This window comes from Lycium barbarum, chromosome 4, assembly GCF_019175385.1.
Source record: "Lycium barbarum isolate Lr01 chromosome 4, ASM1917538v2, whole genome shotgun sequence".
Lineage (NCBI taxonomy): Eukaryota > Viridiplantae > Streptophyta > Magnoliopsida > Solanales > Solanaceae > Lycium > Lycium barbarum.
In genome coordinates, this window is record NC_083340.1 from 128,035,388 (window position 1) to 128,102,749 (window position 67,362).

Sequence of the window (67,362 nt, forward strand, 5' to 3'; positions counted from 1 at the left end):
GAGGGGTCTAATGCTCAAATAACTTCCTCAAATTTATTAGTTTTGAGTCATAGTGGTTCAAACAATCCTTTAATACTTGGGAAGTCCCATATGTAATGCAGAAACAGAAAATGGAACACTTAGGCAAAGTAGGATCATCTTCCAAAATCCAGGGAAAGTCTAATGACTAAAGGGCAAATTATTTACAGAAACTCCAAGTTAAACAAACTAAGAACTAAGCTATTTCATGGTGCTCAAATCATGTACACTTAGATGCAAATACCAGAAGAGTCCTATAGGACACACACCAAGGAACATAGTTACATTAATCTTTTAGAAGGTTGAAACAAGCTTCAGCTACACAATCAATCTTAGCAGGAGCTTAGGGTGTCCTCTAGGAGGGTTGTTTGAGCATGTAGGAGGGGGAAACACAGGGGTGGGGTAGGCATGTAGCACATAGCAGGCAAACAAGATACACTTTAAGAAAAAAGATTTTGGTTCAGGGGTTTAAAAGAATTATCAAGTCACAGTTCCAATCACTATTCCAAAAGCTTATATGCAGATTCAAGTTTAAACAAAAGACTGTCTAGTTATGACTAAGTTCAAGCAGGGCACACGAGTAAAACCATAGACAAGTTCAAGCTAGTACAAGTTTTACAATTTATGAGCAAGAATAAGCAAGGAACATAGGCTTGTTCACTATTTTTTTTTTTTAAAGCAAGTCCCACAATTTTAAATGTAAATACTAGGTGTTGAGATTAGTGGATAGTTTCAACAACAGAGAAACTTCAGTAGCTAGTTTTAGCAGTTGGAGGTCACAAACAGAAAGTGTTAGGCACCCTAGTATTAAGGATCCGTAATATAGTTGACCTTCGAATTCTAATGTATGAGTATTTGCATGAACAGTTTATTTAGTGTTTATTCTCGCAAAAATCTTGTCATTTGCATATCAATTTTTTGGAAAAAAATTGAATATATCCCCTTTATATATAGGGTATTTAAGTTTCGGATTTATACCATCCGGATAAGAATAACCTCCTTTTAAGAAAAATGTATTTTGGTTCATAAAATGCCTTAATTTTGATTAGTATATGTCTATATTTTTTTGTTCATGCTTAATCCTCATACTTAGTTTCGGGTCAAACCGTATATCACGTTAGAACACCTCATTCTAAAACGCAATACAAACATTTTACTATTCACAAATACTTTATTTAAAAATGGACTTGTTTTTATTATCCGGGTTCCATGGATGAATGTATAAAACCTTGTTTTAACGTTGGGTTTTTAAGAGCAATACGATTTATAAAAATAAGGATTTCTAATTTTCTAGGCTCAGCCCAGATTTTGCCTTTTTTGAAATCTAGTTGGGCCTAGCCCGTTCTTGTCTCAATCATTTTTTCTGAAAGAAGGATCTGTGGGCTTTTGGCCCAAAAACTTTTAAATTCTCTTGTTATTTGGGACTTGGTCCAAAACATTTCATTTATTTATTTGGATTCGGAAAAAAGGATTAGTTTTGCTTTCATAAAAGAAAATATCCTTTGATTTTGGCCTTTTTCAAAATAATGTAGTGTTATCAAAATTCCCCTTTTATTATCCTTTTAACTTGTGTCAAGAAAGTTTAATTAGCTTGTCATTTCATTTGAGAAAACTACTACACTAAGTTCGGGTTTTGAAAATCGTTTTTAGGAACCTAAAGTCGAACTAAACGGAATAAAAGGAAAACATAAATAAATAATTAAAAAAGGAAAGGGAAGGCTAGGGGCGTACCAAGCCCCTAGCTGGCCATTTTTACCCATGGCTGGGCCTTCTAAGCGTTTAATACCGATGTTAGTTTCCCTTTTTTCTTCTCGAACTCGATGGCGCGAAAGAATTGCCTGTTGGGCCAAGCCTGTTAGGCCTTGGCCCAACAGGTTGCTTGACTCGACCTAAGTGGCCCATGCAGTGGAAGGAGAAAAGAGAAGAGGGGCCTGGTTAGTTTCAATCTACTGAACTTATCATACACACACACACACAGATATATATATATATATATATATATATATATATATATATATATATATATATATATATATATATATATATATATATATATATGTGTGTGTGTGTGTGTGTGTGTGTGTATATCAAACTCATTCACCAGTCATGCAATTAAAGTGTTTGTATATATGCTATTGGGCTCCACTGGTAGGGATTTAGACAATAAAAATGGAAGGAGGGGGGGGGGGGGGGGGAGGCCATCACCATCCGTATTCCTGATGCTACACAAGATCCGAAAGATTTCATAAACCTCAGGCATGGCAGGACATCAGGGGAAGGCTAAGACTCGACCCCAAAATTACCTCATCCTCCCAACCAATACAGCCATAGGAGACATAATAGAATTCCACAATCATATATAGGTATTGTATAGATTGATATGTGTGGACATTGTACAACCAGAGGAAAACTGGAACAAATAGGCAATGTATGATAGGAGGGAATTGACACACACAAATGTAGTGTAGCCAAGGGCAAAACTGAAACAAATAGGCATAGCATGGGCAGAACCAGATTGCAACATGGATGTAGCATAACTGAAGCAAATAGGCATGATATGAACAGGAGCATATTGCAGCATAGATGTAGTATAACCAAGGTAAAACTGAAAGAAGTAGGCATGGTATGATCCTAAGCAAATTGACTTGCACAGATGTTGCATAATCAAACAGAACTGAAACAAATAGGCATGGTATGAATGAACACACAAAATCAGGCCTACTTGATTCCAACTAATCATTGCAGGACATAACAATCCACAGAAAACAACTAATAGACAGATACACAGACAGATTCATGTACATATAAACAGACAGGATCATTTAAGTTAGGGTCATAACCATTTCTCAGCCCCCTAAAGTCTCATTAAGTTATTCAGAGTCATAGCGTGGGTCAGCTTGTCATTAGTAGGCCACTCAAGTCCTTTAACTTCATAGAATTATCACAAGTAGGTCTAAACTCTCCACAGGTCATGCCATGTCATAAACTCTATTCAACCCAGTCCCAGAGATGCATACAACTAGATGGTCAAGCAATGGTAATTTATCATGTAGGCAAGACATTCTCAGAGGTGCAGGAAGCCAAATAGTCAAAAACTGTGTAAGCAAGTCATTAGATATTAGATCAAAGACAAAGACAATTGAAGAATGGACATAGCAGGTAGGTTCCCACTTGGAACATTGCACTAATTCATTTCAGAGAAGAGTCTTGGAAGGGTCTTGTAGCTTAAAGTATACATTTAGACTAAATGGTTTAACTCATATTTCTTTTACAAATCCATCATATGACAATAGTACCTATTGACTAGAACCAATGTTAATTCCTACATGTATGTACACTCAAAACCTTCAAGAGAGAGGATTACAGAGACATGCCATGTAAGTAATCAGTCAAACAATCTTAGATCAAATCTTAGTTCCTAATAGTGATTCCTCAAAACATTTAATCTAAGCAGATCTTTAAAAGAAAGTTGATGGCATAGTTGTGTCCTCAAATGAAAGACTCAGTCAACATCAGAAGGAAACAAGTTCTAAGACACAAGATGCAGATGCACAGATTGCAGTTTTATGCAAAAGAAGTGGCATCAAAAATAGGATTTCATTAAACTCTAATAGTCAGAAATAGCATAGAGGTGGCAAAGATAGGTCTCATTCAGGTTCAGTAATAAAGATGCTCGAGAAAGGTATGCAGATTTCACAGAGGCTATGACTTGAGTAAGATGACAAAAGAAGAAAAGAACAGTCATGCATTTCCATCTCAGCAGGCTTCGTACAAGAAAGGTGTCACACTAGCAATTCAGGCAGTCCAAATGTCTTTCATGGTTTAGTATTTCATCCAAAATAGATATTAGTATTCAAGTCTCAATGTTTAGTCAAAACTCTTTTCCCTTTGCACAGAATCCCTCAATTACACATTCATAGTTTCACCATTTGCTTTTAGCTAAAGGGAAACAACTTAAACAAAAGATTTGGCCTTAGTCCTTACTCCCCTGTATCAAATGATGGAATTTATGATATTACAATGCACTTATGTAGCAAGCATACACCCCATAGGCTCATAGAAGTGCCATGGTGCCTCTTATTTGGAGGACAAACATTATGAACCAAGTGGTATTTGGTTCCCCTTGATCCTCCCCTAAGGCACCTTTTAAAAGGCCCCTCCACATGTCATGTGATTTTTAGTATGCTTCACAAGTCCACATGATTACACAAGATTCTTATCATTTAATCATTCCCAACTAAGTGCTTATCAAAAACATTAATGCAGATGGACTCTTCAGTTATCTTACTATTATCCTACAATCCCTGAACCATTTCAAGACTTCCTTCACTCAAGAAATTTAGATGATCATGCATACTATTCTTCAAGACCAGTTAAGCTAAGGGTATGTGTCCAGTTTCATTTTGTATTTCATCATAACTAAAATAAATGTCAAATGTCATTTCTAAAAAAAAAAAAAGCAAGTTCTGGACATACTTGACTATCTAGGTCAGGAAAGATGTGCAAGAACAGGACCCTTATGGACATACAGACCTCAAACTCAAGATCCAAATACCTTCTTCTGAAGTTCACCCATTCTTACATGGTAACTGTACATTACCTCTCTACTCATGGACACTCAGCAAATGAAATACCATTTTTAGATTATCCTTAGTCAGCTTAAGATGAGAATCAGTCTATCTTTTTACTTTAAACTCACATCGTTCAAACTGGGACTCTTTACCTGTTTCAGCCTTATCATATACCAACTAGATTGCATCAAGGCCATCCTTGTGCCATTTCAAGAGAATCTATCAGACTTGGGTACAGTCAAGTAGATTTACACACATTTAGAAGCAATCAGACCTCACTCAATCACATTCAAGCACTATGATCACATCTTAAGGCTTGTATAAGCATGTTTAGACATCATTAAATCTTGTTTGGACCAACTATAACTCTTTACTTAATCTAGCTATGACTTATACAATCAGCATGATAAGAAAGCAAGCTTGTTTAGATCAAATTAGGTATAAACTTCTCAAATCAGTGTACTTGAACTAATAAACCAACAAATCTTCTAAGTCAACTCAAATAAGTTACAACAATTTCATCTAATTTAAACCAGTAAAGTCTTGTAATCCAAGCATCAGTGATTAAAGGGTTCAAACAAGATTAATCAGTGCCACTAGAGGTCACTCAAGTCACTTATGTTGAGTCTCATAGTTATGCATCATCGCATTAGGTAATTGAGCCATGATTCAAGCAACATTTAAAAGAGACAGTTAAGTTTAAGATACCCTCATTAGCAGATTACACAACCCAAGTTAGTATTCAAACAATCATGTGGCATTCCATTGGTCATCTACACAACTAAAACAAGTCTCCTATTCAAGTGTACTGTCCAAAATAAATCATATTAATCTTCCATAAACTTGAAACACATGCCAGGATAATAATCATGCTTAAGAAACTTAATTTTTAAACTAAACACCTATTAACTGAACACACTACATCATACTTAAGAAAGATATAAACTAAAAGAGCAAAAACAAGATAAAATGTTACCTTTTTGTGTGCAACCGTGTCAAGAATCGAATTTGGAGCCTTTGATGCTTCCGATCCCAAATTCAGCAGCAGAGATAGAGTAAATAAAATTTAGAAACTAAGAGACTCAACTCTTAAAATAAAGTTTAAGTCTAAAATTATACTATTGAACTTAAATTTCAAGTCCGACTTAAAATTCTAGCTTTTTAGGCGGTCGAAAACTTTCTCCAAATGGTGAGGGATGGGGTTCTATTTATAGAACCGCAAAACTATGGAAAAAAAACTAACAATGTGGTACAAATGGATTTCTAGGACAAAAACGTTCACTTTACGACATTAACGACTGAGATTCAAAGTAAAACAACATATACGGCCAGATTTCTCCCATTTTGGGTCGATCTGAGTCAACATCCAAGGGCCAATAAGAAATCATGAAAATAATAAAACAATAAAACATTCAAAAAACATAAAATCGCAGGTTTGACTCGAAATCTAAAGAAAAGAGTAAAAGGAGCGATTTCGTTTGGGACGAATTTGAGTGAAATCATGTTGAAACATTAATTTTTTCACTCTTTGGGTTATGCAAAGACTGTCAAAAGTCTGAGAGTTCTGCGTCTTTGCCATATCTGGCATGAGAGAGGGAAAACGAAGAAGTGGCGCCTTAGGTTTTTAGGGGAAAGGGGAAAGGGATGAGAGAGAGGGAGTATAAGGTGGCGTTTGTTATGAAGAAATCTGAGGAGTAGGGGTTTTGCCGCTCTTTAAACTTGACTTGGGCCGGGTCTGGTTCGTTAAGCAGACTGGGCCTGGTCTTTGATTTAAAAAGAAAGAGGGGTGCCCCTATGTACGTATATCATATATGTATATTCGCGTATATTAGATGTATATACGTGCATAAGGGGTAAAATGGTTAGACTAAATGAAAAATGGAAATGCTAAGGTATCGATTATTGATCATATTATATTAACTAGGACATGATTAGCATTTTTAATTAATTTAAAAAGACAACCAATGATGTAACTAGACCGAATTTGCAAATACAACCTTAATTGATTAAAATCCACTTTGATTGTTTTCAATTATGGCCCTATTTGGCATAATTAACTCATCAAAGTTAAATTACACGAATGGCCTTAATTAATTTGAGCCAATGGATTTGGTCATCTTAATTAAAACCACTAGATGGCTAATTTTGCAAAAATGACCCCTATTGCCTTAACCATGAATTGGCTAATTCCATTGTGGCCATAATGTAAATAATTAAATGATTAAAAACCAATTTTGCAATAATGCTCCTCTAATTGATTAACTAGCCTAATTAAACATTATAGGCAATTATGATTAATTTTAACAAATTATGCACTTACACAAAATTAAAGATGAAGGGGTAAAATAGTCAACTCTTTTAATTACTCAAATTCCTTGGATTAAAGGGAATAAATCATTTGCTAACTTTGACTCTTTGACAACTTAAACAATTAGATAAATAATTATCCGATTTTTTTTCTTTGGTTAATTCTAACAAATATAAATGCTATAAAATGCATCAATTAATTCCTAAATAACTTGTAATTATTTTATTGATTTAAAAAGAGCAGGGTATTGGCCTAACAAATTTTATAAAAATCATTTTGACCCTTTAAAATGCCCGATTCACTTTATCTATTGTCCAAGGATTATGAGTAATTAAAATAAATTACAAGAGGTCAAAAATTAGGTGTCAACACCCACGTGCCATAACCCATAAACGTAATTGTACAAGACCGATAGAGTCGATCTACCACAACAGAATCTCCGATCGGAGTAGATACATGAATAGGCACGTCAAGTAGATCATAAACCATATCCAAACCCATAGAGAAATATGTAGACACATAAGAGAAAGTAGAACCCGGATCGAATAACACTAAAGTCGCCCGGTGACTGAATGAGATATTACCTGTGATGACAGCATCGGAAGCCTTGGCCTCTGGCCTGTCAGGGAAAGCGTAACCATGAACCCATCCGTCGTCCGCCATCCGCTTGCAAACCTCCACGACCACCCTGAACTGACTGTACTCCGCCTCTACAGGGCTAATGTCCACCTCTGCCGGACTGAGATCCATCTCTACTAGGCTGGGTGCCACCTCTACAAGATATGTGGCCACCCCTCCCAGGCTGTGCATCGTCTCTTCCATAAGATCTATGTCACACCCTAACAATGGTAGGGCATGACGGGCACCCGCCTCTCATCAGAGTCGAGCGAACCCTTAGACATTCGCTCTATCAAAACCTGTCATTTAAAAAACTTTTAAGAACATAAAACTTTTCCAAATAGAAATCATTATCTTTATAATGATTATGAAAACTTTCAATCAAATAAGTACTTTAAACCAATTGAAACCATCTAAAATACATACTCTTTTAAAATCCACAAATGACTCAACTAACATCACTTTTTCAACATCCCGACAAACATACCACAGGACACTGTCTGCAGAAGTCTCTAAGAAGTAAACTGAACATTATGAGTCAGGACAGGGCCCTGACATACTCATAATCATACATATCTATACATGACTCAGCACAGCTCCATAATGAGGTGGAACATGCCAATCCTAGCTGACGTCCCAGCACCCTAGCTATACACTTAACCTGTCAAACAATTTGGGGCTACGGGCATGAACGCAGCGTCCCCAGACAAAAGGACGTCAGTACGGACAATTTACTGAGTATGTAAGGTGGTGACAAATCATAATCATAGTTTGACTTAGGAGAGAAAAAATCACAATCTACCTCAATACTTGCAGCCTTCGCTGGAAGAAATATAAATTAGCACACGAAGTCTCAAAATAATCTTTAAGTAAATAATGCAATCCAACACACATGTCGCTTCCAACATGTTATCAGAATGGTCCCTTCGGACATCCTCTTCCGGCTAGTATCACAATAGTCCCTTCGGACGGCCGCTTCTAGCATAATAATGATGGCCCCTTCGGGCAGCCGCTTCCGGCTTAATACCACCATCATATCAACATAAACTCAATCCACAAATATCAATTTTAATTCATATCATAAGTCACTAATCAATCCATCACAATCCAGTTATTAGCCTTAGTCTTTCATAAGAAGTTATCAAATTTGTATCTCACTAGAATTATGAGGATATACTTCGAGGTTTGAGGTTAGAATTGTTATGAAATTCTTACTACTTATATTGTACTCAATTTCATCTTATTGCCCTACCCAAATAATAAATGATCATATCAATACAAATGATACTATGGAATGTAAACAGAAATCGTAAATGAAATGAAGTAGTAAAATCTCGCACCCCCTTCGGAGTGGTTTTGAAAATCAAACTTTATGTTTCCTTTAGTATAAAACTCATTTCCTCGAAATCATTAGTAAAACCATATACACAACTCAACTTGGCACTTATGGGTGTTCCCTTCGGAACAGAATAAAAGTACAATATCAATAAGCCATCACAAGAAACATTTAGACCTTACTCATCTAAGAATGGAATCATATGGAGTATATATAGAATGAATAACAACAAGAATCATGCCAAAGGAAGAAAGGTTTGCCGTACATACCTTTGTCGCTTTCCAGCTAACCATTATTCGAGCCTCGAACATCATCAATCTGTTATCAATACCAAATATACGGACTATCAATTCATACCATACTTTATAACTTAGTTCTTAACTAATTGATATTTTATCGACATTTAGACAACATTTCCTTTCTATTCTGAACAATCCCAATACCTCAATTCAGCTAACAAACCATCAATATCAACATTAACAACAATACCCAACAATTATCCAGAATAATCTAACTAAATCCACCAAAGAATCCATCCAAATCAACACCTAAGCCCCAACGCCTTAATACAACATATACAACAATTACATCAACATTTCTAAGATTCCAATCCGCCAAATCTATCAATAAACATGTAAATAACATCATAGACAACTTAAACATACCTTATGTAGTCCATAACCACGAAATCAACACCATCCAAAGCCAATTTTTGGTTCAAAATGACGACAAAAACTTGTTCTTCACTTCACTCTTCACGAGCCTCGGGATTTAGGGCCTCAAACTTGATCAAACCCTCACTTTCTCTCTCTAACCTCTCCTCCCTCTCTCTCTCTCTCTCTCTCTCTCTCTCTCTCTCTCTCTAACCTTCCATAAGATTGTTGAACCTTATATCATATTATCATGCTGTTTATGACATGTTTGTAGTCTATTTATAGTGACCAAGGGCGGTGGAGTGGTCCTGCCACGTCCACCACGAATCAGGCTCTCTACTCACGGCCAGCGCCTTTGTTCAGTAAAATAGTCATATCTCTTGATTACGATGTCGAATAAATTCCCACGACCTATGGTTAGAAAGATAATTCAATTATCTACAACCTTTATATTTGTAGTTTTCCAAAATTCCCAAATAATGATGGGGATATGGCCTCCCGAAGTCAGATCACCTGAAAACGTAACTTAAAAACATCTTTTTAGAGGGTTTACACTTGGATTTGGCTCAAGGGTCCTTCTTGAGTTGTGTTTCTTCTTGAGTTGTGTTTAACTTCACATATATTGTCCATATAACTTGTCATATGTCCTTTATAAAAACCCCATCATGTGAGCCCCACCTTAGCTTACGGTTACAAGGGCTATATATCTTTTAACGTATCATTCCAATCATATTGTAGGAATTCCAAATATCATACTCATGCTATCCTCATGCTAATACAGTAGAATTTAATCCTTTATACTTGTAATATTTGCTCCTCCTTGAGCTCACATTAAGCCGTCTGGAGCCTTAGTAACGCGAAATTTTCTGGGGTGTAACAATCCACCCCTCTAGCAGAGGAAGCTGGAGCCCTGGGGGTCTGATACTGAGTACTCTGACCACTCTGTCTAAACTTGGGGCAATGTATCCTGATATCCTTACTCTCTCCGCCTCTGTGGGTAGCAACTGAAGCACATATATGGACAAAGAGTGAAAACAAGCCTCATACTCAGAAATCGATGACCCTCTCTACTCAATGTGACTGAACTCATCACATCTCATATCTCTCAAAGTACGCAGGACATACTTCTCCAAAAAAATCTGATAAAATTGAGTCCTTGTCAATAGAGGCAACCCAGCTGTTCTGCACTCAACATACGCTCTCCACCAAAGTTTGGCATCACCCAATAATTGAAAGGTCACAAACTCAACCCCGTGGCTCTCTACCGCCCCTATTTTGTAGAGCCTCTCATGACAGTCGATGATAAACTCATAGGCATCCTCCTGCTGGGTGCCATAGAAGACGGGAGGCTTCATCTTGGTGAACCTAAAAAATAAGTCATGCTCCTTACCGGTCATCATCGGGCCTGCAATGGGCCTAGGAAAAAGGTCTGGTCTCCAAATTTCATCCATACATGAAGCCACAGCCGCAGCAGGATATGCCCCTGGACCTTGGAACCTCTCGGGAATCTGCTCAGCCAATCTTATTCCCTGACCATTCGGTGTAACCGGTAACTCACCCGCCCGAGTCAACTCCTCAAGCAGGTTCAACACATGGGCCAAAGCATCGGACAACACTGAAGTAGCAATAATATCAGGCTGAGCTGGTGCTGGTCCCAACTCCTCCTCCTCATAATGACCGGTCGGTAGCTCGGGAGAGACATATCTAGCGCGGACCTAACCAGCCACGGGTGCCCTGCCCTTAGCCGGTGATGTCCCTCTGCCACGTGCACAACCTCTATCCTGGCCCCTACTACGTGCCACCGCCCCAGCGGCCGGCACTGGTGCCTTATCAACTGCCGATCTAGCACGAGTCCTTACCATATATGAGAGAATAGAAGGAGAAATCAGATACCAATTTGAACCAACTAGATACCAATTAGAATCAAGTAGCATAAAAGGAAGGAAAGAATAGAGTTTTCCTAGTGTCCCATAGCCTCTCGAAGATAAGTACAGACGTCTCCATACCAATCCGCAAGACTCTAATAGACATGCTATTGTACTGGTGAGATCAATGAACCTAGGGCTCTGATACCAACTTGTGACGACTCAACTACGCTATCATGATAGCACCCACAATAGCCCCCCTGGTAGGTGAACCTTCCCTTTAATCAAATTACTTAATCAATTTAAGAATCAACATAAATTATATGAACAAATATTAATAAGTCTTAATCATATCATAAATGCAGAATATGCAGAATAATAAGTCAAATACAACCCCAAGGACATGAAGTCACTAGTACAAGAACAACTAATCCAAAATCAAGTCGAGGAATAGTACATCAGTCTAAAACATAAAGAAACACTGTCTAGTGGATAGAATAGTAGACAATAAAAGATAAGAATCCAGGGCTACAGGCTGGCAGGTGGCTCACCCTCGGAATCTCAGCAAGATAGCCTCAAGGCTAGAAACGGGGTCGTAATGAAGGTCCTGCCTCAAACTCTACACTAAAAAAAAGTGCAACAAGAGTAGTATCAGTACACATACGTACCGGTAAGCATCATCGGATGACTAAAATTAGTATACACATATAAGGCACAGAATGAACAAGTTAAACAAATAGACACATAATAACCACTCAAAGTTATAGAATATCACACAATAGAATCATAGCCTAAGCTGAAGCTCCTAAAACACAAGTCTGTCAAGTCTCGATAGCTCTCAAGAAAAATCCAAGACAATCAAAACAATAGAGAATGGATGATAATATATGCAATGCAATGAGATGGATGCCATGCAATGCAATGGCCAATACTCACTCTGTACAAACATTCTCCGGATGGAACCTCGACATCGCGGCAGTCATGACCCGCAGAGAACCCATGGTATCCATGTACCGTTATGGCATGCAACCTGATAACAGGTCATTACCAACTTTCCTCAATCTTCGCCCAAAACAATCCTTGTTCGGGCTCGCACCGATAGTTATACGCGTGGGATTTTCTGTTAAGGTTGCCTTTAGTCGAGTTGGAAAGAGATTTAAATCTATCAAGGATGTCTCGATTCAGTTCCTTTGCCACAGCGATAGGTGGGCCGCGCTTGTGACTTCACCCCGACGCTATCTCTTCCGCCTCAGCAGAAAGAGGTTGAGTTAAGTAAGTCCGCCTCCACGGATAGTTCTTCCACCAGAGCATGACCGTCCCAGCGGACCTAGTATCGCCTCATCGGGAATCGCTGGGAAGATCTAGTATTTAATTTCTCATTTCGGGATTGGACTCCATTTTTCACCCAACATTTATTCCAAGCTAGTTTGCCGAGCATTTTCAGCGGAGATTTCTTTATGGACTTGGAAAGGGTGATTCAAACCTTAATAGTTTATCTCTCTTTAGTCTCCTCTTTTACTTATTAAGGATTTCATGCTAGGGTTTAATAATTTGGGAAGTTTCTTGACTTGTAAAATCCTAGATGGGTAAAATGGCTTCTTAAATTAAAATCATGGATCAGCTGGAAGGATATCGTAGCTTCTAGTTTAGGCTTGTTATTACAACACAAAGTTCCTACTTTCTACAATGGTTTTGCAAATGGGTAAGTTCTTGGGTTTTCTTGAAATTAGGGATTTCAAAGATAAAAGAAATTGATGGCTTGTTTGGGTTTAGATGACTAAGGAAATTAGGTTATTAATCAATGGAGACTTAGAAAACTTGTTTAAAAAGAAGTTTTGATTTTACCCTCATGGGCCCGGGGTCATATCTTAGTATTCTAGATTCCTTCTTGGGTTGTACCAATCATATGTTCTTCACTCTTGCTTACTCGAATTACTTGCATTTCCTAGACCCCTCCCGTCTAGGCATTCCTCTCCAGAAATGAAAGGGGAAGTTCATTATGGACGTTCGCGGCACCTGCCCGACCTCGAGGTAGATTACGACTTACTTGAGTTAGACTCCAAATTGGATTTTATGTGAATGGTAGAGATTTATGAAGAAAGCATGCCTAGGTCTTCAAACATGGTGTTGGGATGGATATTTTTAGGTTGGTACTGTTATGTGTGGCTTGTCACCATTTACGATATTGAACTTGATGCATTTGTTTGACCGTGTGAACTAGGGGATTGTTAGCTTCATTGAGCTCACGCCATGCCTTATTGGTTGTGCTTGTTGCCCATTTACCGTTTTGGTTAAACCCCAGTTAGCAAAGTACATGTAGAGTTAGTTATTGACGGAGAAAGCATGTTAAGCTTTCGGGTATGAAATTGGGATGGATATTCTTAGGTTGGTATTGTTGTTGACTTGTGGGCTTGTTGTCTCATTTGTTGTGATTGTGATACGTTCGTTTATCACATATCTTGACATCATCATTGATAAAGGAAAGAACTTGATTCGTTATTGATATTGTGATATGTGCTCATACAGAGACAAGATTGAGATTCTACATGATTACATTTGAGATTGATATTATGCATTGCATTCATACTCATTTTGCATGACACATTGATATGAACTATGATTGGTATTGATGATGATAAGTGAGAAGGGAACATCCGAGATTATGGATAGATTTGATATAGTAGCCATCTCTAGGCTGCGTGCGAAATGGCTAGTGATATGGAAGCCACCTCTTTGCTATGTGTGGAGTGGCTAGTGTTGTGGAAGTCATCTCTGGGCTGCGTGTGGAGTGACTAGTACATGGACTTCGCTGGTGCCCTATGGGTCATGACTATCAAGACGTGGAGGATATCCGTCCACAGCATGTGTATACGACCGGTGATTTGGCTATTGCATTGCATGCATTCCCATGCATGTGGATTGCATTTACATTCGGTGACTTTTTTATTGTCTGCTCCTTGGTTGTGAATTGCTCATCAAAAGATTGTCCAGTTACGTGGTAAAGTTCTTGAAAATAAAGACATGTAGTAAGGGTTAGAGGTATGACTTAGAATGTGAACAGAACACAGTAAGAATATTCCATTTGATGAGTTAAGATAGGTTACGTGTGCATGAGTATGTATTTCGAAAACTAAAGCATAGAGGATTAGAAGGTTATATCTAGGTCCAAGATCTGAGACCGTTGCTAAGTTTATAACTTTTTGTTATGGACTACTATCTGATTATGTCTAGTATCCAAGGTTGATTACCTATCATTCTTATTTGTTGATCTCTATTTGTTTATATGTTTTCCTAATCATTGTCAGCCTATGATACTTACCAGTACGTGTGTTGTACTGATACTACTCTTGATACATCGTATTTGGGGTGTAGAGTTGTTACAAGTTATGTTAGAGATTTCATTAGCTTCCGAAGATCTCTCGGTGTCCACTCCAAAGCTTCTGTTAAATTTCATTCTAGAACAGAGGTTGTATTTCGTTGGTATTGTAATTCTATTTATGTTGTAAATCCTAGAAGCTCTTATACGAGTCTAGACCCGATTTTGGGAAACTGTTATTGATAAAGTAACTCTTATTATCTTATTCTTCAAAAATGATTTTTGGACAATATCTAGCATACATTCTTCTTAATTTGGTATATTTTGAGTTATATTTTTTGGGGAAGGGTTCGCCTACTAGGTGGGATTGGGTAGGGGCCCGCAAGATCCGCGATTTGGGTCGTGACAAGTTGGTAACGGAGCTTCAGGTTACCGATCTCGCGAATACAAGAGTAGTATCTAGTAGGGTCTTATGTAGACGTCTGTACCTGTCTATGAGAGGCTATAGGGCATTTAGTAAACTTCCCTTCTTTCACTCTTATTGTGCTACTTCGGTCAAATTGGTATCTAGATGTATCCAATTGGTATCTCGTTGATTTCAATTGGTATCTAGTGTTAGTGTGATTGTGTTGTTGCGCGTATCTGGTTCTTGTACGAAGAGCCATTAGATGAGTTCCGAGTGTCGTATAAGTTCTTAAGAGTTGCAAAAAAATTTCGCTCTAGTTTCAGTTGTCTCGCTGAAGCGAGTAAGGTCGGCGGTACCGCGCCTGCGAAGGGGGAGCCACCGATACAGAGCCAATTTTTCATGCCAGTACCGCCCCTGCGGAACGTAGTCCGTAGAAGTGGCGTGGCCATTACGGAATATCATCCGCAGAAGCGGATTTTCGATGATTCTTCCTGTCCGCTCCCGCGAAAAGCTACATGTTGAAGCGGTGTCGCCCTAGCATATACCTTATCCGCGCCAGCGAAACCACTGGACATAACCAGTAAGGTTCTGTCCAGAGTTCTAAAAACCTATCCAACATCAAAAATTCGAAAAAACCGTGCATTCAAACCAGAAATTCAGCATATAAGCCAAAGCCTGGCAAGGGCACAATTCCATCATTTAAGTATAGCAATGATCCGAATAGTATACCAACCAAAGATAGAAAAACAAAGGATCCAAATTGTTCAAAACATCCGATAAATAGAACCAAAGCAATGTCTGAATGAAGGCCCAACTAGGGCTAAACCATAAGCTAAAAGGGAACCACTACTGCTGCCTCATGTTGGATGCCTCCTTATCCTCCTCAACCGAGCTGTTGACATCATCACCACCACCCTGGAGCTCAGACAGAAAAGAGTATTGCTCATCGTCGTCCTTGTCCTCGATCTGAAGCTCTGACATCGGGTGCATCATCTTGAACATCCCCTTGAAACCTCTCCACATCTTTATCACCAGCTTACCCCTTGATTTACTCTTCTTCTTCTCCGCGTCAAAGTCCTGGTGCAGCTTCCCGTGAGCCTTCACCATGGAGGTGTAGGCCGTCTCGGGAGTGCTAACCGAAGTCTTCAGCTCCTTATGCGCCTTCAGGTACTCCTTTATCTCCTCCCGAGTAAAGTAGCTAGCAGCACCACCAGCACCTGATGTACCAACCTCTGTGGAAGGCCTAGGAAGCTCGAAAATCAGCCCCTTCATCTCCTCCATTTGAAAGCTCAGCAGCTCAAAAGGCCCCTGTGGCTGCGAGGGTGCAATATCAACCTCATTCTCTCCAATGCTCACCTCAATTTTTTTCTTCTTACTCTGAATAGAGCTACCCCATCGTTTCACTCTCAAAGGGTTAAAGGAAACGTCAGCATCGACCCAATCATCAGAATGTCTCAAAGGAACCTTTGCCTTCTTGCATAAAGTGGTGATAAGAGAGGGAAACATCAGTCTCAAGCCCGACTTTTTCACATACTCCCTCCACTCCCGGACTACATAATAACCCACATTCACTGGAACGTCGTCTAAGATGCAAATAATCAAAAGAGCATGAACATAGGTGACATCAGTGTTGTTACTCAAAGGACATACTCGATGAGTGATGATGTTCTGCCACCTCTTGGCCTCAGCGATAAAGTGGTTATTCTTGATCCCCTTCTTCTTGTTGATCCAGTCGACTTTCCCTCTTTCTTCTTCCGCGACCAAATTTGAGACTATCCAACCCCATTACCACAATAGTTTTTCTCTTGCATAACACTCACAAGATGGCCAGTCAGTTCCTAGAAGGAATTTATCACCTTAGCACCAATCTTTACAATTGTGCCCCCAATCTTAATTTCTAGGTCCGGATCGGTCAACTGCACCTTCTTAAGGTTCGCATAAATTTTCTTACCCATCCCTCATTAGCTTGGCAGGGTTCACTGATAAAACAACTCCAGCCAATCCTATGTAGTCGCTCAAAGAACTCAGGGTCACGCTGCTTTAACTTTTTCATATTGAGTCCCCTTTCTAGCAGGAGCCCTTTCTCTTCTTTATCCTTGAAATAACACCGCTCGCAGCCCATAGACATGAAACGGTGGGTGTTATAATCTTTGCCACTGCCCCCTCTGACTCTCCCTTGACTAGGATCAACACTTCCTCTCTCATTTTGAGACATAATTTTAAATTTGTACCTGCATCAATCAATTAAAGTAAGCTTTGGCAATTACGCCAGGTCCAGCATTTAAATATATGGAAATCAAGCCAAAGGCACCAGCAAAAATTGTCCCAACCCGACCAGTGCGAAGCTACTGGTTTCACCAAAAGTTATGCTGGTCTCGCCTCGGCGGGGGAAGTATCACCGAAACAGGCCTGTTTCACGAAGAGTGTCCGTAGGCTGACTGTCCATTTGTGCAAGCCTTCGCCCCTGCTAATGGTTAAACTCTGAGGTAGGGTTGTGCCTGCAGAACGTGTTCCGCTGGGGCTGACCCGTCTTCAACCTCAAACCAACCCAGAAAGTTTCCAAAATTTTGACCCAAAATCAGTGTTTCAACCTTAGATCGTGTAGTATTAAAACATGTATGGCCTTTATACTTCATAAGACATGGATTTAAGCAACAAACACCCCAAAATTCGAAGTATTCAAACCTTAACCACCATGGGAGATCCACCCCCACTACTCTTTAAGTTTTTATCAAATCTCAAGCAATACTAATATATTACACAGTGGTAAGCATTTTATGATGTCAAACAACGATCAAGCTTTTGAATTATTCAATTACCCACCACCAAATCCCACATCATAAGGATTTCAAAATTGTACCAAAATTCTCAAAATTTTGGCGTGTTAAACACAAACTTGCATCACCAAAAATCATTCTTGTGATGACCAACTGGTCGTTATAGTGCTTTTGACCCATTTACCCCGTTGACCCTTTCCCAAGCCCTATTAGTACAATTTTGACCAGCGGGAATGGGTGACACGGTTCTCGAGGTAATCGGATGAGTTTTATGGTGACTTATGAGAATTAGAACCTTAAAGTGAAAAACGGTTGATCGAAAGTTGACTTTTGGGTAAACGTACCCGTAATTGAAATCCTACAATTCCATTAGGTCCGAAATTTGATTTATGACTTAGTCGAGTCGTTGGTTCGGTCCCGAGACGTTTGCGAGTGATTTAGGTGGTTGGTTGAGAAACTAAATTTTGACATGATTTGGAGTTGACCTCGGTCAACATTAGGTCACGACAGTCCCATTTGGATGTTTTGAAGTTTGATTAGGTTCGTATGATGATTTTGGACTTGTCAACAATTTTTGGTTGGATTCTGATAAGTTTTGGATGGGTTTGGTTTGTATGATGTTTGTTTTTTGTTTCGACATAGTTTTGAGCAAAAAAGGTGCCATATTGAGCAAACGACCTTTGATTTGTGTTTCGACTGAACCGTTAGATCCGTATCGTAATTTCGAAACTACAGCAACAAGAATCATCGCGTTCGCCATCGTATAAAAGAGATATGACCATTTTACTAAAATATTTCACTGCAGGTTTTCTGGTTTAAAAAAACGCGATTGTAAACAAGCAATATGTATAAATCGACAAGTCTGAAATATTTAGTATTTTGAGCATGATTTGAGTTTTAAAGCTTCGTTTGAGGTGAATTTTGCGGCGTTGTTGTCGTCTCAACTAAAGGGTAAGTATATAACCTTTATTTTGGTATTTCCCCTGATTATTTTCATTGTTATCATTTTTATCCGTGTTTGGTTGGGGAAAAGTGAGGTTTTAAATTCAAAAGTTGAAAAGCGGTAAACCATTGATTTAAGGATCAAGATGAAGGCTTTTTGAATGGGTTTTCTACATTTTGACTAACTAAACTATGGGTAAACTAATTTTGAAATAAATTTCTAGTTTTGCCATTATAGGATCGGGGTTACCTTTTTGGGTTCGTTTTGGAATTTCGAATTAAAGTATGGCAATATGGGTATGATTAGATTCGTATTCTAACATAGAAAATTATATTTGACAGATGTTAATCGTTCTGAGTCTCTCCGAAAAGGAAAGACAAGGCTCAACTGGATTAGTTCGTGGCACCTGTTCGGCATCGAGGTATGTTACGGCTTACCTTTCGGTTAGACTTTAGTTAGGTGAAGCATATGTAGAAGTTAGTTATTGATGGAAAAATCATGTTAAGTCTTCGGGTATGAAGTTGGAATGGATATTCATAGGTTGGTATTGTTGATTGATTTGTTAGCTTGTTGCCATTTTGTGATTTATTGGCTTGTGGCCATGTGTGTGATATTAAACTTGCACTTAGTTTGCATATTGTGATTATGATACGGTTGTCGCTCACTTATCTTGACATTATGATGGATAGAGGAAAGGGCTTGACTTGATATTGATATTGTGATATGTGTGGCACGGCTGGATTGATATGATTCACTTGATATTGTTATTTTGCATTGCATTCATCCTCATTTACATGATACATTGATATTACCTATGTTTGGTGCTGATAATGATAAGTGAGAAAGAAACATCCGTGATTCTTTGGACTTAATTGATATAGTAGCCATCTCTGGGCTGTGTGCGGAATGGCTAGTGTTGTGGAGGTGAAATCCAATTAGGTTGGTTCAATAAGGTGTTATGTGGGCTTGTCGTTATATTTGCTATCTTTGTGACTTGTATTTGCATTCATCTCTCTGTTGATATCTCACTTATCATCGAAAAGGGAAGGCTAATGAAAGTGGCTTGAAATTGTGAAGTATACTTTATGACAAGTAAGGATGGGATCCTTGATATGATTTACTATTGCTGTTGATATTATGCATGGCATACATTCTTATTTCATATGATGATTTGTCATGAACTGTGATTGGAAATGATGATTAGTGAGAGAATATAGCCTCTGAGGTCTTTCCCGGAGAGCGTAAAAGAGAGATGAGTGTCTGATGCCCGAGGTCATTGTCGGGATCATGAGAGTGTCCAATGCCCGAGGTCTTTGCCAGGATCGTGAGAGGGGTATATGGACTTCGTAGGTCCCCCTGGGTCATGACTATCCAGACGTGGAGCTATTCGGTCCATAGCATGTGTGTACGATATGAGACAGTTGGCCAGTGCATTGCATTGCATCACACGTGCATTTATATTACATCCAATCACATCTCTGATTCTGGTTGCTATATTTATTGTATTGCATGGTACGTTTCAACATTGATTCCTTGGTTGATATTGACTTGAGTTGTCGTGTGCCTGATTAATACATACTTGGGGATTGATGGACGCGAGGATAAGAGACTTTCTCCTAGGCTATGACGTGAGGTTACAGAGATCTATTGTGGTTTCTATTACCGTGAGATGACTTGTATTTACTTAGTAACCATATTTGAATGTTTACTTGCCTATTTGTTGATTTCTTTATTTTATATATGTTAGCTAATTGTTGTCGGCCTATGATGTCTACCAATATAAGTGTTGTACTGATACTACTCTTGCTACACACTTTTCGGGATATAGAGTTGTTCTAGGTATATGAGCGAGATTTAGTTAGCCTTCAAGGATCTCACAAAGTTCATTTAGACTGTTTGGTTTAATTCTTATTCTAAACAGAAGTTGTATTTAGGTTGTGGCTGTAACTTTTATTCAAGTTGTATTCTTACAAGCTCTTGTACTATTCAGACCAGATTCATTGGGTAGTTGTTGTATTTTTTGCATTTCTATTTATCTATGATTTTGGACTTCTATTGCCCTTATTTATTATTTAAGTTGTTGGATGAACCTTTAAGGGACGGGTTCACCTACCAGGTGGGAAAAGGTTAGGTGCCCGCACGATCAGTAATTTGGATCGTGACAAGTTGGTATTAGAGCCCTAGGTTATCCGGTCTATAAGTACAAGAGCATGTCTAGTAGAGTCTTGCGGATTGGTACGATAAGCTCCGTACTTATCTGCGAGAGGCTATAGGGCATTTAAGAAACTTCCATTTCTTCCATTCCTTCCGTGCTACTTCATTTGAATTGGTATCTAGTCGATTCCAATTGGTATCTGAATTTTCTGTCTTAATCACCCATGGAAGGTGGGCATTCGTCCTTAAATTCTTATGCGAACAGTTTGTTTTTTAAAGTGTTACGATATGGTACGAGATGTGTCATCCTATTCGGATGCGTGACCAAGTTCAGTTTCTAGCTATGGCTTGAGGATTCAGTTGTGTGGGATCGTGGTTAAGACTAGTTTATTGTAGGGGTTTTCTTGAGAAATGGGAGAGATGGTACAGAGGGTCAAATGATCTCCATGTTTTCAGTGTTGGGTTGCTCGGAAGTCGCAAAAGTGCATTTATGGCTTAACAAGAATGATTTGTTCGAGATGTGATTGATTTTGGAAAGGTTTCACCATCGTCAAGGTATTATGGTGGTTCGCGTGGCACGGGTGTACCAATGGCAGGTCAACGATTCAATAGTGGCAGTGTATTAGATGTCGATATGCGAGGACTAGTGTAAGTTTGGTAAGGACCATCAAATTTGGCAAAAGGATAGTGACCGCGTGTAATAAGAAGGGAAGTTGAGAATAAGGACATAAAGGGCAATTTTTGTGGAAAACCTGTAGAAGTAAGATTTCTTAGGGTTTATTGGTAAGAGTATTTTTATGTTATGGGACGGAGGCGTAACGAAGAGTATTTGGATAGATCTCTTTCTGCTATTATGAAGGGAACAATTGGTATCTGACGTGTTTGTTAGGACAAGGTTGTAATTGGTACGAAAGCAGATTTCGTATTCGATCGGGAAAAGTTAAGTTGGGCTTCGACGTGACTATATGCTAGTGGTTTGTAGGATCCTCCAGGGAAATGATTATTGGCTCTAGATTGGATAGCAAGGTTACTTGTGACAAGTGAAAACTTAAGATATTGGGCAGCTGTGGTCCTGGTCCTTCACTAAAGGGTGTGTTCGTCGGGTCTTTGTGTTTAGAGGAATGGTAAGGATATTGTGGAATTAAGAGCTAGTTGATTGGAGAGTTATGTTGCGATCATACATGGTAGAATAGACAAAAGGGTTCAGTGTTGAGTTGGTATGATTGGTTATGCCATGAGCCAATACGAGCCAGCAGGTGACTAGTAAGTATGACTGTAGTGTTGGACAAGTGCAAAGTTTTAGTACTCAAGGAGCTATCGGGTGTTGCATCTAATTTTGGATTAAGGTTGAGAGCTTTATACCTATTATGCAAGTTTCAGATAGCTCCTGCTATTACTGGTGTTGCTACTGGTTGAGTTGATCGAATGAAAGGGATAATCGCGTGAATGGTTAGAGGTGTTCTGGTTCAACAATTGGGATGTTCGAAGTGATAAATCAATAATGAGATTTGAATTAATTCCAGTTGTGAAGAACATTTCGAAATTTGAGCTAGGCACCTTGGTGGAGATACATGGGGACATTAGTAGAACTGTGTATGTGATACGTTGGATTTAGAAAGTAATCAGTTTTAGAGTTGAGTGAGTTAAGGGAACTCTAGGGTGTAGAGTGTGTGGCATGCTACTATATTCAGGGTTGACTCGGCTAGTTTATAAGACTTATGAGTATGCGGCATACTATTGAGTGGGTTCGAGTAATGGTCAGATGATGGCGGTGTATGTGAACTGAAAGAAATTAAGGAATTGAAGAGTCAAGAAAAGGAATAGTTGATTGAGAATCGATAAGAATGAGGTACATCTTCGGGAGTACTTGGGTTAGTATGGATTGTGGTGTTGTTTTCTTGCATTTCAGATTGGGTGTGATTGTTGAGTACGCTTAAAGAAGAAATTCTACAGAAATGGACTAATTGATATGACAGAGTTCCGTGAGGTTTCATCATCAGCGACTAGTGAGAAGCAAATTTCAGTTAACCGACATGTTAAGGCTTATGGAAGTGGCTTGTGTGGTACACAGTTGGATAATTTCGTAACACTCATTAGTGGATGAATAAGTGTGGTTTAAGGGAAACGAATTGTGGAAATCCCTATTATGTGATGGCTAGAGTTATATTTTCTAGATGAGACAGTATTCGTAGTAGTGTTATTATGTTGCTAGTAATATTGACTGGATAGATTGGGTGAGCATTTTTGGATATTAAGGACTTGAGAGTAGTTGCGTGAGGTTTAGAGCAGTAGTTTTAAGATTTGATACTTTCAGAATTGTTATGGGCATATCGAGGTTTCACAATGGAAGATTCGATGCTTAACGGGGTAATATATGAGGCTACAGGTTTTGCGTCAAAAAGTTCAGGGATGTATCAGATTTGCATATAGGGTAAAGGTTGAGAAATATGAAGATTATAATCATAAAGTATAGTTCTTTGGTACTAAGTTGACAACTTGGATAGGACACAACTTTTGGAATCGAGGGTGACAGACATGATTGATTATGCGCGAGAAAAAGATTAGAATTGGATGCCACAGATATGTGATAAGAATGTGATTGTTTTGGAAAAGTTGGAGTCAATTCGAGTTACTATCGGTGGTATTCAGGGGTTGTGCATTCACTCTGGTTTGGATCATTCGATTAGATCTTGATGGACTATGTGTATATTCCCAAAAGGACTTATGGGTTTCCTAGCAAATCACCTTCACATATTTGATGAGTTTTAGCTCAGATTTGAGGTATGACAGGTTTACCGAGCTTTATTAGGGTTTGCGAGTGGACTTGATGATAGAGCAGCTACTCGGACAGATGTAATGGTTCACGTCAGTACTTGGTAATAATTTAAGGAGGTACTATGGTTACAAGAGGTCTTTAAAGTGATCAGATGGTTTTCTACGGACTTGGCTCGGCGAGATATCCAGTCGGATGCTTCTTGTATTGTGATTTGAAGGTTTAAGAAGACTCTGAACTAGCGAAGTCGGATGTGAGTAAGATCAGTTTGATGGAATTGATTAGAGTTGCTCCGATAAAGCAAGTATTATTTTCTGGCGAGAGTAAGTCTTGTTTTCGGGCTTGTGTTTATGTGTTTCTAAGAAATCGTGGTGCGAAGAACGACTTTTGAAGGGTAAAAGAAAGGTTAGCAGAATCAGAATATCTTCCTGATTAAGTGTGGGCTGTGGTTGTGTCTATATCTAAAGGTTTGTGTTGTTTTGGGAAATGCTTGTGGGGCCTATCGATTGCGCTCAGGGGTATGGTTTTATTGAATCAGAGAATTCCAGCAAAAGAAGTTCTTTATTCGGGGATTACTTGTGAGAAAAAATCGAGTATGGAAATATGGAAATTGGGTCTTTTAGCTTAGTTAAAAGAAGTTTTGACAGATAAGCTAAACGGGCAGTGATTTTGGTGTACTTTGCGCCATGGAGGCTTCTGTGTTGTTATATTAAAGATTCATTGGTTACCGTCAGCTTTCGTACTCTCTTTCTTCATTCGAGGACGAATAATTGTTTGATTGGTATCTGATGTAACAACCAAACGTTATAGTGCTTTTGACCTATTTAACCCGTTGACTCTTCCCCGAGCCCTATTAGTACGTTTTTTACTAGCGAGGATGGGTGGCACGGTTCCCGAGTTAATCTGGCGAGTTTTATGATGACTTATGAGCTTTAGAACCTTAAAGTGAAAAACGATTGATCGAAAGTTGATTTTTGGGTAAACGTTCCCGTAATCGAATTCTGACAGTTCCATTAGGTCCGTAATATAATTTATACCTTAGTCGAGTTGTTGGTTCGGTCCCGAGAGGTTCGGGAGTGATTTAGGTGGTTGGTTGAGAAACTACCTTTTGACATTATTTGGAGTTGACCTCGGTTAAGATTGGGTCAAGACTGTCCCGTTTGGATGTTTTGAGAGTTCGATCAGGTTTGTACGATGATTCGGACTTGTCCACAAATTTTGGTTGGATTTCGATGAGTTTTGGATGGGTTTGGGTTGCATGATGTTTATTTTTTATTTCAATGTCGTTTTAAGGAAAAAGGGTACCATATCGAGCAAACAACCTTTAATTTGTGTTTCGATTGAATCGTTAGATCCGTATCGTAATTTGGGAACTATAGCAACAAGAATTGTCGTGTTTCACCATCATATGAGAGAGATATGACCATTTTACTAAAATATTTCACTGTTGTTTTCTGTTTTTTTTTTTTTAAAAAAAAAACTTCGTGATTGTGACACGTGGCGTCGCGATCGTAAACAAGGAAAATGCCTGGACAACGTATAAATCGACCAGTCCGAAATATTTAGTATTTTGAACATAATATGAGTTCTAAAGCTCTGTTTGAGGAGATTTTCGCGGCGTTGTTCTCGTCTCAACTAGGGAATAAGTATCTAACCTTTATTATAGTGTTTCCCCATGATTATTTTTGTTGGTTATCATTTTTATTCATGTTTGGTTGGGGAAGAGTGGGGTTTTAAACCCAAAAGTTGAAAAGCGGTAAACCATTGATTTAAGGATCAAGATGAAGGCTTTTTGAATGGATTTTCTGGATTTAGACTAACTAAACTATGGGTAAACTAATTTTGAAATAAATTTCTAGTTTTGCCCTTGCAGGCTTGGGGTTAGCTTTTTGGGTTCGTTTTGGGGTTTCGAATTAAAGTATGGCAATATGGGTATCCTTAAATTCGTATTCTAACGTAGAATTCATATTTGATAGACGTTAATCGTTCTGAGGTCTCTTACAAGGAAATTCAAGGCTCAACTAGATTAGATCGTGGCACCTGTTCGACAACGAGGTAGGTTACGGCTTACCTTTCAGTTAAACTTCAATTAGCGAAGCATATGTAGAAGTCAGTTATTGACGGACAAAGCATGTGAAGCCTTCGGGTATGAAGTTGGGATGGATACTATTAGGTTGGTATTGTTGACTGATTTGTGGGCTTGTTTCCTCTTTGTGATATATTGACTTGTGGCCATGTGTGTGATATTGGACTTGCACTTAGTTGCCATATTGTGATTATGATACGGCTGTCTCTCACTTATCTTGTATTATCATGGATAGAGGAAAGGGCTCTACTTGATATTGATATTGTGATATGTGTGGCACGACTGGATTGATATGATTCACTTGATATTGTTATTTTGCATTGTGCTTGCTTTGATGTCGTCCTCAGTGTCTGATCCTAAATGAACATCAGCCATAAGGGCAGTGTGATAGGCTTTATCTTCAGAGTCTTTATTAGAACCCCAGGCTGCTATCATAGCCTTTGTGGTTTTCTTGCTCTTGTTTGTCTCCTCTTTCTCCTTTTCTACTCTCTTTCTTTTCCACTTTATTCCCCATTGTGGACAATCCTTAATCATATGATCAGTCTTTTCGCACTTGAAGCATCCACTAGCCTGTGCCCTATCAAAACTCCTTCTCTTCTCAGAGGTACTATTTTTGCCCAATTATTTTCCCTTTTTAGGAATTTCCTGAAATTTCTTATAATCAGCCATGTCATTTTCATCTTCTCTATTCGTGGATTTGAGCGCTAAAGACCTTCCTGAGCTTGCTTCTTCAGCTTTAGCATTCTCCATGTCCATCTCATAGGTCTTTAGATTTCTAACTAGTTCATCTAGAGACATCTCCTCTATATCTTTTTCTTCCCTAATAGCAATGACTTTTATATTGAATGCTTTTGGTAGGGTTTGCAAGATTTTGTCTACTGAATCTTCAGTGGAGACGACCTTTCCAAGTGAGGTTAACTCATTCAACATGGAGGTATATCTAGTGAACATATCAGCAATTGTCTCTCATGGCTTCATCCTGAAATTTTCATAATTGGTGGAGAGCATAGCCTTTCTAAATTTCCTTACTTGGCTGGTTCCTTCATGTGCAGTCTTCAAGGCATCCCGAATCTGTTTGGCTATTGTACATCCTGAGATTCTGTTGTATTCATCAGGTCCAAGACTACATATTAGAGTGTTCTTGGCCTTTGCATTCTTTTCGAGAATCTTGTAGTCGCTTTCAACATATTCAACCTTTTCTTTCTTTACCTCTGTTCTATCTTCTGCCTTCTTTGTGGGATATTTAGGTCCCTCGATGACCTTGTTTCATAACTCATAATCCTCAGCTTGCAAGTGATCCTCCACGCGAGTCTTCCACTATTGATAGTATTGTCAATTGAACAGCGGTGGCCTTCCAGTTGATAGACCCTCAGAGTGTCCTATAGGTGGTGCAGCATTCATCATGATCTTCTCTTAAGGTGTTAGCCTCTTCAAAGAGAACCTACTCTAATACCACTTGTTGGGTTGCACGACCTACTTCTAATCTTATGCCATATCCAATTTTCACCTATCATATGGAACACGCTACTCTACCTGTTCTATGCTAGCGTCTTGCAGAATATAAATTGCAGGTAAGTAAAGAACACAATGATTTTTACGTGGAAACCACCCGACACACAAAGGCGATAAAAATCACGACCTACACCTCTGTATGATTTACCCCAAACTCCACTACAACGGTGAGCCTCTGTAAATTCAAGTTACAAACTCTTGCAGTCAAGGAACTAACCTCTAATTCCTATCTCACTAATCAACCTCTGGCTGGCAAGCAACCTTCAAGTTGACCTCCAACTTGAAATTGAATTTACAATGTTTTTGTACCTAATTGACTGCTTCTAATAAAGCGGATAAAGTGCAACTCGATAGCCCTACCTAATACTCCCTCCGTCCCAAAAAAATTGTCTTAGTTTAACTTGGCACAAAGTTTAAGAAATAAAGGAAGACTTTTGAAATGTGTTGTCCAAAACAAGCCTTACATATTTGTGTGGCTGTAAATCATCTCATAAAGTTAAATTGTTTCTAAATATAGAAAGGTGCCAATATTTTTGGGACAGACTAAAAAGGAAAGGAAGATAATTTTTTTAGAACGGAGGGAGTACAAAATTCTAGACTTAAGAACTGGAAAATATTATACAGTAGAACAGCTCCTTTAGTCTTTCTTCTTGTACTAGGGACGCATGCCTAGATTCTGAATATTCACACATGGCGCTTTATAACAACACTTCTCTCCATAGGTCAATTTTTTTAGTTCACACCCACACGTCAATTGTTTGTTCGGCATGTATTGTTTAAAAATTCCTCTTTCATCTTTTAAACATAAATTCATCAACTTCGACACTTAAAGGTGGAAATAAAAGAAGAACCAAGGACACTACAAGTTTCGCTTCAAACAGTACAGAAATGACACACATGAGTTGAGTAATAGTACATTCAACTAAACCATCACGTGCCACTATACCTGAAAAAGAAAGGGGCGACTTAAAGCAATTTAAAAGAATATTAGAAATTAGATTGAACAATCTTCTCAGTTTAGGATAACTCAAATCCCCTCTCGAGGTTTTCTTTTTGTCTATTTTAATAATAAAAAATCCCCGAGGATCAACGATGCACAGTTCCAAGTAGAGAATGGATCCACTCCTCTACCATTGTCCAAGCCACTTAAACACCAAGCTTTTGTTTGTAGCAAAATGCAAAATTTGTACTTCTACCAGTCAAACAAAATAGCTCATATTTGAAGCACCTTCACAATAGGTAACATTAATGATCTGTCTTTTTTTATAAACCAAAAAAGAAAACCAAGCACATGGTTATAGTAAGTTCTCCGATCCATATTGTTTGGTATAGGCGTATAGTTTGGCTCGCACGATATTTAAGAAAGAAATAAAAATCTATAAAACTTATGATTTTAGTAATAATATTTGTGTGGCTATAAAAAAATTTCATTAAATAAAATTTGAAATTTATAGGAGTATTAAATATTTCTAAATTCTAATTATAGAAAATGTGTCATTCTTTTGGAATAAAATAATAAAGAAACAATGTCAATCAAATTGGAAAGGAGGGAATAGCTTGGGTGACAAGAACAAAAAGATTGCAATAGACTGACCCAAGAAATCATTTTGTTGCACGGATTGTCCTTCAAAGGCGTTGGTCTTTAATTTTTACTCTTTGCTTAAAACAGTGGCAAAAAATATCTTGAGGTTCTGGGTTCGAATCTCCACTCAGTCAAAAAACATTAATTCGCAAGGCAAGACTGCGCGAGAAGTCTATCTTATAAGGTATAATTTGTCTTAAAATTCTGCCTTAAGGCAGAGGTTTGTCTGTGTCTTAAGGAATTTTTTTTCTCTTTCGCCTTAAGTCAAAAAAATATAAAAAAAAATTAAACTCTGCTAGAATTCTACAAAAGGCTTAACTTTTGCTCGAATAGGCCTAATTTTGCAACGAAACTCTGTCTGGCGAATTTTTTTTCTTTTTGACTGAGCCTGGGTTCAAATAGGCGAGGGGCAAAAATTATAGACCGGCAATTTGAGGACCAAAAATTAAAGACCACCCATGAATAAGGACAATCGTGCTAATTTCCCCCAAGAAATAATATAAGCCCAAGAGCTCAATCACCGATTGCATAAAAGGGAAAAGTTTACGGATACCCAATGCTGCCGCTGACATTTAACTTGTGCCCCTTTAAAAAAAAAAAAAAAGAGTTGCACGTGTACCCACTTCGGGACAATTTCTAACATGCTGTCTGAAGTTTTATATAGTTGAAGTTCAGTCATATTTGCTTGAACTTCAGTAATATATAGTTAAAGTTCAGGCATTTTAATTTTGCATAAACTTCAGCCATATGTGCATGAACTTGGAACATAAATGGTTGAAATCACGCAGAAAATGACTGAAGTCCAACCATTATTGTCCGAACTTGAGTCATATTTAACCTTATTTTTCAAGCCTAACTTCAGACACCGCATATCTGAAGTGGATATATATGCAAAAAGTTTAAAATGACAAATACAAATTAGATGATGGTATCAAAAGAGGATGACCCGTAAGAAATTTTACGCCAGAAAAAATGTTCAAGCTCAAATACAAAGCCCAAAAAGTTCAATGGTGTTACCAAGTCCCGAAGTAAGGAGAATTACATAATAAATTTAGAGCATGTATGTAGCTTGGTGATATTTAAAATCCACCACCATTAGCTGTGAATCCACCATCAACCGATATAATCTGGCCCGTAATATATGAACCTGCAGGGAAGCAAAGGAAGGGGCTATGAAGCCTGAAACATCTTTGGGTTGCCCGACCCGACCCATTAGGGTTAGCCCACAAACTTGTTTATCTTTCTTGCAGCTGGGGATTTTTCTGCAACAAAATAGAGAATTTTAAAGAAATAAATAAATAAATAAATAAATAAGAGCTTGACTATTTTATCGACAAGTTCCTCGTTGCATAACAGGGCAGGGAGACGCACGTCCCTAGTTTTAACTAGTGTTTTACATCACGGAGGCGCGAAGCGGGGCATTTTAGGCAGCATAGGGCGAGGCGTAAGCCCCGAGAGACGGGGCGTAATTCCCATGGATCTACAGAGCGTATGTCTCATGTATCTTCAATTTTATAATTTTATTACTAAAAAATAAGCAAATGTAAGGTTTTCATTAAAATTCTGCAAATAAATTCAAATAAATCATCAATAGTATAAAACGAATTATTATAAAATTAATCTGACAAAGGTCACAACACAAAAATGATAATAACCTAGGTAATCTTTAAAATGAAATCTTCTTTCACTTCATCATCAATCTCCAAATCTATTAGTCCTTTCCACCCTCAACTAATATTTGCACTGACTTGTATTTATATATTCAAAGAAGGAGAAGGGCAAAAAGCGTAATAGTAACGCCAAAAAAATGGATGAAGTTGCTTCAGGAATATAGTGCTATGAAATCTCTATCATATCAATTTCAGACATAATCATCTGAAAAAACTATTTATGGCATTGTTATTTTCTATGAGAGTTGCTTTCTTTATTATATATTTTAAGAAAAATCACTACAACATGATAACATAAAGTATAAATATCATTACAACAATAATAAAAATCAGAATCTATAGAAAAAATACTTTTAAAGCAATAAAAAATAAATTAACGCCTGGGGCGTACGCCTTTACGCCCGGGGCTTACGCTTTACGCCGAGGCTTGCACCCCAAATTCTAGGGCGTGCGCCCAATGGATTTGCGCCTTTCATTTGCCCCCAGAAGTAGTTTTGGTACGCCCCGCCCCGGGGCACGCCCCGAAAACGGCTTTGAAAACACTGGTTTTAACAAGAAGCAATAACATTACTTAAGCGAGAAGGATAGAAAGGCGGACCTATAATTAACAATTAGGTCTAAAATGAGATATAACTGATTTTTCGTTATTAAAAAAGAAGGTAGAGATGAAGTTTTTTTTTTTTTTTTGGTTTCCCACCCGGTGTCTGTACCCACATTCACTACTAAAAAACTGCCAAAAATCGACGGACAAAAAACCGACGCAACAGACGGACAACCGACTCCCTGCGTCGGTTTTTTACATTTCTAATTTTTTTAAATTATTTTAATTAGAAAACCGACGGACGACGTTGATTTTTTTGGCAGAATTTTGAAAATATATATCCGCCAAAAAAATCGACGTCCCACGTCGGTTGTATTAAAAAATAATAATAATAATAATAATAATAATAATAATAATAATAATAATAATAATAATAATAATAATAATAAGAATAATAATAATAAGAATAAGAATAATTAATATAAAACCGACGGACGACGTCGGTTTTATTTTTAAAAATATTTTAAATAATATGCAATTCAATTTGTTTTTTAAAAAAATTATAAACAATTTTTTTTTAGGAAACCGACGGACAGGGTCGGTTTCCTTTTTTTTTTAATTTTTGGGTCAAATCTGGTCAAACGTGCGGGAAAAACCGACGGACAGGGTCGGTTTTGTCCGTCGGTTTTTCTTTAAAAACTTTCCAGACGTGTTTTCATACCCATTTCTTCTCCTCTTCCCAATTAAACTCTCATTCCCCTCAAACCCTAGCTACCCACCGCCCCCCTCCCTCTGCCCAGCCCCGCCACCCATTTCCCCGCCGCCCAGCGCTGCCGCCTGCGCAGCCCGTCCCCACCTACCCCAGACCCGTTTTGAAGTTAATTAATTGAGGTTAGTTTCTCTTAAATTAGGGCTTTTAAAATTCTTTCAATTTTAGTTTTATTTGTAGATTTTAGGCCTAATGCTAATCTATTTAGCTTTGTTAAACATCATTTGCAATGTTATTAATGTTGAATTTGTGAAAAAAACATAAACTTTATTTGACTAGTTTAGTTGTCATTTTTATTTTATTTTGGCTTGAGATTGTGCTATATTTCATGTTCTTTGTCAATGTATTTGTGTTAGCTTAGTTATCATTCTTTGTAATATTATTGATGTTGAATATGTGCAAAAATGTATACTTTAATTATTTGACTAGTTTTTTTTTTATTTGTTGGATTGTGCTTTTTGTTAGAATTCCATAAGTTATTAGAATTGTTATTGATCATTCCAAATTAGAATTGGTTGAGATTGTGCTTTTCAAAGTTAGAATTATTAAGTTATAGTATTTCTATAATCTCAATACTAAAATGTAGATTTTATTTCTCTAGATTTACTTTTCAATTTTCAGAATTGGTTGGAATTGTGCTTTTCAAAGTTAGAATTATTAAGTTATGTTAGAAATATTAAGTTATAATATTTCTATAACTTCAAAACTAAAATGTAGACTTTATTTGACTAGATTTACTTTTCAATTTTTAGAATTAAAGTTAGAATTGTTATTGAGAATTCAAAGTTAGAAGTGGTTGGGATTGTGTTTTATTAAGTTATATTTTAAGTTAGAATTCTTAAGTTATAATATATTTCTATAACCTCAATAATTTGTGGATATATTTTTGTAGATGGATCGTATGTGGATGTATAATATGAATAATAGTAATCATGTGAGTGTACATGATGAAATTGTTGAAGGTGTTGATGGGTTTATCACACATGCAATGACACTTCACCCTTTTTTGGTGTAGAGCAATTGGGGGAGTACAAAAGGGTAGAGCGTACGGTCTAGGCCCAAGGAACAACTTAAGTCGCCTTCGGTCAGGATTGCGAGGTGAAGGGTCTTCTCGACAAGCCGAGGGAGTTGATGGTGTTCAGGTCGCAGCTATGGCGCAGCAAATTGCTGAACTTAATAGGAAATTAGCTGAGACTGAGGCAAAAAGAGTTGAGGAAAGTAACACCATGAAAGCGAGATTTGAATCGCTCATGGCACAAGTTAAAAGCCACATTGCATGTGGACAATTTGGCATGCCCCCTTCTCCCGCCCCCTCCGACCCAAAAGATGATGATGACGGTGATTACGTAGCCCGGACACCGGATGATCAGTTGTAGTAGTTTGGATTTAATAATGGACTTATGTTAAAACTAGTTAATGGTACTTTTGGTTGGACATTTAAATATTTCTGAACTTTGAAGGTCTATTTAGATCGTATTTGATGTGTTTAGATAGTGTTTGATGTGTTTTATTATTACTTAGGGTGATTTTATGTGTTGTAGCTCTTTTAGAATTGATTCAGAGCATTTTAATGCTAGTTTTGAGCAGCTTTTGGTACTGATTTTTGTGCAGGTGTGGCTGTAGAAAATGCATGAATTGCATGTAGGATATTTTCCAGAAAACCGACGCAGTCCGTCGGTTGTTTGGAAATTAATTTTAGAAATTTTCCAGAAAACCGACTCAGTCCGTCGGTTTTCTGGAAATTAATTCTTAAATTTTTATGAAAAGATCGACGCTCTGTGTCGGTTTTTTATTTAAAATAAAAATAAAAAAATAAAAAACCGATGCAGTGCGTCGGTTTTTTCATAATTTTTTTTTTATATAAGATCAAAAATCAGAAATTAAAAAAACCGATTCAGTCCGTCGATTTTTTTTTTAAAATTATTGGATAAAACCCGACGGACCACGTAACCGACGCAGTCCGTCGGAAAAAACCAACGTGGTCCGTCGGTTTCCAAAAAGCGAGGCTATGTAAACTGACGGATCGTAAAGGGTCGGTTTCCCGTCGGTTTCATTAAAAAAATCGACGCGGTCCGTCGGTTTTTTCCATTTTTTTTAGTAGTGATTGAAGCTCGACTATAGATGTACTGCGCATTGCAGGGCCCTTTTCTTATTAAGGTTGCGCTCCCAGTATAATTACTTTCATTCTAGGGGCTCGAACCTCTGACCTCTGATTAAGGGTAGGTAGAGATGAAGTTGTATGCTAATAAGCTATTTTTTGTATGGCGAGTTTAGGTATATAAATAATTTTTCAAATAAGATATGGAGTAACTTATGAATTGTTTTAAAAAATATAGCAAGTACAAAGCATTCTTTACTAGGAAATGGATGAATAAATTTTAAAAGATATCAAAAAAGGAATTAAATAAAAAGAACTTACCCTTCTTGCTGCTTTAGTGGGTGGAGTCATAATTGCTCCTGGTGCAACTGCATTGACCCGAATTTTCTCCTTGGCCCATTCACATGCCAAGTTTTTGGTTTGATTGATCGCTCCTTCAAGATAAACAAAATGAAAACTAACTTAAATAGTCTCCCCCTCAGAAAATAATCAACAAATATATAATATATGTATAATGTCAGCGAATATAATTTCTTTTGGCCAAGCAGCTAATAGTGTAACTTTCCCTAAAAGGAAAAGAAAATGGTTGGAAGTCAAACTTATTTTGTCAATAAATCAATTGCTCTTCCTGACTAAAAAATAGAGTAACTCTTTAAATAAATTAGGTAAAAAATTCAAAAATTAAGCTTGTTCGAACAAGCGAAGTTTTTGAGGAAAAAAGCACGCATTATATCAAGTTTGCTATGAAAAGTTACCTATTAATATATGCTACTTTAGTTGATGGTATAATAACTTTATGCATTATCAGTGCACATAATTTAACCTTTTTCTATTCTTTTTTTTTTTTTGAGAAAAAAGTTGATTACATCAAATTATGAGAAGATATATGGAAGAAAATATGCGGAATATATATGAAAAATGTTACCTTTGGAAGCAGAATAAAGAGAAATAGAAGGCAAAGCAGTAAGGCCAACAAGAAGAAACAAAAATAACATTTCCATTTTCAGATGCCTTCAATAAGGGATAAGCAAGTTGAGATAAGTGATAAGCTGCTTCAAAATTAGTTCCCATTAGGATGTTGTAATCTTCTTCTGTGAAATCTTTAGCTTCCTTATGTATCACCACTCCTAAGTTGTTTACCTTAATATACAATAAAGATGTCATGAAAATTGAACATATTATTGTTAGGGAAAATTGTAAATTATTGAAATGCACTAGAAATAAAAGAGACATTTTATATGATACTTAAATAAAATTGAATGTCTTTATCTTACGAAAATTTCTCTTTTAATTTGTGATTTTAGGCAAAGTTTGAGTTTTGTAACAAAAGATAGTTGAGTGATTTTTATAGTAAAATTACAAATGCTACTAGTTCAGTGACTTTGGTATAACAAAACAAAAGTTGAGTGACCAGTTATCAAGTCAACCCCATTTAATTACTTACTTTGTTTCAATTTATGTGGCACTTTTCGCTTTTCGAGAGTCAATTTAACTAAACTTTTGAAGCTAAATTGGATTAGATTAACTCAATATTTTATGATTAAAATTTATATATTTGAAAACTATATGAAAAGTACTATAAGTTGTGTTAGAAAAATATTATTTTCTATTTAATATCTCAAAAATAAAAGGACTATTTCTAACAATCTATTTTATACATTAGTAACAGATACTTTGAATAGTTATTAGGTGGTTTTAAAGAATTAAATATCTTGAATTGACTAAGTGATCTTGATGATAAAACTGTTTTTTGCCATCACATTTACTGGCATTCTAATGTTAATCATTTCAATTACCATTAAAGACATATACTATATTTGACTATCCGTTTTGAACCTTCAATTTTAAAAATCTGGAAGAGACCATATGGTTGCTATATATATTACCTTGTGAGTTCATCTTTAAACAGGGAAAAACATAGGAAAAATACTTCTTATTTGTACTGTTGGGTTTTCTACGAGAGACATATACAAAAAAAACACATTTTTCCTTAAAGATTATAGTGTGTTGGGTTTTCTACTTTGTGGAATCTTTGTTAGATTCTGACTCCTAGTTTTGTACTAGAAGAGCTTGTTGAATCCTGGGGGATACACCCATGCCGGGTGAAATATCCTTAAGGACAGTGCCATTGGCATGCCTCAAGCTACGAAGAATTCTCTACAAGTGTTTGTGATCAAGTATTTTCCTCAAGCTTAAAAGAAGTTCCTACAAGTATTCGTGATGAAGAGAAGTCCCTACAAGTGTTCGTGATGAAGAAAAGTCCCTACACGTGTTAGCGATGAAGTATTTTCCGTAAGATTTCCAACAATCTTAAGGATAATTCATGCTATGTTCTTATGGAAAATTAAAAGAAAATAACTTAGTACAATCTGTCTAAGTTACAGGTATGTTTCTGAATTATAGTATAATGGAAAATATATGATCTAAAAGTAAAGTAGTAATGATTTTGATATGATTAATTTATACTTTTATTTGAGACTTTTAAGTTGTGCTTGGATAGTAGTTTTAGTGATTATCTTCTGTAAGATTTAATATTGAGTTCTGGGGCAGATTTCTAGTGTAAAAATTATAAGCGGTTTATCATGATGTTCTACAAGTTTGAGATTTTGTGGTGAACATTTTTATATTGGATAATGTAGACTATGAAATTAATCATGTTTTTTTGTCTTAGTCATTTGGGTCGACAAAATGTTGAATACAATGAATTGGTTTTGTGTTTGTGATGAATTTGTGTTGTTGTTATATTATTTTAGGTAGCTCTTAAATAATGTCCAAGCCATTTGTATATTTGTGGATAATCTATATTTGAGGTGGTAAGATGAGTGCAAAGATATGTATAATAATATGCATCTATATGTTGTAATAATTTTTTGAAAAGTTGGCTTGAAATTGATGTTTATCTTTATAGATTAATTATGGTGTAAGAATTTGTAGACCTATCTTTGAGATCTGTGTTTGTATAAGTTGTGTTCTTTGCACATTGAAGAGATTTGGTAAATATAATTTAGGCTTTAAAATTATCTTGCTTGATGATTTGGATGAAGAAATGTTGAATTATGACAAATTTCTTTTCCTACAAATGTGAGATATTTATATGGAAATTTTACTTTGGTCCTAATATTTTTTTTATGAGAATGATGCTGGACAAAGTCAACTTCATGTGTCAAATGATATGGTATTGATCAGATTCTGCAACACTAATAAAGAAGGTTTTGATGGGAATAATTATTATTTTGTGTATGACGAACTATGTCATCATGTTCATCAATGTAGAGAAGATTCGGAGAATGATAATCCCGCTAATTAAAAATAATTTTGGTTAAGCGGATGATATATTTATTGTGGTCATTTCTCGAGCGAATCTTTTGTGGCTAATGTAAGATATTGGGTGTCAGATGACTTTGATACTACTAATCATATTTGTGCAAGTAAAGTTAATTTTGAGTTCTACACTCAAGTTGAAGAAGAAGAAAAATGATTTACTTATGTTGGTGATTCAAGAACTACTCAAGTTCTTACAATTAAAACAAAAAAAAAAACAAAAAACTTCTTAAAACTATTGGTGTTATCATTGGAGTGAATACTCTATTTGAAGATGATGAGGTTGTTTCCAAATTGTGGACAATAAGTATTGGAATTATGATTTATATGTGCTTACTATTTAAAAAAAAAATACTTTTAATATCGATACTTATTTTTCTCATATTGTTTTTCTTAAAAATATTTATTGATGATGACATATTGTGAGTATAACTATTTGGGTGAGTTATATTATTAGCTTGTTATTATAAGATGAAATGTTTTATGAGAATTCGTAATACTACTTGTGAGGTTATGAAAGTATTGTTCCCCTATTTTAAATACTTTGAAAATGTGGGGGTTACGGTGTTATGAGGCATGAAAGTTCTTACTTTGAAATTTTTGAAATTATGGGGGTCATGATATCTTACTAGAGTTATTTTGGGAGAATGTTTTAAAAGTGATAATATTTCAGTTGGTCTTGTTATTCAAAATGTTTTTGAAAAAAATAAAATAAAATTATGGTGTTATTTCTTTTCTCGGTACATGATTTTGAAAAGAACCGACTGATGGATAAGTGTTATAGTGAATTAATATTTGATGTGATAGAGAGGATACAATGATACTAAGTGGATCTCAAAATCCACTAGTGAGTATGTGTTTACTCTTTGTGGGGGTGTAATAATTAATATGAAAATAAGCCAAGTAGACCATAATGAAATATGAGTTTATAGTTTGAAGTTGGCTAGTGATGAGGTTAAGATACTTCTTAGTGAGTATTGAGGTTGGAATAAAACCAACATGTATATATTGTGGTTGCTAAACAACATTAGTTGTGTGAGAAAATAATTTCTTAATAGCGTTATTGTGAGATGTGATAGTTTTTATAATTGTGTGAAGTCTGAGGTGAATTTGGCCGATTCACAAGACTAAAAAAAACATCGAGGGGAATGAGACTTTTGTCATTTGAGAAGATTAACAATGATGGTAACCCAACCTATGTGATTGGAGATCCCATGAATTAGGTTCATATGGATAATAACAAGTCATTAGTATCAAAAGTGCACTATTAAACTATGTCCCTTCCTATGGTGTGTGACTATAGTGCAAATCTGCAAGGCAAAGTGAGGTTGAGCTATAAACTCTTAATCCATTACCATATCCTTTACAGGTGGTGTATTACTCTGCAGAATACACTTGATGGGTGGACCTATATGAGTGTGGAGTGGTGCTGCTCCTATGAAATTGTGATGGATTTCTAGAGCACTCATGAATACCAGGACACGCATGGCCTCTTAGCGCAAAACCGCGATAACGACAAAGATTGTGCGAGTATAATGTGATAGAATAAGACCCTGGCTTACAAATGAATTCTTGGTTCATAGAAGTTCTAAACTTCACCAATTGTTCTGTAAGTTAAACTTATTTTATCTAGGTCTGGTTCATAGTCTATGGGACAGCAGATTCAAGGCGTTGTACTCATATGTGAAAACCCAGCAAAACTTCTTATTTTGTATATTTTATTATTTTTGAGATATATGGGGGATTGTTAGAAAAATATTATTTTCTATTTAATATCTCAAAAATAAAAGGACTATTTCTAACAATCTATTTTATACATTAGTAACAGATACTTTGTATAGTTATTAGGTGGTTTTAAAGAATTAAATATCTTGAATTGACTAAGTCATCTTGATAATAAAACTGTTATTTGGCATCACATTTACTGGCATTCTAACGTTAATCATTTCAATAACCATTAAAGACATTTACTATATTTGACTATCCGTTTTGAACCTTCAATTTTTAGAATCTGGAAGAGACCATATGGTTGCTATATATATTACCTTATGAGTTCATCTTTAAACAGGGAAAAACATAGGAAAAATACTTCTCTTTTGTACTGTTGGGTTTTTTACAAGAGACATATACAAAAATACATTTTTCCTTAAAGATTATAGTGTGTTGGGTTTTCTACTTTGTGGAATTTTTATTAGATTTTAGCTCCTAGTTTTGTACTAGAAGAGTTTGTTGAATCCTGGGGGATACACCCATGCCGGGTGAAATATCCTTAAGGACAGTGTCATTGGCATGCCTCAAGCTACGAAGAATTCTCTACAAGTGTTCATGATCAAGTATTTTCCTCAAACTTAAAAGAAGTTTCTACAAGTGTTCGTGATGAAGAGAAGTCCCTACAAGTGTTCGTGATGAAGAAAAATCCCTACACGTGTTAGCGATGAAGTATTTTCCGTAAGATTTCCAACAAGTTGCAACTTTTCCCATATCAATTTGGTGAAAAAATACATCTTAATACTGGTCAAAGTTCATGCAGTTTCAATCTTGGGAAGCAAAAAGTATCACACAAATTGGGACAGATGGAGTAGTATAGACTAATATTTGTAATTTATTTTTTAAATGACCTGCTAATGCCCAAAAAAAAGGGGTAGAAGAATAAATGCACTGCAAATATATAAAAGTTATAGTACTGTTTTTTTCTTCATAAATTGTGATTAGATAAAACTAACTTGAAAACAAAATAGAATAGTGGATTAGAGTCTAACCAAAATATTGAGCTTTCCATTGAAAGCATCTCCAACAATACGCATTAGATTCTCACGTTCAGTGCGCAATAATAGGTTGCATACAAAACCTGCAACTTTAAGTCCATTTTTTCTCCAAATGTCAAGGCATTCTTGCAATTCCTCTTCATCACGGGAACATGTATATACTGTTGCTCCAAGACTTGTCAATTCTTCCACTGTTGCAACCTAAATAGCCAAAGTAAAAGACAGAGAAAGAGTTAAAGTAGAGTATCACTATGCCTACTATTTTCTAACAATCAGTGTGACATTAATATTAGGGTAAATGTGTAAATATATTCCTTAACTTTTTGCGATTAAGAGCAGATATATCTTTCGGTAAAAAAGTTCCTCTGCCGTTACACGAATGGTGTAAATATACCCTTTTCGCTGACAAAATATTTTTAAAAACCATTTAGCTTATTTTTAAATTACAAAAATGTCACGCGGCTTTAAAAAAAAAATCTACCCATTTTTTTTAGTAAATTTATTCATGCCACTTTTTTTCTAGTGGGTTGTCTAGTTCATTTTAAACAATTATCGGTGGCTTTAAAAAAATAAGTCTACTCATTTTTTAAACGAACCAGATCACTCGGCCCACCAGAAAAGAAATTACCACGTGTCTTTAAAAAATAAGTATATTAAAAAGGAAAAAGGACATAAAGGGTCGTCCGGCCCAAACTATTCCCACCGGATGACCCGTGTTTCTCCAAACCCAAAGTGTAGCCAGCGCGACCTTTTGTGGCGACTTTAGTCGCCACTAAAAGTCCGCTGCAAAAAAAGGACTATTTGTGGCGGCTTTAGTCGCCACCAAAGATCAATTTTTTTTTCCGGTAAAAGCCATTGAAGATCAACTATGTATAGAAAATGTATCGAAAATGTATCATACATATAAAAAAAAGTATCATTGTTGTATAGAATATGTATCCCTACCGTATATGTATAGAAAATGTATAATAGGTTTTTATAATTGTTGTGTAATTTGTGTATAATAAATGTGTCATCAACGTATACTCACTAATCATACATATATTATGCATTAGTATGTACATTATACATTGATTATACACTAATGATTCACATATTATACATATTCCATACATAATATGTATCATCAACATATACTCACTAATCATACATATATTATACATTAGTATGTACATTATACATTGATTATACACTAATGATTCACATATGTAACGAAAATGTATATCTATAGAAATGTATCATAGGTTTGTATCATTGTTGTGTAATTTGTGTATAATAAATGTATCATCAACGTATACTCACTAATCATACATAAGTTATACATTGATTATACACTGATGATTCACATATTATACATATTTCGTACATAAGTATAAAAAATGTATCATTGTTGTATAATTTATGTATAAACTGTATCATTCTTGTATAGAAAGTGTATCATACGTCTAGATAATGTATCATACATATACAATATATAAACTGTATTATTCTTGTATAGAAAGTGTATATAAACTGTATCATTCTTGTAAATGAAGTGTATATATAATTCCAGCATATGTATATAAACTGTATCATTCTTGTATGGAAAGTGTATATAAACTGTATCATTCTTGTATAGAAAGTGTCTATATAATTCCAGCATATGTATATAAACTGTATTAGTCTTGTATAGAAAGTGTATATAAATTGTATCATTCTTGTATAGAAAGTGTATATATAATTTCAGCATATGTATATAAACTGTATCATTCTTGTATAGAAAGTGTATCATACATATAAAAAATATATCATACATATACGTATAGAAACCGTATCATTGTTGTATAGAATATGTATCACTACTGTATATGTATAGAAAATGTATCATACGTATAAAAGCTTTATCATTATTGTATAATATGTGTATAATAAATGTATAATTAACGTATAATTTATAATTAACGTATAATTTATGTATAATAAATGTATAATTAACGTATAATTTATGTTTAATAAATGTATAATTAATGTATACTTACTAATTTTATTAGTTTGTAGTTGATATATTTTAGTTTGTTAAGTTTTCGATGATGGTTACTTTAGTTTATTTATTTAGTTCTTCTTTTTCAATCCCTAGTAGATGATAGAAAAATAAACGGAAGTTTGCAGCAAACCTTTAGTGGCGACTTTAAAAGTCGCCACAAAAGTGTTTTGAGATATTTCTTGAAGGCTCAATCAACGTATAAATATACACATATTGTACATGTTTTGGAATATTTTTTTAAAGTTAATAAGTATACACATATTATACATGTTTTGAAACATTTGTTGAAGGCTCAACATGAATTTTAACCTTTAGTGGAGACTTTTTTAATTGCCACTTAAAAAAAAAAGAAAAAAAAAGTTGATCTTTAGTGGCGACAAAGTCGCCACAGAAAGTCTTTTTTTTTTAAAGGCATTTGGGCTGCTGGGCCGGCCAGCACTTGGGAATAGTTTGGGCCGGCCGGCCAGATCACAGTATTAGGCCCATATGTGGGATTACTTTGGCCTGTTGGCCATTATATGTCCTTTTCCCTATTAAAAAAAGGGAAAAAGACGTTGTGTGTCCAATGACCCAAAGTAATGTCACATTTGGCCAATATTTGGGCCTAATACCCTCAGGAGTCCGCTCGGCCCAAAATAATGTCAGAAAATGGCCGGTCGGCCCAAAATAATGTCAAGGCAGGCCGGCCCAACAGCCCAGGCTGCTACAACATATATACATATGTTGGAATTATATATATATATATATATATATATATATATATATATATATATATATATATATATATATATATACTTTATATACAAGAATTATACATTTTATATACATATGCTGAAATTAATCATACATTTATTTTACATAAATTATACGTTAATTATACATTTATTATACACATATTATGCAATAATGATATGATATTTCTTTTTTACATATACAATAGTGATACATATTATATACCACAATGATACGGTTTCTATTATACATTTTTTATACGTATGGTACACTTTCTATGCAAGACTAATACAGTTTATATACACATGCTAGAATTATATATACACCTTCTATACAAAAAATGATACATATTATATACAAAAATGATACAATTTCCTATTCTATATAGGGCAGTTGCACTGTGCTGATACACATTATATACACAAATAATACATATTATATACAAAAATGATACATACCTTAGTGATTCATATTTCATACAGTTTCTATACAGATAGGTACTGATACATATTTTATACACAAATGATACATATTATAAATAAAAATCGCCTCAAATATTTTTGTCTTTGGGTTTTTATTTGAAAATTGTCTTATTTAAGTTTTGGCTAATGGATGGGATTAGTTTAGTGGGTATAATTTGGGTTTGGAAAAATTGGGTTAGAGGGTGGGATTATTTATGGCCGACCGGCCATATATGTCCTTTTCCCTTAAAAAAAAAAGGGGTAGAATTATTTTTTTGAAGACATGTGACATTTTAATTAAAACCCAAGCTAAATGATTATTTAAAAAGATTCTGTTAGCGAAAAGGGTATATTAGCGCCACTAGTGTAACCTCACGGATATATATGAACCACTTTCAACAGGGGATATATCTGCTTTAAATAAAAAGATTGAGGGGTATATTTGCACCTTTTCCCCTAATATTAAGACTTGTTATGAGTTTAAAAAAGTATATGCAGGCTGCTAGAATATAATTATATGTAGTTGTACGTATCCATAAAAAGTAAGATTAATAACTTGAAAAGTACTGCAACATCCAACAACAGGTTAAAATACATTTTTCACAGATTTTAAACTGTACAAACTGTAGTTCGATTAGTCAAATAATCGACTATCCGACTATAGATACTATTTCAAATATTGAAATAATATTTGGTTTTAGATACTTTTTAAAAACAACTCAATTAAATCATGTCCAAACACCAAGATTTGTGACACCCTTGTATACGGTAAAAACCAGATATGCGTTGAACCGGTGGGACCCGGAACCGAGGGAAGAAGGGGACAAGAACGTGCATGAAGACTTTCGTTCTGAACCAGAGGAACGCCCGAACCGAGGCCAAGGTCGGGACATCATTTGGTCCGGTTTCCTTCGTGGCCGAGTTGGTCATTGTCGTTGGTCCGTTTGGTCGTTGCCATTGGTCCATTTGGTCGAGGCCGTTAGTCCGTTTGATCGTGGCCGGTGGTCCGGGAGATCCGTTGCGCGGTTGCCACGCGTCGATAACGTCCTGCCATGTTCAACTGCCAACCGTACAGGTGTCAGATCGTACGGTCAACCTAATCCAACCTAACCCAACTCAGAGCTTTTTCATTATTATTTTATTGTTCATGTTGTATGAAGCCCATGGGGCAATATTATAAATAAGGGGCATTGTCCTCCTCTTAAAGGGTTGGCTCCTTAATATCAAGAACATTCTTTTGAACTAGAAATAGATACAAACCTCTCTCATTATCATGTGCAATCCGAATTTATTGTGTTCATCCCTATTACATTTCTTAAATCGAGTAACACACATATATTAGTAAACATTCAAGTCCATAAAAAACCACTAATTATTAGTTGCTTCTCCATAACATATTTGTATATTTCTTTTCTCTATCAAAGGGATCCAAGGCATAACCACATATCCTATACCTCACCCACAAATTTAATTGATTATCCAAATTCGGGGTAAACAGTTTGGCGCCCACCGTGGGGCTAGGATAATAGTGGTCTTTTATCTTGATCTCTACCTTACCAGTCAAAATCGAAAACATCTTCTGTTCGTCACTGAAAGAAAAAAAAAACGGACTAGATGGCTGACAGTGGGCAATCTGGTCACGTCAACAACCACGAAATCGTGGCCGAAAACGAAGGAAGCGGTCCACGGGGACTACCAAATCCCACTGATCCTAACCCCGTTAATTCGAGGGAAGGCCTCAACCATCAAAACACCGTGGATCAGGAGAATGCAGCCCAACCAGCTACCGACCCTTTAAAAACACACAATTCGATTACTTTGTCCCAGACTCAGGGCCGGAAAGAACCGGGTACCCCGAAGGATAATGTTGACTTACGTTTAATCTTTGAAATGTTGCAAGAACAGAGAGCGGCGATTGCCGAACAGGGAATCGCAATAGCCCGGTTGTAAAACGGAGGGATAAAACGACCTCGGAGGAGGCAAAGGGTATTGCTGAACCCAGAAGAGATGAAGCACGGATGGTTGAGAGCGATAGGTCCGGAGCTGGGTCCTCCACCGAGGTTCTGAGAATGCTCGAAACTTTGGAAAAATGGGTAGACTCAGCTGAGAAGAGGGTGGAAACATATAACTCTCGGGTAGACCAAATCCCCGGGGCTCCGCCTTTGTTGAAAGGGCCGGATTCGAAGAGATACATCCAAAGGCCTTTTCCTCCGAGTGTAGCTCCGAAGTTAATCCCAAAGAGGTTCAAAATGCCGGATATCCAGAAATATGACGGCACAACGGACCCGAACGAGCATGTGACCTCATACACCTGCGCCATAAAAGACAATGATATGGAGGAAGACGAAATTGAATCAGTATTGCTGAAAAAGTTTGGGGAAACTTTATCAAAAGGGGCGTTGACATGGTACTACCATCTGCCCGAGCATTCGATCACTTCATTCAAAATGCTCGCTGATGCCTTCATAAAAGTTCACGCCGGTGCCAAGAAGGTGCAGGCTCGTAAAGCAGATATTTTCCGTATAACTCAGAGATACGATGAATTACTGCGTGAATTTGTCAACCGATTACAAAGGGAACGAATGGAGCTCCCCCCAGTTCCAGAAGAATGGGCTGCACAAGCTTTCACAAAGGGGCTCAATGCTCAGAGCTCAACGACTTGGTTCAACTTGAAGGAAAGCTTGCTTGAGTACGAGGCTGTGGCATGGGCTGATGTCCATAACCGATACGAGTTGAAGATTCGGGTGGAGGATGATCAATTCGAACTTCCCCCGGGGCCGATAAATGTGAACAAAAGTTTTGAGAGACCAAAGAAAGGTTACGAAACGAAGGTCGGATCGTCGGGGGAAAGGTATCAGCCATACTCCAATTCGAAGAAGCCAAGCTTTAGGTCGGAGAAATCAAGGGTTAGCCCAAGCCATTTCTCCGGTCGGGGTAGTAAACGGGTCGAGCGCCCGTCAAACAGTCGGGGTCTCTCATTCAGGAGCGATGCCGGAAGCTCTGCCGGTAACAAGGATGTGCCAAAGATATCGGAGTACAACTTCAACGTCAGTACCTCGGGCCTCGTCTCGGGCCTCGTCTCGGCCATCGGTCGTGTCCAGGATGTAAGCTGGTCAAGACCTCTAAGGTTCGATCCGGGCCAACGGGACCCGAGCATGGTGTGTGAGTACCATGAAACCCATGGTCACAGGACAGAGGATTGTCACCAGCTAAGAGAGGAGGTAGCCTGGTTACTGAAGAATGGTCATCTCCGAGAATTGCTGAGTGAACGAGCCAAAAATCAGTACAAAGAAAGGGAGGCTCATCGAAGGGTCGAGCCAGTAGAACCCCAGCATGTGATCAACATGATAGTTGGGGGCACCGACGCCCCTCCGATGTTCGCGAAAAGCGCAGCCGGGATTACCTACCCGAGGCTTCCATCTCCTTCAGCAACAAGGATGCAGAGGGCATCATTCAACCGCACAATGATGCATTGGTAATTTCTATTCTTATCATTAAAACTCAGATTAAACGTATTTTGATTGACCCGGGTAGCTCAGCTAACATCATTCGGTGGAGAGTGGTCGAACAGCTAGGGCTGCTCGATCAGATCGTACCGGTAGCCCGGGTACTCAGCGGGTTCAACATGGCAAGCGAAACCACAAAGGGGGAGATATCGCTGTCGGTCAACATCAATGGCACTATCCAGCAAACGGTGTTCTATGTGATCGAAGGATACATGAAGTATAATGCATTACTGGGCAGACCCTGGATACATAGCATGAGGGTTGTACCATCGACATTGCATCAGTTGCTAAAATTCCCGACACCGGAGGGGATAATAACCATCCGAGGCGAACAGCCCGCTGCAAGGGAGATGTTCGCCGTCGAGGAAACGACACCTCAGCCCGAAAAATCGGATCAAAAGAATAAGGACTCAATCGGGGAAACGGACACCAAATAGAAATCACAGCATACAGGGTTGGATTCGGGGTGCGAAGAGGATGAATTCGGTGTTCCAGATCATTCGTCATGCCGGATGACTCGGACGCAACCAAGTCAACAGTAGAGGAGCTGGAGCAGATCATCTTGTTCGAGTATCTACCGGACAGAAAGGTATACCTGGGCACGGGGTTAACCCCGGAGCTCAGGAACAAGTTAATTGAATTTCTTCGAGCTAACGCAGATTGCTTCGCATGGTCCCATATAGATATGACAGGTATATCACCGGAGGTAGCTGCTCACAAGCTCAGCTTAGACGGGAAGTTTCCCCCGGTGAAGCAGAAGAGAAGGCCCATGGCGGAAGCAAAACACGCCTTCATAAAAGACGAGGTAACAAAGCTTTTAAAAATAGGTTCTATCTGGGAGGTAAAGTACCCGGACTGGCTAGCTAACGTTGTAGTGGTGCCCAAGAAAGGTAACAAATTTCGAATGTGTGTTGATTACAAGAATTAAAATAAAGCATGCCCGAAGGATTCATTCCCGTTGCCTCACATCGATAGAATGATCGATGCTACGGCCGGGCATGAGATGTTAAGCTTTCTCGATGCCTACTCCGGGTATAACCAGATTCGGATGCACCCGGAGGATCAAGAGAAAACATCCTTCATCACCCGATATGGGACTTACTGTTATAATGTCATGCCTTTTGGACTAAAAAATGCTGGTGCAACTAGTTAATGAGATGTTCGAAGAACAAATAGGAAAAACAATAGAAGTTTATATTGAAGACATGGTGGTCAAGTCCCTGGAAACAGAGGACCATTTAAAACATTTGCAGGAAACCTTCGACGTGCTCCGCAAGTACAACATGAAGCTCAACCCGGAAAAATGTGCCTTCGGGGTAAGGTCCGGCAAATTTTTGGGTTTCATGATCGAAATAAACCCAGACAAGATCAAGGCCATCGAGGATATCGAGGTGGTGAATAACGTCAAAGGAGTACAGAGGCTCACCAGAAGGATAGCGGCGTTGAGTCGTTTCATATCGAGGTCCTCGGACAAGAGTCATCGTTTCTTCTCCTTACTAAGGAAGAAGAACGACTTCGTTTGGACACCGGAGTGCCAAAGAGCTTTACAAGAGTTGAAGAGATACTTGTCTAGCCCGCCGCTGTTGCATACGCCAAAGGCGGACGAGCCGCTTTTTCTCTACCTTGCTGTCTCCGAGGTAGCGGTAAGTGGCGTTTTGGTCCGAGAAGAATCAGTTACGCAATTCCCTATCTATTATGTAAGTAGAACTTTGGGGGATGCGGAGACCCGTTATCCCCACTTGGAAAAATTGGCATTGGCACTGGTAAGTGCATCTAGAAAGCTCAAGCCCTACTTTCAATGCCACCCAATATGTGTAGTAACTACTTACCCCCTGAAAAACATCACGCATAAGCCAGAATTATCGGGTAGACTAACTAAATGGGCCGTCGAAATTAGCGGATATGATATCGAGTACAAACCTCGAATGGCAATCAAGTCCCAGATCTTGGCTGATTTTGTGGCAAATTTCACCCCGGCTCTGGTCCCCGAGGTTGACAAAGAGCTTCTGCTAACTTCGGGGAAAGCCTCGGGTATTTGGTCGCTGCATACGGACGGGGCCTTGAACCTCAAAGGTTCCGGGCTGGGGATCGTCCTTAGAACCCCGGTCGCAGATGCCGTTCGACAGTCTATTAGAACTGCTAAATTGACTAACAATGAAGCCGAGTATGAGGCTATGATTGCAGGTTTGGAATTGGCCCGAAGTATGGGGGCCGAAATAATCGAGGCAAAGTGCGATTCGCTCTTGGTCATAAACTAGGTGAACGGCGTCTTCGAGTTCAAGGACGAACGGATGCAGAGGTATCTTGAAAAAATCCAAGTGATACTACATCGGTTTAAAGAATGGACCATGCAGCATGTACCGAGGGAACAGAACAGCGAAGCCGATGCACTGGCAAATTTGGGATCCTCGGTCGAAGGGGAAGAAATCAACCCCGGGACTACGGTGCACTTGTTGAGCACGACAATAGAAAACGGATATGCCGAAATAAACACAATGGGTTTGACATGGGATTGGCGCAACAAGTACATCGACTACTTGCGTGATGGAAAGCTCCTCAATGACCCAAAAGAATCACGGTCATTAAGGACCAAAGCTGCGCGTTTCTGCTTGGTAGACGGCCAATTGTATCGACGATCTTTCTTCAGTCCCCTGGCTAAGTGTTTGGGTCCCGGAGAGACGGAGTATGTGTTGAGGGAGGTGCACGAAGGAACATGTGGCAACCACTCCGGTGCTGAAGCTCCGGTCCGAAAAATCATCAGGGCCGGTTACTACTGGAACCAGATGGACGAAGACTCGAAATATTTTGTCCGAAAATGTGACGGGTGTCAGAGACATGCTCCGATCATTCACCAGCCCTGGGAGTTGCTGCATTAGGTGGTTTCACCTTGGCCTTTCATGAAGTGGGGAATGGACATTGTCGGCCCATTACCAGGGGCACCAGGTAAAGCCCGTTTCATTCTGTTTATGACTGATTATTTCTCTAAGTGGGTTGAAGCGCAAGCCTTTGAAAAAATCAGAGAGAAGGAAGTCATTGACTTCATATGGGACCACATCATCTGTCGCTTCGGCATCCCTGCTGAGATAACCTGTGATAACGGACCCCAGTTCATAGGTGGCAAAGTCAACGGTTTCCTCGAGGGGCTGAAGATCAAGAAAATTGTATCGACCCCGTATCATCCTTGTGCAAACAGACAAGCGGAATTCACGAACAAGACAATAATCCAAAATCTGAGGAAAAGACTTGAAGCGTCAAAGCATCACTGGAGGGAAATATTACCGAAGGTGTTATGGGCATACAAAACCACATCAAAATCAAGTACGGGAGAAACTCCTTTCTCGTTGGTCTACGGGGCTGAAGCCCTTATCCCCGTGGAAGTTGGTGAACCCACTCTCCGGTTCAGCTATACCACCGAGGAGTCAAACGAGGAGTCCATGGCTGTAAAACTCGACCTCACGGATGAACTTCGGGAAAACGCATTAGTCCGTATTGCAGCCCAGAAACAGAGAATGGAAAGGTACTACAATCAAAGAGCCAATTTTCGGCATTTCCAAGTTGTGGACTTGGTGCTTCGAAAAGTTACCTTGAACACCAAAAATCCCAACGAAGGAAAACTGGGTCCAAACTGGGAAGGTCCATATAAGATAACCGGGATCACGGGAAAAGGATCGTATCAGTTGGAGTCCATGGACGGGCAACGGTTGCGCAACAATTGGAACGTGGCCCATCTGAAAAGATACTACTGCTAAGATATGGACTCCCCGTGTTTTCTATCTAACCTTTCTCTTTTGCAGAAAAATTGAGAGTCGAATAAAGTTAGAATTTAGGCCTGAAAACATGTGTTGCACTCTTTTCCTTAGTGCGGTTTTGTCCTAAAATGGGTTTTCCGACAAGGTTTTTAATGAGGCAACAAGTACAACGTGTTACTCAATGAAGACGAAGACAGACGCCCAGAAATTCGGGGTCACACCCAACGAGTGGGGACTTAATAGCACTCACCCGATCTTGCAGCTCGGATAATAGCTAGGGGACTATCACACCCACTCCGAAGTTTACCCCGGTTAGCTGAAACCGGAGGCCGCCCTCAACAAAATATTACCGGACCTTCAATATTAGGTTTCGATGTAAGGACCAAACGATCAAAATGAATCGTGTCCACATAACATTTACTACGACAAAATCAAGAACCGGATCTTCTGCATTAGGTTCCGATGTAAGGACCAAGCGATCAAAATGAATCGTGTCCATTTAGTATTTGCTACGGCAAAAGCGGAAGGGAAAAATTCATTCTCATATACACAAACACTTGCAATGTAAAAATTATCGAAAGTTCGGATAAACGATATCTCGGATGTCTTCCTGTTAAAACAATTCACCCCGGTGATAACCGTCGTATTTCGGCACTATTTTCATTCATACACCCTATACCGGGCACTACGGTTGAAATTCGACAAAGGCAACAAGGTCATGGTGAACCGAGCCAAAGTCATTAATCCCACGAATGGGGACTTTTACATCAAAATCTAGCTAAGGCTGAGATTCAGGTGTCCGAAAAATACCGGCCCTAAAAGATCAAAATAGCCAAAAAATTCCGGCCCTAAAAATGCCCGTCGTGATTCGGAGACGTCCGAATTCACAAAGCATAAAGTAAGTCCCATGGGAAAAACCTCAATAAAATTATCGGAAAAAATGTGCCGGATGAAGTGAGAAGCCGATATTCGGGCATAGTAAAAAATAACGACTATTTAAACGAACTGACAATCCGGGCGAAGGTCATAACAAACAACCATTCAAAGAAAAGAATCAAGAAAAACACATGTTCTATTTATATATAGAGGATTTTACATCAGAGACCCCTACAAAGGCGAAAAATAAAAAGCTAAGTACAGGCCCTAAATCTATCCGGAATGGCTGGAGCCGGAGTGTTCAGACACTGTCCGCTCGGAGTCATCCCCGAGGGCACCCTTTTCCTCTTCCTCGATTCTTCTAGCCTCGAGAATAAGGGCCGGAAGATCCGTAAAGCCATGCTCGGCTTGCTCAAGGGTGATCCTCCGAGACTTCCATTTTTCATACTCAGCAGCAATAGTGGCATGAGCCTCGGCGGCCTCCACGCTCTTCAGAGCTTCCTCCAAATCAGCCTCGGCCTGGGCTAACTTTGCTGCCAGATCATCCCGAGCCTCTCCGAGGACATCTTGCATGCGGATGGCCGACTCGAGCTCGGCCTTGAGGGTGTCATTAGTATCGGCCGTCTCCTTAAGCTCGGTTTTCAGATCATCGCATATCTGGGCCCTCTGCTCCGCCTTCTCCTCGAACACCCTCATGCGCTCTTTATACCGGGTACTCTCAGATTCGAGCAGCCGGTTCCTCTCAGCCAAGCTCGCAGGATCAGACTTCACCAAATCCAGCTCCCCCCGGAGTTGAGAAAGGGTGGTTTTGAGCTCATCGAGCCTCGAGGAAAATTGAGCATTATCCCGACTGAGATCGATCTTGTCCACTTTGAGACTCCGGTTGTATTCGACCATCTCGGCCACCTCTCCCTTCAACAGACGGTTCTCATCCTTTGTTGCATCGAGCTCGGGTTGGAGGTTGGAAAGAGCAACTGCTCGGCTCACCTCATCCTCCTTCACCCGCAGAAGGTGCTGAAATTTCTCCGTCTCTCCACTTTGGGTATCCAGTTGGACCTTAAGATCATCCACCTCTTGCTGAGCACAGACGAAAGCCTCGTTGACTAGCACCACACTCTGCAAATGAAACAAGTTAGTATCTTGAACAAACAAGGCTAAAAGTCTCAGTGGAATTATGCGAAGAGGGCTAATAAACTTACCCGGTTACCCGCGTGCATACCCTCGTTAATGAGGCACTGCCAAGGGAGCCCGTTCATCTTCCGCTTGTCTGAGTCCGAGACCAAGGGCCTGAGATAGATTGCCACCCCCACCGGGCGAGAGAGAAAACTGCAATCTTCCGGAACAGTGATCATAGCCGACCTTGTCCTTCTCGGCTCCACACTTGGGGCTGGAAAGGTGCGGACTAAGCTGTCCCTAGTACCGGACTCAATGGTCCGACTAGCCACCCTCGTGGCCCGGGGAATCGGGAGATGACTGAATCCAGCAGCTTCGCCGGTTGCGGGGGGAGTATCCAAAAACATGTCTTCGAATTCATCTGATCTCGAGGGCTGAATTGGGGAAGTCGGAGGGACCTCAGCAGCTTCTGTAAAAGCAGGGATATCCGAAGACGCAGCAGGATCGTGCTCGGGCATCGGATGAATGTCAAGGGGGACTTCGGCCTCTACGACCAGTTCGATCCTTTGACCGGCTTCAGTAGCAGCCGCCTCCTTGGACCTTCTTGTCCTTTGAAGGGGGGTCTCCTCGGAAGAAGCGACGCCTGAAATATCAATGAATTCAATCGACCTTAGAGGAGTTGGGAAATGAATTTCTTCCTCACCTGTGTATAAGACGGGAGCCGAGGGTCGTTCCTCGGTTGAAGGATGGGGTGAAACAGTGACAACCCCTTCTGGAATAGGGGCCACTGAAGGGGCCGCACTGATACTCCGGACGAGGAGCTCGGGCTCTGCTTCGTCCCGTAAAGTCCGAACGACGCTCCTCGCCCTTTTCTTGGCTTTCTGCCCTTTGTCCGAGGGCCTTTTTCTTTTGGCAGCGGCAGCAGCAAGGATACGAGATGCACCTGCTGAATCGAACTCGGGTGCCGATGTCGTGGGTTCGGCTGCCGTCTCCGGTCTGGGATCCACCGAGCCCTTGGGAAAACCTGAAAATCGAAGACGCAATGAATATGGGTAGCAGAAGATGCAGTGAGCACGGGCAGAAGCAAAGTATTATCGTGGTTCTGGGCGACCCATCGGCCGCGTGACAGGTGGTCCCACGTCCGGTCGTCATGGACATACTGGCTAAGGAGTGCAGTGACCCATTCGTTCAGATTCCGGACGACCGGAGGAATCCATTCATTGGCTAATACAAATAAGAAAAGCGGTGAGAAAAGTGGGATCGAAGTTTGACAAAACATACAAAAGCAATTACTTAGAGTTCAGGCTTACGCTCATTGTTCCACGCTTCCGGAAAAGGCATGTGACTGTCCGGAATGATGTCCGAGGTCCTCACCCGGACATATCGCTCCAACCAGCCCCTGTCTCTATCCTCGTCCATTTTCGAGAAAAATGGATTCCGGCTGCGCTTTGCTAGTTTTATTATGCCACCCCGGAACACCCTCGGGGAATACAAGCGTATCAAGTGGGCCAGCGTGAGCTCCTTCCCGGCATTGTTGGCCAGCAACCAGAGGCATGCCACGATCCTCCAAATGATCGGACCAATCTGTGCCAAGGTCACGTCATGGTTCCGGCACATATCCAAGATGACCGGATCGATCGGAGGGTCGAGTTTAAGAGTGAAAGGGTAAGTGTACACGTATAAAAAACCTTCCCGGCGGTCGGTGACTGATTCACTTGGCCCGGGGGCAAAAACTTGGACCGAACGGGTGTCCCACCCGCAATTAGCCCGGACTAAGTCGAGCTTTTCCTCAGTAATGGATGAGGGATATCGCCTCACATCAAACCCCCTATCGGATACCGAAGAAGGTTTTTCGACCTCGAGGTCTTTGTTGAAGTTAGGCTTGGCCGGTATAATGTCCGAGGCCGTGGGCTCGAAGGTGCTCTTTGCTTTAGTTGGAGAGGCAGGTTCGGTTCCTTGGGATGAAACCGAGGGAATATCATGGGAAGTGGTTTCCGACATTTGGAGACTATGTAGAACGGCTTGGAAAATTTCGAAAGGAAAGTTAACAAATGGAGTAGGAGAACATATGGTTCAAGAAATGACAGAATGAGAAGCAGCAACACTCAAACAAGAGCAGCTAGTGAAGATGTTGGCAAATTTGTTTCCTTTCACGCGGTATAAACGATGAATCAGCAACAAACTTGATATAGAGGATAACTAGATGTGGTGAAGATGAAGAAATGCAGTAGAGAGTGGAAACGAAAAGAAGTGGGTCGTAAAAATGGGAGAATGAAGAAGTTGAAGACGTTTTATAGATGTGGGCTTCAGGCGGTTACGGTGTCCGGCCAACCGGGAGCGCCACGTGTCCCCATAATTAATGAGGAATGACTTGAAACGAAGTGCGTGCGGCGGTTGTCAGAGCGGGCCATCCGGGATAAGACACATGGCCGATGGCAGAAGAATGTGGCGCAACTGTTCCCTCCAAAAATGAAAATGGAGTCACCGGTTTCGTGATTCATCCACTTCCCGTTACTCCGATAAATCTACGGACTGGGAAGTGTGGGGACTATCTGTATACGGTAAAAACCGGATATGTGTTGAACCGGTGGGACCCAGAACCGAGAGAAGAAGGGGACAAGAACGTGCATGAAGACTTTCGTTCTGAACCGGAGGAACGCCCGAACCGAGGCCAAGGTCGAGGCATCATTTGGTCCGGTTTCCTTCGTGGCCGAGTTGGTCGTAGCCGTTGGTCCGTTTGGTCGTTGCCATTGGTCCGTTTGGTCGATGCCGTTAGTCCGTTGATCGTGGCCGGTGGTTCGGGAGATCCGTTGCGCGGTTGCCACGCGTCGATAACGTCCTGCCATGTTCAACTATCAACCGTACGTGCGTCAGATCGTACGGTCAACCTAATCCAACCTAACCCAACTCAGAGCTTTTTCATTATTATTTTATTGTTCATGTTGTATGAAGCCCATGGGGCAATACTATAAATAAGGGGTATTGTCCTCCTCTTAAAGGGTTGACTCCTTAATATCAAGAACATTCTTTTGTACTAGAAATAGATACAAACCTCTCTCATTATCGTGTGCAATCCGAATTTATTGTGTTCATCCCTATTACATTTCTTCAATCGAGTAACACACATATATTAGTAAACATTCAAGTCCATAACAAACCACCAATTATTAGTTGCTTCTCCATAACACATTCGTATATTTCTTTTCTCTATCAAAGGGAACCAAGGCATAACCACATATCCTATACCTCACCCACAAATTTAATTGATTATCCAAATTCGGGGTAAACAACCCTGCTCAAGAATCTGCTTGTTTCCATGAGAACTATTAACTCTATGAATGAAAGACTCATTAATTGTGAAATTTCAAACTCACCCAATGCCTCTAGAACCACCAGTACCAAGGTTTGTGGTGCCTTCGAGGCTCCATCTTCCTCCATAGTTATTATTCACATGAGCTTTTGATTCTTCCATTTTTTATTTCTTTGGTATTTTCAAAAACAACCCAAAAGAGAGAGTTTAAAGTTTTCTTTGTGTTTCCCAAGTCTTCAGATTGCAGTAGATAATACAAACAAATTAGTATAATATAATGTAAAAAACAGAGCATGATTTTGGTAACCTATTAATATAGTATAATGTTAAAAACAGAAAATGATTTTGGTAACATATTAAATAGTATAATGTTAAAAAAATAGAAAATGATTTTGGTAACATATTAATTAGTATAGTATAATGTTAAAAATAGAAAATAATTTGGTAACATATTAATTAGTATAGTATAATATTAAAAACAGAAAATAATTTTGGTAACATATTAATACAGTATAATGTTAAAAACAGAAAAGTATAATGTTAAAAAACAGAAAAGTCTAATGTTATAAAACAGAAAATAATTTTGGTAACATATTAGCATAGTATAATATTAAAAAACAGAAAAGAATAATGTTACTCCCTCCGTCCCAATTTATGCGACACTTTTCGCTTTTCGAGAGTCAATTTGATTAAACTTTAAAGCTAAATTGGATTAGATTAGCTTAATATTTTAAGATTAAAATTTAAATATTTGAAACTACATGAAAAGTACTATAATTTGGAACTTTTCTCATATCAATTTAGTGAAAAAATACATCTTAAAATATTGGTCAAAGTTCATACAGTTTGAATCTCCGAAAACGAAAAATGCCACACAAATTGCGACAGAAGGAAGTAATAAACTTAAAATGATTTTGGTAACATATTTATATAGTATTATGTAAAAAAACAGAAAATAGTTTTGATAATGACCTGCTATTGCAGTTTAAGTTTTGTGCACTATCAGTGTATAATTTTTTTTACACCATCAGGTAAAATGACCTGTTATTGCAGGTCACCAATTCTTCTTCTTATTATTATTATTATGTTTCCTAATATTAAGCACTATGGTTTTGCTATCTCTCCTCCAAATCCTCCTTTCCTGTTTTATTTCTTCAACTTTCTTTCCAACTCATATGCCTTTAATTTTGATCTCTTTAATGTAAGCACGTAATGCACTTTAGAATTTTGATGCAAATTTTTATATTATATTTCTATAGATCCTTCTTAGCTACGAAGAAAAAGGAAAAAAATTGAAATTTGTTCATATATGTCGTTGCAATCACTAAGAAAATAAAAATATGTGTACTCGCGAACTACTCGCGAACTCTTAAAGCGAAAGCAAACTCTTCAAGATCAACTATGGCTGAATCATTAAAGAATTATTTTTTTCAAAGTTCACAACATCTAAGGCATTGAAGGATAGCTTCACAGAAACTAATTGTAACGATCTTGTTGGGAAAAAAAAACATGAAAATTTGAAATTTTGATTAATAAACGCTATAAGGGATACAGATTTGATTTACGCTAAAAAGGGAAATTTATTTTGATTAGAGTACCATTAGGACTCTACTTGTTCTTTATATCTTTTCCTAAATCTTAATTATAAAAGTTACCATAATTGTCCTTTAATTTACCTGATAGTGTAAAAAAAAATTTACATGCACAATACTTAAACTCTTATAGTATAATATAATGTTAAGAAACAGAAAATGATTTTAGAACATATAATATATTACAATATTAAAAAACAAAAAATGATTTTGATAATATATTTGTATAGTAAAATATTAAAAGACGAAAATTTTGGTAACATATTTGTTTTTGGTAAATAAACTAAATTTTGTTACCAAAGTGGAGAAATACAAAGCAGTTTACTCAAGCCAGAAAAACCCCAGGCCTGTACCATCAAGTCACCAAATCATAAAAGCAACAGCAAAAGTTAAACACTAAGGATAGAAATTAAGAGTAGGCTTCCTAGCCAAACTAGTCTCCATCACTCCTTTATAACGCACTTTCTAAAAACATTTCAAATAATTCTTAATTTGATTATCTTGTTTATGATTGTAAGACACTAATGAAAGGTTTTCAATTAGTAAATGTTTCTCTAGTTAGAAAATCAACAATTAAAGCTGCTCACGCTTTAGTTAGGATGACTATTTCTATATCCGGTTCGATGGAATAGGGGTCTGTCCCACCATCTTTTATTTTTTATGTACTCTCTTTTGATTTGAGTAATAATATTCATAACTGATTTTGCAGGACTAGCTTCTGAAATATTCATGTTCCTTTTCCTCAATATCCAGTTAACACTACAGGCTAATGGCATTCCATATATAACTGCACCAGCTGACTTGCCACTTGCCTGCAGGATGGTCCATTCTACCTCTTGACTCCACAGCAGGACACTTCTTGCAATGCCTTGCAAGATCAAAATTGTTACACCTTGTACTGTTGTACGTCGAATTTCGCCGCGAGTTAATCAACGTAGACTTAGAAGGTGAGACTAGCTTCGAGGTTATTAGAGATTAGACATGTTTATTTTAGGTATATGAGGGTTTAAAACTTTGTTTAGTAGGTATTGGGAGGTTTAGAAACTAAACGAATTGACGAGAATACGTTTCGACGAAAATCGAATTTTTAGGGGTGTTATAACTTATACGGACCTTATAAAATTATACGGCCCGTAAGTGTGTTGTACCCCCACCGTATAATGGTAACAGTGGGGGAGAACACTGTGACTGTTCAACGGTCCGTTATACGGACCGTTTAATGTACCGTATAACAAAGGCGGTGGAAGTTTCATTTTAGTATATAATTCGAACTTTCTCATTTCTTTTCGTTTCAACACTTATTCCAGACCCTAAGAGCTCCTAAACCCTGTCCCTAAGTTCTCCTATTAGATTAGACAAAGTCCAAGACAAATCAAAGTGATTAGTATATCAAGAAGCTAGGAAACCTTGCTAGGAGTTGAATTAATCTTATGGTTTGAAGTTGGAGCTTCCTTCAAGGTGAAGAAAGCTGGAGTTCAAGTTATTCTTCTGGGTTTGAGGTAAGATTCCATCTCTTTTCCATATTCTAGAGTTAGTTTAGCCTTTTATCGACTTGTTTAGATGAAGAAATGGTGGAAAGGAAGCTAGAAACTATATTGGGACTCTTGTTGGTTTATGGACTGTTTGAAGAGTGTTCTTAAGTTGTGGCTGGCTGGAATTCTAGGTATTTAACTTGTGGATGTTGTTGTTATTATTGTTGTTGTTGTGTATCATAAATATGGAAAGAAAGAATGTTGTATATAAGTGTATATTGGAGTTGTTTGGGTGCATATTTGTGATGCTTTGTACTTGGAAGTTAGGAGAAGGTAAAAGAAGTTGTTGATGTTGTTGATGTTAATTGATGATATTGATTGAGTTGGAAATGTTGTGAATAGGGGAAAATGCTGCCCGATTCTTTTTAGAACTAGTTATCATTTTGATATACACTAGATAGTAGTGTTTGTTAAGTTAATGAATGTGCTATATTTATTATAGGTCGAAGTACTAATTGATACGAGATCGTTGTTGAGTTCGTATGGTGACGCGAGGTATGTAAAGGCTATCCCTTCTTTCTCACTTTGGCATGTTTTCTCCTTGACGAATTACCTTCGATTATATGCACAAAGATGTGCTATTCGTAATAGTCGTACTTGGGTTACCATGACCCTATTGTAGCTCTTCTCCCTTATTGGGAATGAGCTTACGATTAGTTTAGTTAGCAAAATAATTAAAACAATAGAAAATATGACTATAGAACGTATAGAGTCACAGTTGCCTTTGGGGCTATGATGGTTGCCTTCGAGGCTATGATGGTTGCCTTCGGGGCTATGATATGTTTGCCTTTGAGGCTAAGATAAGCTTGCCTTCGAGGCTATGAAGCTTGCCTATGGGGATATTGGCCATACAGATTGCCTTCGGGGCTATACAGATGCGCGCTTTCCTTTGGGGCTATGATTATACATACAGACTGTCGTTGGGGTTACATTGAGTGCCCTCGGGGCTAAGCATGCATTGTTTAGGTGCCTTATACAAGGCTAAGTGGTTTGACATCGTATTATTAGCCATTAGATGCTAGAGGAAGATAAGAACGACCGACTTCTTTATTGACTCTTCAGTTTACGTTCTGTTACTTTATATTTCATTTCAGTATTAGTTTCAGTAGCCTTACATACTCGGTACATTATTTCATACTGACATCCCTTTGCCTGGGGATGATGTGTTCATGCCCGCAGGTTCAGATAGGTTGCCAGAAGGATCGTACCAGTAGGATTTGCCGAGTACCAGCCAGTGTGGTAAGCTCCAAGTTATTCGGAGTTACCTGGTTCAGAGTTTTGTGTATATATAGTATGGGTAGGCCGGGGCCCTATCCCGATCATGTTACAGTTCACTCCTGTAGAGGCTTGTAGACTTATTTTGTCGGTACAGCATGTCAGCATGGGGGCCTTGTCGGCCCTTGTATATATCTATTTTTGGGTTATACTGCTTGCAGTATGTCGACCTAGTTGGTCGTGTAGTTATTTATACATGCGTTGAGATGATCCTATTTCGCCGAGTTAATCTGGAATACAAATATTACAGCTTAGGGCCTCGTCGGCCCCAGATATGATATTATGTTTACAGGTTGGCCTCCTTGGCCTGATTTGTCTTTCGAGACATAGATGATACGAGTTCCAGCTTGGTTCGCTCGGGCCGAGTAAGGCATCGGGTGCTAGTCACGCCTCATCTAGGTTGGGGTGTGACAAAAATTTGAGACCACACAATTTTAGAGTAATTACACTGAAAATAGATGATTTATGCAGTATTGCTTTCCAGAATTCCACAATGGACACTCACATTTCAAGTTATAACTTATAATCTTCATGTAGGATTAGGTTGTGGTAGAAGTCCAACCCCTGCATCCACATAACTATACTGCGCAGTAGAACTACTTAAAAGGCCAGCAATGTTGCACTCCACACCACCACCACCACCACCAACAACATATCCAGTGTAATCCCATAAGTGGGGTCGAGGGATTATAGAGTGTACGCAGACTTTGCCCCTACGTACCTTGGCAGGTAGAGAGGTTGTTTCTGATAGACTCTTGGCGCAAGTAAAGCAGAAACAACATCAGGATTGCAAGAAAACTAAAGCAGAAAAAACAACAAGTAGTAATAAAAAACTAAGAATAAGACATATGCGAATACTTAAATAATAAGTACAAGAAAATGACGGAAATAACACTGATCCAACAATATAATAAAGATCCAACACTCCACAGCTTTAGCCAGAGGCCTAAAAATATAAGCCATACTAACATGTAGTTGCTCAGTCTTCAATCCACTCTTTGCCACTGCCTTTGCTTTGACAGTTTGCCATTGTTCATTATTGGTCAAGTCTGATCAACATTTGCCATAACCTTAGTTAGATCATTCACTTCAGTGCTAGAAGTGGCTTGCATAGGTAACAGTTGGTTCTGATCATCTCCATCCTTCTTATACCATGTATACTTCTTTTTTTACTATACAGGTTTGCTTTGCTTCTCCTTCTACGTAAGGGCCACTGGTGGAGCCTTCCCAAGAGGTTTTCAGAAGGACAGCACCTAATCATATAGCAAATTTTGTTCAAAGATTCTTCTATTTGGGTAAAGGACCTTAATGGTAAGGCACAAAGATTTAGTGATGTCCATTTCAACAAAAATTCTAGCATATGAGATACGCTCTATCATGGTTGTCCACTCATCTGTATAGGTAAGAACTTCTAAATCAGTTCGAATTTTACTCAGAGAGTCCATGCTCCAGAAACTTTTAGGGACAGGTTAGGCAATTTGACCCATTTTGAAATGGTTGGCAATACTTCAGCCTTGAGATCAAAATCAGCAGCCCAGACCTCAATGATAAGGGGTTTATTAGTAATTGCATATGGTCCTACATATAATACTTCTATCTCTTTCCTCCATGGAATTGAACTTCACAAGGAAATAATCATCATTGTGATTTTTGGTTTAGCAATATAGCTCCAATTGGCTGCCAACAATCTTTCCATAGCTCCAATGTTAGTGTTTTCTCCCACAACATACGTTATAAGTCATATCAGTATAGACTTATAATGTTAATGTTATATTAGTATAGTACAGTCAAATGGCAACGTTTGTCCGAAAATTTCATAGCTGCTATAGTGAGGTGTTGTTATGTATGTATACTGACATTTGATTTTTGGCTCTCATTTAGCTGTTATAAACAAAAGTACGCATAAATTTATTTTTCTATACTTTTTTATATATGTTATAAACGAAAACAAAATACTTGTTAATTTTAAAATCTCGATTGATTTTTCTGTTTCATTAATAAAAACTGAAGTGACTAATAAATTCATAACTAGTTGTACCGTACTAAGAAGCATATGCATTTTAAATTAATTGAAAATTTAAATATTTCAAGTTTGACGTAAGAATTCTACAATTGTAGGTTGTTTCGTAAATTCCAGTCTCTTAGTAATAATATAACGCTTGAATTAACGAAGATTTTTGTCCAAACTTTCAGCAAAAAGGAATTCAATAGCTTTCTCTTGATGATAAACATAAATATTTCAATATTTTATTTTTATACATAATATATTTCTTACAAAAGATTACTTCCCCCAGTTCAAAAAGATTGTCCACTTAAGTCATTTGCACACATCTTAAGAAAATACTGACTCCCAGGCAAAAATAGGTAATTTGACTAAACTATCCCAAATTAAATAAGTATTGGGATTTGGTCACTTAATACCACATAAGGGAAAATCTGAAAAAATAATGTTTGGACACCTTTTTTGAACTCAAAAATAAAGGCTAAGTGGAGACTCTTTTTGAATAGGAGGGAGTATTACACAATATTTGAGTATGATTGTTATAGAGAGGTAATTTTACAAAGAGTGTACTGATGTGCCGTGAATTTCGGCACATTTTATGTCTTTTTCACTAGAAGTGTTGCTTGTTTTTAAGTGTTTTACATCGTTTCTTATGTTATTTTGGTGTTTTGTAGGGTTGGTTGACTAAGGAACGGAAATGATAAAAAATGCTGAAAAACGGACAACTTGGAGCAAAAGGACGGTCCGTAACTCGAGTTACGGACCGTAACGTGATCTGTACCCAGAGAGGAAGATCCAGATATGTGCCACTAAAAAGGACGGTCCGTAACTCATGTTACGGGTCGTAACGTGTACCGTAATCTGAAGGAAATTTCCAGTAAGAAGCCTAAGTAGTGTCACATGTTACGCCCAGAAGGACGGTCCGTAACGCAGGTTACGGGGCGTAACGTCATGGCGTAATGCATTGGCCACTGAACACTGAAGCCATGATCCGCTAGAAGATACGAACCGAAACCTGTGTTACGGTCCGTCGCAAGAAGCCGTAACGGTTGACCTAATATCAAGCTGACAAAGGACGGAACCGAAGGACGGACCGTAACCTGTGTTACGGTCCGTAAAGATGCCGCGAAAGGTGTTTTTGTCCAGAACTTCGGTGCGATTTTTGGCCCTGTAAATACTTAAAGTTAGGTTTTTAACAATGCTTCTGATCTTTTGGGAGCATTAACTTTAAGCCTTGGATATTTGTGAAGTGGTTGGAGCATTTAAAACACCAACTTCACCCTCATTCCACATTGTATTAGCATTGTAAGTACATTATGTTAACTTTTAAGCTTTCTTTGTTAACCAAAATGATGAGTATCTAATTTTTATTCTAAGGTTGTGGACCCCATGATGGGTATTATGTGAATGGGTTTTTACTATTGATATATGCATAATGGTTGTTAGTATTTATTCTATCTTTGTGCGTTAGCGTTGGGTAATGATTCCAAGCATTAGCCTAAGCCATTATACTAACTTTTCTTGGGAAAGAGAGTTAGTATTGGTAAGATTGAATAACAATGACTCGGGGCGTTAACCCTCGTTTAATAGACTAACTTAGGGATAAGAACAAGTCTAATTGGCATTATTGGTCGCTCTTCGAGTTCAACTCTTTCACATTTGGAAAAATCATAAAGAGGAAATATGGCCTAACTGTTGGGAAACATTAGGAAGTCCTTAAGAGATTAAGTGCATACTCTTAGAACAACCATTACAAGTATATCACATTGAAACCTGAAGCATAATATCTAATCAAAGTGGGGAACACAACCTTAGTCTCTCTCGCATTAAGTACAATTCAAGTCAAAGTATTCAATTACATTACACAACAAATATTTCAAACTATTCGGAATAGGATTAAAGCCTTTAAAGACTAGTATCGCATACAATTAGTACCCTTTTCTCTCCATATTCCCTGTGGGATTCGACCCCAACCTTGTTTGGGTTATTATATTTGACAACGACCGCTTTACGCCACTCATAGGTGTAATTTGAGCGTATCATGTACCGCTATAATGAACGCCACTACTGTTATAGGTAGAATGTTGTTATAGAGAAGTAAAATATAACATGAAAAATCGGTTCCGGAGAAAATCAGGCCGTTATAACGAATGACAATTATAGAGAGGTTTGATTGTATAATATTAAAAAAAATGGTTTTGGTAACATTTTACTCCCTCCGGTTCACAATAAGTGACCTTTTGGTCTTTGCACACCCCTTAACAAAATATTACTCCCTCCCCTTATAGTACCTATTTAGTATAGTTTCTTGATTACATAAAACTCACTTATCGAAATAGAGAAAAATTTGAAAGATAATAATTAATAGCTCCTTGATTATGTAAAAAAGCACCTATTTTGGTTCAAAATAAAAGATCAAAAGGTCACTTATTATGGATCAGAGGGAACAACACACCTCATCTTCACCTCCACCCCCATCCCCACCACCTTACACCCGTACCCCACTCCCCACTTCCCATAGTCTTTGGGGGAAGTTTGCTAAAAGGCCACTTCCAAAACTAAATTAGCTAAAAGGCCATAAGTCTCAAAGAATTGGAGGAAATGCCACCATTTATGACGTCATCATTGTCAGACGCGTCACTTGACAACCCTAGCCCCAAAGTTTTAAAAATTACACTTTGGTCTCACACCCCCAACATTTTAATTACTCGAACAGAAATAAAAAAATAAAATATTTCCCTCCAAATGCTCCCGATTTCTGCAATTCCAGATCCCGTTTCCGGCAAAAATCTAGCTTTTCACTGGAAAATCAGTCCCCAACGACGGAAAGCTTCTACATTTTAGCCATTGTAAGTAAAAGCTCGTAGAAATTGTTGAGAAGGAGCTTTCCTGATTGTTGTACATTCTAGCCTCATTCCGACATTCCGTCAATTCTCTATTCAAATACCTCAGTTGTAACTAGTAACAGCTTTATCCCTGCCCTTTTTGGTTCTGCATCGGGTATAGCTCGCTGTTCAATAATAGACCACAGTCATCGACCGGCCATAGACCAAAGTGATAGTTTATTATAAATTTATTATGGCATCGATTGTAGAATATATTATAGTAGGTGGTGATTACATGGGTGAATGGGAGGAGACCCCAAAATGTTGCAATTGGAATTCTGTGAGCAAGGTGACATTGCCGATTATCGTGCGTCTTAATGGTACGTATAATGACTTGGTTATGAGCGTAATTGAAAGTTGGGAGTTAAATTGTAAGCCTACCGACTAGCGCCTGACCGACCACTGCCATAGCCTCTAGCCGATGACGCTTCAATACAACACGAGGGCATGGGTGATCATTTAATGGATGTGGATGATCCTGATAGTGATGAACAAGAGTGTGATGGAGATGATGGGGGTGATGGGCATCCAAGTGGTTCATAAAGCAACCACAACTTCAATGATGAAATCGGTTTTTTGAATGGGCAAACGTTTGAGAACAATATTGAAGAAAGCTGCAATAAAGACCCCATTTTGTTTTAACCCGAACAAGAGTAATAACAAATATTATAAGGTGGAATGCATATCTCCTAATTGTGGTTGGATGTTGCGGGCCAGTAAGTACGAGAACTCGAATAGGTTTCACATTTACAAGTACGTTGGTCATAACACTTGCGGGGTTGAACATGTTACGAGCACTCATAAGCATGCCTCGGCAGTTGTCCTTGCATCAGTCTTCATGAATTAATATATTGACAACAAAGGTCCAACGACAAAGGAAATATAGAGGACGGTTTTCAGGGAGTTCCATTGTAAACCAAGCTACTGGAAGTGTTGGAAGGCAGGTGTAATGAAAGCTTTTGGATATTTTGTTGTTTTTGTTGGGGGGTTGCAATGAAATGAAATTTATGGTTGCTATACATTTTTCTTGTGTTGTGTTTCATTTATGTCCTCTTTTGATTTCTGCATTTGTTTTCTAACCGTCGAAATAAAGCTGCATTTGTTTTCTAACCGTCGAAATAAAGATAAGTATGTTGGGTCTATTGATAGACGTAACTGATAATAAACGACTATGATCTACAATAACTCATTGACAAGAACTATTATAGACCATTAAGGTTGATTATAAACCATAGTAATAAAGGCGACTGTTGGAATGAGAAGCTTGCTAAATTTGCACAAGTCCAACAGACCCAAAAAAAGGGCAAACCCCAAATCTAAAAAAAGGCATAAATAAATAGAATAAAATAAAGAAAAAGACTTGATACTATTTAAAAATTAGAATAACACTTTAATACATCATGTGAGAGTCCCCATCCATTAGACACGCGATCCTAAGAGTTCAAGCACACGTAATGGTCCTTAAATCGCTAATATTGATCTAAAAACGCATAAATAACAAAATAAAATAAATAAAAATACTTGATACTATTTAAGAATTATAATAACACTTTAATACATCACATGAGAGTCCCCATCCATTAGACACATGATCCAAAGAGTTTAACCACACTTGTTGAGGTATGTATTACAAGATTATGCTTTGAGAACAATGACTTGTTGTCAGACTAATTGGACAGTAGTAATATGATTACCATCATGTGTGCTTAAACTCTTTGGATCATGTGTCTAATGGATGGGGACTCTCATATGATATATTAAAGTGTTATTATAATATTTAAATAGTATCAAGTATTTTTAATTATTTATTTATTTATGCCTTTTTAGACTAATATTAGTGATTTAAGGACCATTATGTGTGCTTAAACTCTTTGGATCACGTGTCTAATGGATGGAGACTCTCATATGATGTATTAAAGTATTATTATAATGTTTAAATAGTATCAAGTATTTTTATTTATTTTATTCTATTTATTTATGCCTTTTTTAGACCCATATTAGTGATTTAAGGACCATTACGTGAGCTTAAACTCCAATTAGGATCACGTGTCTAAAGGATGGGGACTCTCACATGATGTATTAAAGCGTTATTATAATGTTTAAATAATATCAAGTCTTTTTATTTATTTATACCTTTTTTAGAGGTGGCTTGGCCCAGCATTCATTCGCAAATCCTGAATTAGGGGTTTGCCCCTTTTTTTTTGGGAGGGGGGGGGGGGGGGGG

General features: G+C 38.1%; 1 pseudogene; it reads right to left on the bottom strand.

Annotated features, from left to right (window-relative positions):
- Positions 1 to 26,445: 26,445 nt before the first annotated feature.
- LOC132637767 (tropinone reductase 1-like) lies at positions 26,446 to 56,014 on the bottom strand (annotated as a pseudogene).
- Between the last annotated feature and the right edge of the window lie 11,348 nt (positions 56,015 to 67,362).